Genomic DNA, 72,089 nt, shown 5'->3' on the forward strand with positions numbered 1-72,089 from the left:
TGCCTGTTAACATAGCTAGCCAGATCTCTAACAGCTTATTTTGCAATTTCTGTAGATAGGGACATTTAATCATGCTATGAAAGATGGTTGGGGTCTGGCAACTGATGGAAAAGTCTTGTTTGGAAGTGATGGTAGTTCAACATTGTATCAAATTGATCCTCAAACATTTAAAGGTTTGTCTGTCCATTGAAGTTCTATTCCTTTCCTTTCACCATTTATGTGCAAAGCCCCATTCCTAAACCTTTTTGGGTCGTCCTGCTTTCAAACTTGACAATGCTTTGTGTTTGCTTTGAATTTAGATGAAACTTAACACTGCTCTCTTTTCTGTAGCTTTATCAAAACAAGTTGTCCACTATAAGGGTCATCAAGTACACAATCTCAATGAATTGGAATACATAAATGGTGAAGTTTGGGCAAATGTTTTTATGGTATGTCTTTGTGTGATCAATTATGATTTTAGTTGGAGAAAATATATCTCTCTTCCCAAAAATTCTAATTTTAGTTATGTATGCATGATGACTATCTCCCAAGGTTCTCTGTTAGGCTGAATTTTGTTTGAGGTTGATATTTATTTGTGTAGACTGACTGCATTGTAAGAATCTCTCCCAGTGATGGCAATGTTCTTGGATGGATTCTCCTCCAAAATTTAAGGTGTGGCTACTTTTTCCTTCTCTATATGAAAACTAATTTCTTAGTGCTAATGTGCATGTTAATGATAATAAGAGAAGTAAATCACAAGTTGGTTCTTTGAAGATTAGTAGACACCAAATTGGTCCTTGATAATTTTCATTCATTGCATGACATCAATTTGGTGCCAGTAAATGATAACTTTTGGATTATTTTGATGCCAAAAAGTTATCATTTGAGGACCACATACATTGATTATAATCTTTTGAGGAGCAAATCAGGGGTTTACTCTAGTAATTATCTTTGTTCCTTTTTTGCTTAAAGTTACATTTCATCTATAATGTGCAGGAAAGAACTTATCAAAGCTGGGAACAATGTAAGGAGCCGGTACCTTTTGATATCTAGAGATTAGATGTTTGTCCTGATATTCAGTCTGTGTGTGTGTGTGTGTGTATATATATATATATATATATGTTGCATTTTATAGCGAAGCTATAGTTTAAAAACAGGATAAAAACAAGCTGTTTTAAACTTTGAATCATCTTTTTTAATTCCTGTTTCAAGATCAAATAGTCATTAGTAGTTGTTGCACTTATGTTTAGCTCTTTTATATTTTAGGATATTGATGTTTTGAATGGGATAGCTTGGGATGGTGAGCAGAAGCGGATATTTGGTAAGATCCAGTCTTCTTATTTATTAAATTGTTAATTTGAAAATTATTATTCAGGCATATTATTTCCACTCCACCCCTCTGTGATTTTTCATTTTAAACTATTAATATTAGGCATGACATCTGATGATAATAGGGGTCAAAATGGAAGTGATTTTACTGCAAAATCCTACTATTAGTGTTTGGATTTCAGTTGAAAAAGTTCGAAGGCATGGTTTTGTAGTTACCAACTGAAATAGATGCTAACAACACTTATTTGTTAGTTGCTGAAATTTATTGAGAGCTACACAATTATGTGGGTTCTACTTGCTAATGAGTTTCATACAGGATTTCCTTATTATTAATAAATTTTAGTCAATAGTAGAGAGTGTGTGGGAAATTGTGTGTTCCTACTTCCTAGCACTCTTCTTGTGTTAAAAAATATGTTATTAGCACTCCTCATCATGTGAAATCCAATTATCCAAACAAACACTATATGTTTTACTTGAATATGTTAAAAGTGGTATACTTAGTTCAACAGACCTATATTATATATAAAAGAAATTGTCTAGCATTTTTTCCATGTAAACTCTAATATTTTGCCATATGGATTTTTTAACTGTAATTTGGCGAGAACTGATACTGTTTAATTGTACTATTAATGCTTCTTAAAATAACAAGACCACTGTGCATCTTATTTATTACGTTTTATCTCTTTCTTGCTTACTTAAAGTGTATCCCTCTTTTTATTTCACCACGTTACTCTTATTACATTTATTTATTTTTTCTCTTATCTTTTTTTTATTTCTCTCAAAATATACACTTAAAATGTGAAAAAATAGTTTCCTAAAATTTATTTAGGATTACATTTTGCTTTAAGAATCAATTATTAACAACTCAAATAAGTTGATGTAACATATGTTTTGCTTTCAGTGACTGGAAAACTGTGGCCAAAGCTGTATGAAATCAAGGTTTCTCCAGTAAACAAACCAATTGAAGAAGGGATCATTGAGCAGCTTTGTTTGCGTAACCCTTTCAAATTTCCATGATTGATTTTTTCTGTTCCTGCTCTAATTTCTTAAATCCACTTGGGAATGCGCAGCTGAACTGAGTTTTTGGCATGGTATTATGACATGATCATTTTGAGAAGATATTCAGTTGGTAGAATGCTACCTACCCTATGATGCCCTATGATGCCCTCTATGATGCCCTACCCTTTATAGTATCATTCTTCTGTAGCAGGTCAAGAATTTTAATTAATTAAATACACTAAGGGAGAGATCAATCAATCTTTTTTGTATGATGATGGTTGATTTTGTAAGTAACCGGGCAATTTGAGATGTTATGTGTTGCAAAAGGATGGAAATTCAACCAAAACAGAAAGAATGGATAGCTTTATTAGTTCAATTTGAGGTGGCATAACAATTTAAGACTTGGTTCACCGAATAGAGACGTGTAGATATAATATTCAGTACATTGTATTAGGAATTTGGGGGATTTTTCTCCCTGTCCCCGCAATCCTCAGTGGTCCCGAAATTAAAAAAAATATATTAATTTTAAATTTTAATACAAGTAAATTTAAAAAAGATTGTTATTGTTTTGTTACTTGATGTGTTGTATCAGTATAAGTAATTATGTGTGCATTAAATGATTAAGTTTATTAAAAATATAAAATCAACCTTTAATATTTTTATATTTAAAATATAGAATAACAATTAATATAAGAGTATGTTTGGATGGAGAAATTTTAAATTCTAAAAAAGAATTTTAAATGCTTCAATTTAAATTTCTTTATTTTTAAAATTCTGTGTTTATATAAAGAAATTAAATTTCTTCATTTTCAAAATTTTGTGTTTGGATAAAGAAATTAAATTTCTTCATTTTTAAAATTTCTTATTTTGATAAAATAATCAAATGCATTCTTTTTTAGAATTTTATATTTCAATAAAATAATTTTTTAATAAAAGAATTATTTTTTCTTTAATAGATTCTAAGTATTATTTTTCGAGAATAAATATGTACTATTTTAATTTATTTCAATTAAAAATATATTAATTTAACTATTTAAATCATTATTCCATTTATGGCCTACTACAAAACTCGCAACATAAAAAATATTTAGTATCATTCTACCTTGGAATGTTATTTAGAAGTTTATAGATAAAACTTGTTTTCTGTAAAAGTCATTGACCAGTAATGCAATTACACCAAAAAAAAAAAACTTGGACTGAAGCAAAATCTAGTCACAAAATAAGTCTAACTTCCAAAATAATTCCAAATTTTCTAATTGCATTTGCTTTAGCACATGAATTCCTTCACATCTTTTCTAAAGAAGAAAATATAATGTTAAGTGCTATTAAACAAATCATATTTGTTAAAACATAATTTGTTATATAAAATGAGATATAAATGTAAAACATAATTATACAACATCAACATACTTGTCATGATATCAAATGTACCTATAATTTAGCATCAAGGCATAAAAGATGAGATGTAATCCTCCTTCTCATCCAATGGAAGAGCTTTTATAATCGCAAACTTAATGAGATTTTCTGTCAACCAATCGATTGTTCTATGTGGAAGTGCACCATTAGAATTAGGTATATTATCTAGCTCACTCACCACTTCATGTACCACTTCTTGAGCTTCTTTTATCTCCATCTTTTTTTTGTTCTCCATCTTCTTCTTAGTCACTTCAACAAATTCTTTCAATGACTCAGCTACTTCTTTCATTGAGGAAATCATCCCTTCTTTCTCTCCACTCTTACTTGGGTGAATGTTTTTTCTTGTGACGGAACTTGATCCCTCTAAGTAAAAAATCACACTATGAATTGCTTCCTCTTCATTTGTTTCTTTGCTCATGATATCATCTGCATCTAATGCATTTTCTGCTCCGAGTCCAGTAGCTCTATCCTTTGCACATAGGTCAACAATATCATCCCAATTAGGAATGACTTTAAATCGAAATCGTTTGACCTCTTCATGTGACTTGAAAAAAAAATAGAAACACGTTAATCATGTACTACCTTTACATGAATAATAACTACAATTGAATAAAATTAAAAGATGATTGACTACCTTTACATGTTCATTCCATGCAATTTCATTTTCAACGGTAATCATGTACTTTGTGCTATCCCAGTCAAATTTACTTTGACTAAGAATGTCACTCACAATTCCATACCATGTTCTCCAAAGCTTAAAACGGTTCTTAACATTATCTGCCATGAGGTGAACTCCAAAACGCTTGGACAAAATTTGAGTTGCAGTACTGTATGCTACTGCTTTCCAATTTCCATCACCTTTATTGCCCAAATTTCTTTGATCTCTAAGCACATCAGCTAGCACACGCTCCATTTCCAAGTTTCATGCGAAGTAACTTATTGTGTCCTCACTAGACATCTTTCTTTTTCCACTTGACTTGTTCTTCACATTGCTTGATTCCATTTCTCTAGACAAAAAAAAATCTCACATATATAATTACATATATATAAAGGTGAGACATGTCAAATTAGCACTCTACGAAAGTATAAAATTAATTACACATAAACAGAAAACAAAATCCAAAGTATTATGAAATGCAAAAACCCAAAGTATCACACATACATGAGTATAGAGTCAATTACACATAAGAAACAAAATCCAAATCCACTAAAAACATCTCCCTAATCAAAGTTTCTTCTTATGTGATAGGTGGCAAACATATTCATTGCTAAAGTATCATAGAATCTTGTCCATTCCTCAGTTGCTTGGATAGTTGTGACTTCATCTCCAATATTATTTGTGATTCTTTCTATTTGTTGATTGATTAACTCATTATCAACAACAGATAAAAGTTTCAAGTCTTGGGCTTCCAAAATTGGATCACTTTGTTGTTCATCTCTTATGAAATTATGTAGCATGAAACAAACATTAATAATTCTTATTTGTGTTTTTATATAAAAAAAATAAGGAGTTCTTAATATACTCCATCTTTTCTTCAATACCCCAAATGACCTTTCAATAACATTCCTTGCACTTAAATGACAGATTAAATAACTCCTTGTAGTTTTGAGGGGTGTTTCCGATCCACTCATTAAGATGATATCTAGTCTCTCGATAAGGTGCTAAAAATACAGGGCCATTTGTATACCCTGCATCCACAAGAAAATATTTACCTACAATGATTTAAGAAAATATTATATATAAAAAATATGCATATTTCTTTTATATGTTAAATAAAGTTTCATCATTTCATGATATTACCATTTGGAATATGGAGACAATTTTGACGACGCAAAGCATCTCGTAATACTCGAGAATCTCCTGCTGACCCTTCCCACCTAGACAACACATATATAAACCTTAAATCTGGACCGCAAACTCCTAAAATATTTTTAGAGATATCACCTTTTCTGTTACGATATCTAGACCTATCTTTTGCAGCAACTGTTACTGGAATATGTATCCCATCAAGTGCTCCAATCGAATTCTAAAAACATTTCAAAATAAAAAATAAGTTATAATCACTTAAAGTACCTTATAATTACTAACAAATGAAAAACTTACCTTAAGTCATCTCCATTTGTTTTCCACCGAGCCCTCTAGATTATAGTCATGAAACTTCAAATATTCTTTGCTTACTTTCATTATAGCTCACAGGACATTCTTGAATTGCCTACTTATTGTTTCCATGGATGTACAATAACTAAAGTGCACAACTCTATACTTTAGGTTGTGAGTAAGGATATGCAAAAACATTGCCACAACTTCAGCTATAGGAACATTTCTTGTTTTTACCAATTGCCCTTTCTCTTGTAAAATTCTACAAAGTTTAAAAAATGTCTTTTTACTAATCCTTAATTGTTCAATGCAATCAGTTTTTGTTCCCCCGTAGACGATTGAAGAAACTATGTCTTCCTAATTCCAAATTTCGGACAGGTTCCTTAACAAAATACTTATCATGATACCAAGTCAATGCACTCAAAAGCATAATGGCAACACTAACAATAATGAAAAATATTTGTTCAAGTTCTTCTTTCTCTTCTTCATCTCTTCTACGTTTTCTTAAAGCAGTCGAAGCATCAACTATACTACTTTCCATTTCTTGACTATTCACACTATATAATTAAAAGAAAAGTAATATAATAATAAAGGATGTCATTAACTTTAATAAATTATTCACAAAAGTTCTCAGACAAAAAGAAAAAAAGACCGAAGCATAAACCATAAAACATAAACGTATATGAAGATGCACATTTAATTGTAAAACATCCCTATGTAATAGTATGAAACTATCTATCAAAAAGTCCTCAAATGTTAACTTCGGAAGTTGATCTGGGATTAATGATTATGAATGAGTTACGATTCCCTCACTAGCTGCCCCAACTTTCCTGCACACTTTTCAAATCTTTTTTATTTTTCTCATTTTATTACATCATCATATTATTATCACTTGCTAGCCTGTTTGTCCCATCAAATGAGGCTAAATTTACACAAATTTTTTCAACTCTCAAATTAAAGAGCACAACTCGGGTTGACCCTGTCCCGTCAAGTTGAACCAATTTTGCCAACTCTAACAGCAAAATATATTTTTATTAAATGTCTGTATGAAAAAAAAATTACAACCGCAAATTATCTTCAATAGATAAATAGTTAATTTAAACATACATTAAACTCTTTAATTATCTTCAATACATGTGCCTTGATCTAGGATGGTATTTTCCTTTTTAAAAGGATACTCACATCAAGATAGGCCCCACAGACCGGAACACTTTGGGCTGTGATTTCGAGGCCCATGCTTAGAGTAGTGCATGATCATCAGAATCCTAGATAAATGTCAATTTATATCATTTTTTTTTTTTTTGCATTATTAGGAATTCAGAATCCTAGACAAAGCCCCATGGGAACAAAAAATGAATATATAATAAATCAATCCTTAAATATAGCATCGGGCATGTTGTCTCTTGAATAATGAAGATTATGTTTGAAGTCCATGGATTTCTAAAACTAATTGACAAAACAAAACACATTCTTAAGACCAATTTGACACTTAAATATATATTCAACTTAAATTACTGAGGAATTGATTTTATTATTCATATAAAAAACATCAGCTAGGAGCAGGCACCACAATTACTGATTACTCCGTGGGATTGACAGTTTATGCTACTTTTCAATTTTGGCACCTTTACAAATGAAACTTTATAGTAATTCAAAAAGGTACAAATGATCTCTTGAACTTCATACTTTGTAACTGTCAAACAAATTATTATTGAGTATAAGTAATCCATGAGAGAGAGAGAGAGAGCTGTGTTGACTGCTGACCAAAGCAAAATGACAAAATAGCCATAATGATATTTTTCAAAACTGCAGAGTAATTTTGATAACTGATAATTAGATGTCTGCTTAACAAAATTTTAAAATTGACATATAAAAAATATTTTTAGATTGGGAAATGTTTTGCAACAAATCCTTCCATTTTCCATCCAATTTTGGATGAACCACTTTTTCACACGAGGCCCACATAAATCCTTCCTCCCTTTCATACTTTGTCGACTTCCAAATGATAGAAGAATCTCAAAATATCATGTTTGTGTTCCTTCCATGATCATTCCTCCCTTTTGCTAAAGTAAACAAAGATGATGATATGACACTGTCATGTGTCTTATTTGTCTTATGCAACATTATGTGAAGTGAATGTGTTTTAAAAAGCTGAAACTAAAATAAAATTTGACTAAAGGCAGTGCCTAAAAAATGAACCTTTCTAAGTTAAGCTTTCTCAAACCTATATTGTAGTCATATATATCCAACAATCCAAAAAATTTAAACTAACAAAGTACATTAAATTTATAATTATTCATGTGGAACCTCATGCTACATCCATCCTTTTTGTCATCAAAAGTTAATCTTTCTTACGAAACAATAACCATAACCATAGGCCTTGAACTCTGTATCATAACTCACTAAACTTGTGTAATCACCCTACTCAAACCATAACCATAGGGAAATTCTTTGCTTACTGGCAGTAGCAGTAGTAATAGAGCTTTTATAAAATAATTCGATCCAGTTCAATTTTAGGATTGCTCATTTATCACAATAAGTTGGATATGAATGGATGCAATTTGCATCAAAGGTAAACGATTGATTATGCCACAACACCCTCCAAATTACAGTGTCACCTTCTCCTAATTAATCAATTATTGATTTGCCACAGAATAGTCCATCTCACATCAGAAGCAACTTTAATTTATTATGACCCCTTTGATGTAAGATACCCAATAAAAGGGATTGATTGAAAATTTCCCTGCGAAACATTTCTTTGTGAAGTTGGTATTTGCTTTTCCCAATTTCTCTCATCTCAAAGACTCAAACAAATATCAATAGGCTCATATTTTAGACAATGTCATATATCCAATAATTTGTTTTACTTTTGACTCGTTTCCTTTTTAATTTCTTTCAAGCAATTACACATGCCTGTGGGAGTGGCTTTAGTGCAATCATAGATTTGTAATGATTAGTTCTATCTAATTTCCAAACATGAAAGAGGGCAAGAAAAGAGAAAAGAATGATAGAAACATGTGACTAATTTTTTTCATGAAGAAGGAAAAATCACATCCACATGCTAAGGCTCCTGTTATATTTTTTGGGCTAACAATGCTCGAGCTTAATGCCATCAATACACTGTCCCACGTGTTACTCCAAAGGGTAACCCAACTATTACTAATAACCATTTTTTCTATAGATTGTAGTGAAGAACACCCACCTAACTAATTTAGTGAGTTATGATACAGAGGGGTATTAATAGTTTTGATATGATCCAAATAATTTGTGTAGGGAATGCTCTTCATGCTTTGAGAAGGAGGCTTTCTGATCCCAACAATATGTTGCAGAGTTGAGACCTAATACTAGTTAATCCATGGTTTCTCTATTTAACTCATCCAATTTCACATCCACTAACATATCAAAATCATTGAAACAAAATAAATGAAATAGAAAACGAAACATATATCAATAAAATCAAGTAATCCTTGTAGCTACAAAAATGAAATCAAAATCAAACAAACATAAACTTGAGAAAAGAAAAAAAAATAGAGAGAGTGACGGAGAGAGCGCTACGTGTGGTGCGTAAACTTACTTGTGAGAGAGCGCTACATGTGGTGCTTGAGACTGGCTAAGAGGGAGAGAGAGCGACGGAGAGAGCTAGTGTGCTTAGCCCAGAGAGAGCGCTAGCATCGTGTGCGTGAGTGACTGAGAGGGAGAGAGCGTGTGTGTGAGTGGCCGAGCCAAGAGAGAGAGAGAGCGTGTGCGTGAGTGGCCAAGCCAATTAAAATGCTTTAAAAAAATGATGATATTTTAATTATTTTAAAATATCCTATCCAAACAAATTATTTTATAAGAAGACATTTTAATATCCATGTTGAAATATTTTACCCACTTTAATTTTCCCATCCAAACATACTCTAAGACTAATTATATAACTTCCTTACAACAGGAACCTCATAGGACGAGAGATGTGATTCCCGTTGTGTTCGGAGGAATATTTATTCATCCCCGTGGAGAAACGTCTCCATCTGCAGGATTCCATACAGGGGTTCCCGTTTGTGAGTCCAAATTGTCACCCCTTTTCTAGCGGTTTAATGTATATTAATATAAATATTTCAGCTGTTTAATGTATATTAATATAAATATTCCATATAGGCGAAGATTATTTTCAAAAGACGATTTTTTTTTTCTTTTTATTCTTTTCATTTCTCCGGGAAAATAGATATCCCTGAAAACTATTTTTAATTCAATCCAGATTTATTGTCGTAGACGTTTAAAGCTCTGTTTATTGTTGAATATCATTTTTAATAATCTTATCAATGTAGTTGCTCCAAGAAAATAATGTTAATATATTTTCATCTCAATTTATAAAATTTCCTACATAGATTATATAAGGATTGGTTACCATTGTATTCTTGACCATTTTTTAATATTAATTAAATTAATTAAAAGTTTATGAAAGAAAAATACCAAGTAAAACACTCCTTTTAAAAAACTTGTTTGGAAATGGCTCTAACATATGTAATGGTGTGACATGAGGGGTTAGTACCTTGTACGACTAAGGTTTGATTCGATTACTGGTTAAGCCAATAAAGTATTTGTGAGAAGAGTTGTTAACTGATTTTTTACTTCTTTGAAGTCTCATAGTTAGTTACTGAGGACATAACTTTGCTTTAAAGAAAAGTGGCCCACCATGTTATCTCAATCCCTGCCAACCAAGATCCAACACAATCTATCGCGTGGCAAAGTGTACTTGTGTCCATAGTTTTCTACATTTCATAGAGTAAAAAAATGTACTAATAAGTAATAACATGTAGCTACCCAACAGGGAAAATATTACCAAAGAAAAATAATTTTTCACTATATTATATAAAATTTAAAATAAAAAACCGTTTTATTAATTATTTACAAATTTCAATTTTAACAAAGGAAGTTACTATGATATTTTGAAACAATAAATTACTTTTATAGTAATGATTTTGTATTCACCATAATTATCTACCATTATACCTAAAACACTAAAAATAGTAAAGTTGTTGTCAAGTGTTAGGAAAGCACAGTGTGGTCACATGTGACGGCAACAGTTACACGAGAAAAATGTCTACCTGCTGAGATTCAATTCTTTAAAAATAAAAATAAGAACTGAAAAAACGTTCCCTGATCAGTTACGCCTCTCTCTCTCTTTGCAGTAGAGTTAAAACAGGGAAAAAAAAAACTGGTACCAGACTATTTATTCTTTTAAATAAGTTCTTGAATTTAAAGTTTGTATATGAAAAAAATATTATTAGAGAAATTTTTTTTTTACTAAAAGTAGTTAATCAATTTTCTCTGATCATCGATAAAATGAGTAAATATTATATTCCAATAATTTGTTAAAAAAACAAAAAAACTGTACATAATAAAGTTGATGATTTTTTGTTTGGTATGTTGTAAGTGAAAATAGGCATTAATCTCATGTTGTAAAGTAGGCTCAGTGATGTTGTAAATTATATTAGCAAGATTAATGTTTTTTGGGTTCTCTCAAAATTATCTTTCCCATCATACCCTCCATTACAATAACCTTTCACGCTCTCCACGTGCTCGCTCCATTGCTAATAGCAATACTGTGACGTAACTCTCCAACTTATGAAGCTTGCAATAATAATGTTTTGAGGACATTTCTCTCTCCGAACCCTCCCATGCATGGCCTCTTCCGCATTCCTTTCCGTTTATCTCATTATCTCCGTCATCGTCCTTTTGTCGAACAGGTGCTGCGCGTTTCAATGCGGGGTTTCCTACGACACGATCACCGTCCTCAACGCGTTCCCTCACGACCCACAAGCCTTCACTGAGGTCAACCTTCCCTATTTCTTCTTTGTTTGAGTTAATGTACAATCTGATTCGTCAAAGTGATCGATGATGATAAATTGATAACTTTTGCAGCTTTGAGAGGTGAATCCAACTTGGTAGGGTAACGTTATTAATAAGCTACTGCTAACACAGTCTGAAACTAATTAGTGTGTATAGATGCCTAGTTTTGGTGATCAAAGCAACACATTAGGACCAAATTGAATACCAGTCATTTTTTTTAAAGAGCTGAATAACTTATTTGACCTCATTATTACTGTTTTTTCCCCTGAAGAATTATTAATTTGTGGTAAATAAACTTATTTTAATAATTTGTGGTTTTTTAGGGGCTATTTTAAATAGTAGTATTTTTTAAAAAGCTAATTTTCAACTTTTTATATTTGTTTACTTTTAAAATATTTATTAATTTATTTTTAACGTTTTTTACGTAAGGTAAAGTTTTATTTTTTTAAAGTCTTTTTTTTCCTTTTGTTAAAAATGAAAAAAAAAATATTTTTGTTATTATTTTTTAATAATATATTGTTTATTTCAGCAATAATCTATTTTTCATGCTTTTACTTTTATTTATTTATTTAGTTATCCCTTTTTGTATGCTTTTGTTTTTTTTTGTGAGTGAGATGTGAGAGAGAGTGAATAAATACTTTTGATGCAGTGCTATTTACTTGATGGTTGATGATGAGTTAGTCAAGACTTTAAATGCTATTAGCCTCTCTTTTTTCCACGCAATTTTGTATAATCAAATATGAGTGGAGGTGTTAGCCTGGGTCTTTTTTATTTTTTAATTTTTTATCTGCTGTTAGCATGGGTCTGAGTTAACATGTGAGAGAGATATAGAAAAAACCATGCCCAAATTTTTCTCTTTTTTATTTTATTTTCAAATATTTTTTTCTCAGGCAACTAGCTCATTTGGTGTGTAAATCCAATGAGGAAGGCTAGGTGTTTAGTTCTGACAAGTAAGAAATTTGATGGGAAAGTAGGTAATCTATGTTATATCTTGTGAAAATCATGTATTTATTTTATGAAAAAGGTTACCAAAATGCAGCCTGTACAAGGACTATTGTACCAGTGGGTTTCCAGTTGAATTTGAAAGAAATTGTGGGCTTCTGCCCAAAACCAAGATACGAAATTATATAAAAACAATACTAAATTCAGTGTTGGACTTGGATGTGAGAACTTTCTTTGATGCTCTTAACGTAAGTAGCAAAAAGTCTTCCTGATAAATGTGAATATTGGGCTTTATGCTGAGGAGGGAGTTTGTTAAATTATTAGTTAAAATGTGCACTGCTTCATTAATGAAATGCCAAGATGCTAATTTGGGCATTGTTTGATTTGTCACTTCAGGAAGAGGAAAATGACTTTGTTTCTTGTTTTGATTTCAGGGTCTTCTTTATCATGGAAATGACACCTTATTTGAGTCAACTGGCCTTTATGGGGAGGTAATATTGCCCATCTTTTCCAACATTGCATGTTTCATTCTCTCTGATTTTTAACTGATTATTATTTACCTTTTTGCCTTACATTTTTCCTTTTCACAGTTGTAGTGGGATGAGAAATTTTGTATTCTTGAGTATTAAATCAGTCACTTGGCATCATTTACCTCAATTTGTTCATTTTGTTTTGAAAAATGATTATAAAATTTAGTTGAGGGTTATTCTTGGTGCACTGCTATAGTTTGTTACCCTGTGACCTGGTGGTCATAGATTTCCACAGAAGAAACAAACTTCTTGCTGTTGGGAAAAGACTTTGCACATTTGATCCTCCCTACACCGTACAATGATAGGAGACTTGTGCACAGAACCATCCTTCAATGGTCATAGGATTTAGTTGGGAATGGATAATGTTGTCATGAATTGAACATCTGACCCTCCCTTGTGCATGTTAGAGTGGTTAGTGAGCTAGAGTCTCTTTTGCTTTTGTAAATTGCTCATCTTTCTTCAGATTCTGATAAAATAATTGGGACTCTTGACTCTTTAATTTGGGTGTTTGCTCAATGTAAATCTCATTTTTAGTCACTCATTCTCCTACTAGAGTAGAGACATATTTGAGATTTCTTAGTTATAAACCAAACTGGAAATCAAAAGCTCCCTTAAGGTCAAATTCTTTGTCTGGGATAAGATCAGTACATTACAGGTGTACTGGTCTATGAAAGTGTTTTCAAGATTTTATTTATTGTAATATTTATTCTATGAATCACTATTAGGTTTATTTTCTAATTACATTCTAATCTTTGTTTTCCTAGTCATACAATTAATATTTTTTTTATTTGAAATATCATATTTAACCTTTTAATTATTTGTTGTTTCAGTCATCCGTCCGTAAAGTTGCTCTTCGTACTGGGAAGGTACAGATAGACCCATTTCTTGAACTCTTCCATGTGCTTGTTCTAATTCTTAGTTCATTTGAATTTCCTATTACTCTATATTTTTATAAAGAACAAATCATGGAGAACAAGCAATGCAGTGAGTTCAGCCCAGTGACAAGTTCTGCTGTTATGTGTGTACGTGTCATTAAGCTCATAGGCATAGTATCTCAGAAAAGAATCAATTATATACTGAGTAGACTTTTTTACATCATGAACAATTTTAGGATTGGAAGTCAGGACAGGTTGACAGGTCATTGCTGAGCTGCTTGCTGCAGTTGACTTGTTCGTGTAAATAACATTAATTTCAATGATGGATCTTACTTGGTGTTCTTTCTGGATCAAATTACAAAACTTTTCCTCAATCTTTCCATTCTTTTGTTTTTTTGCAGACAATGTTTCCATCACTGAAATAATGCCTAATTTCGATTTGAATCCTACTTTGAGTGAAAGAAATTTTATACATGGAAGATACTTTGGTTTTTGTTTTTAGTTTTTCTTATTATCAAGATGCTTTTATATGTTTGTAGAAGGAAACACGGGATTCTTTATTAGTTACATTTTCCCATTATTCGTGCTTGTCCCCAGTCCTAGTATCTACTACTATTGCTCCCACAAAATCTATGAAAGTGGGTAACTTATAAAAAGAAGGATAACAACATACTCTGGTAACTTCCTGCCGGTTTGGAATTACATGGTAAATTGGTAATTATGTGGATAAGGTACATTACTAGAGGTCAGGCAAATTAATTAAAGGAACACAAAGATATGCCTTAGTTGGCTTAAGAGTATATGACAATGACTGTGAATCAACGGTTTTAAAAGTGTAGTGTGCCTGTGACATAACAAAAAAAACTAAATAATGGTAATAACAATAGGTACTTGCCTTTATAATAAAGAAGGGAACCTTGACATTTCAATTAGTGTAGAAGCATTTATGTTGTTATCCGTAATAACGTAGCATGCTTAGTTTGTTTGATTGATTATTAGACACTATTGAAATTACTGTAAATTTTGTAATTATTTGTGACACATGCAGGTTGAGAATATTCAGAAGATGGATGATTCTTTATTTGGTGAAGGCTTAGCTCTCCTCAATAATAGGTGTGAAAAGAAAATTATGTTGCATTTTGTTTTCTTTTATGTAGCTTACTAAACTTAAACAATGTTTCTATTTACTTTCAAAGTAATCAATAATCCTTCTAAAACAGAGTATTTGTGAATTTTTGTGGTAGACATGAAAACTGCAGTGACTCTACTGTTTCCTGCAGTATTGCAATTTTATCCCATTGATTCTGGATGTTGCAGGGGATGTTTACTTTAATTTTATTCAGATAAAAATGTATTCTGTTTGGCTTAAACACTCGTGATCAAGACATTAATCATTAAGTTATTTTTACTCTGACATTTGATGTTTGGATTTATTCTAATAAATTTATCTGTTGCACTTTATGTAGGCTGTTCCAGCTAAATTGGTTGCAGAAAGATGGTTTCATATATGAGCCAAAAAATTTAAGCCAAGTTTGTTGCTTTACCTTCCCACTTGTGTAATCTTGCCATTGTCATGGTTTGAGTAATTCATACTGATATGATTCAACAAAACTCTGTAAAGGAAAGTGACAGCATATAAATATATTTTTCCTCAAGTTTATACTATATAATCTTACATTTTTTCTTTTTAATTTTAATTTTTATTAATATCTTAAACTAATTTGCTTCTTGGCAGCTACAATTTGAATATTTTTAAACATTGATGCTAGAAGTTAAAAGTTTGATTGCGTGCTAATATAAGCGATTTCAGCTGATATATCTGATTAAAATATTTCTTAGGTAGACAATGTATGTTATAACATGGAGGGTTGGTGTCATTAAAACAAGTTGAATGTTCATAAAAGCTGGTTGCATGTAATCCTAGCAATGTGTTATACTATTGATGGTCCCCATGGTGTTGTTTACATGATGGTTTTGCAGACATCAATTTTGTTTTTGTTGTTTCATACTTCTTTCTGAGATGCTATCAGTGATATGATAGCGTAGCTAGCCTGATCTCAAACAGCTTATTTTTACAATTTCTGTAGATAGGGACATTTAAATATGATATGAAAGAGGGTTGGGGTCTGGCAACTGATGGAAAAGTCTTGTTTGGAAGTGATGGCAGTTCAACATTGTATCAATTTGAGCCTCAACCATTTAAAGGTTTGTCTGTCCAATGAAGTTCCACACTTTTCCTTTCACTTTTTATGTGCAAACCCCTTTCCCAAATCATTTGTGTCCACTTTTCAAACTTGAAAATACTCTGTTTAGTTTATCTCTGTTTGTCTTGCATTTTCATGGAATTTACATTGCCCTATTGGCTGTACGTAGTTGTATCAAAACAAGTTGTTTACTACAAGGGTCATCAAGTGCACAATCTCAATGAATTGGAATACATAAATGGTGAAGTTTGGGCCAATGTTTTGCCGGTATGTTTTTGTGTGATGAATTATGATTTAAGTTAGAGAAAATATATCTCTTTCCCTTAAATTCTAATTCTAGCCATATTGCGTGATGTCTATGTCCCTAGTTTCTCTGTTAGGCTGAATTTTGTTTGAGGTTGGTATTTCTTTGTGTAGACTGACTGCATTGTAAGAATCTCTCCCCATGATGGAAGGGTTCTTGGATGGATTCTCCTCCAAAATTTGAGGTAGTGCTTTTGTGTATGTTAATATGTTATTGATATAATAGATGAAGTAAATCCCAAATTGTTCCTCAAAGATTAGCAAACATCAATGATCTTCAGTCATTGCATGACATCAATTTTGTGCTAGTAAACAGTAACGTTTAGATTATTTTGATGTCAAAAAATTATCATTCAAGAACCACATTGATTTTGAAGACCAAACTGGGGATTTAGGGTCCGTTTGTTTAAGCTTTTTTAACCAAAGAATTACCTCTTTTTAGTAAATAATCACCTTCTTTTTAGCTTTTATATATGTTTGTTACAGATTTTCAAAATAATCAGAAGTTGAAAAAAAATCAGAAATTTGATTATAATCAGAAGCTGTTTCAAATTGCTTCTCATAAAATCAATTATTTCTTTTAACAAAAAACAGTGATTTTTCTTATTGTAAACAAATATGAATTAACTTCTGTTTTTTTTTAAATCTCTAAATAATAATCACTAGATAATTATATACCAGAATCACTTCTTTTTAAATCTTAAACAAACTAGCCCTTACTCTAATAGTAAGTATCTTTATCCATTTGTTGCTTAAAGTTACATTCAATAATCTATCTATCATATGCAGGAAAGAACTTGTGGAAGCTGGGGAGATTAGTGTAAGGAACCTGAACCTTCTGATATCTAGAGATAATATTTTGGTCCTAATATTCGGTGCATATATGTTGCATTTTTTATAGTGCAGCTATAATTTAGAAACAGGATATATAAAAACAAAAATGCTTTAAACCCTGTATCATATATCATTCCTTTTATATTTTAGGATCGTGATATTTTGAATGGGATAGCATGGGATGGTGAGCAGAATCGTATTTTTGGTAAGTTTCGACCTTGTAATTTATTCAAACATATTATTTCCATTTCACCCATCTGAGACTTTTTCTTTTTTAACTATTATTATTATGCATGATATCTGAAACCAGTATTTTGACGTAAAAAAAAATGCATGATATCTGATCTGATGATGATAATACTTAATTGTGGTCAAAATGGAAGTGATTTGACTGCAGAATCATATGACTATTAATGTGTTTGGATTTCCCTTTATAAAGTTTCAAACCATGGTTTTTTACTTTTAGTAATCAAGAGAAATGTTATCAACACTTTCTTTTAAACCCATCTACTAGCTGAAATTTATTGACACGAAATTTAAGTTGATCTTACTCTAATAAATCCTACTCATAATTTTGTATTTACTAGTATTGAAAAGAGTATTAGAATGTGTAGCTAATGCTCTTCGCCAACTAAAATCAAAACACACTATATGTTTTACTTGAAAATGTTAGAGCAAAATATAGTGTATGCATGAAATTACTAAGTTCAACAAATATATATATATTCTATTTAAAAGAAATTGTCTAGCAATTTTGCGACGAAAACTCCAACTTTTTGTCATGTGAATTTTAACTGTCGTTTGACTGGAGCTATATCACCTTTTTCAGGATCACTGTTTATCATGTTTCTTAAATTACCAGTAGCTTTAGTATTATTTTTTATATATACTTCTTAAATTTATATCTTTTTTTCATTACATTGCTCACTACATTTATTGTGATTTTCTATCTTTTTCCTCAAAAAATATACATACTTCAAAATGTGAAAAAATATATTTTTTAAACTATATTTAGGATTACATTCTGCTTTAACCATTTAAAAATATACATACATTAGTGATATTTATATATATTTATTTATTTATATAAAGATAGTAAATTTATTATTTAAATTTTTAAAAGATAATTAAAGAACTAAATAAGATATTTATCTTACATTATAAAAATATTCATATTTTTTGAATTTCATTAAATATATAAATTAGATATATTAGTTACTTTTAAAAAAATGAGTAACAATTTAAAAAAATTATTTAATAAAATAATTAAAACTATATGTATATGGATAATTGTTTTAAAAAGTATTCTGAAATACACTTGATTCATAAGCTAAATAATTGTTAACTTTCATATTCGAGAGAATAAATTTTTATGTAAAATTATTAATTTTTTTTACAAGTTACCTTAACATTTTAAATCTATTTATTGATAAATTATTTTTTTATTGTAAAAATGTTTTTAATTATGTTTGTTAGCTAGATTTTTTATAATAATATTATCTCCATCAAATTTAAAGAATATATAGTTTAACTTTTTATTTTCGATCATTGAATGATATATACATTCTATCTTGAAATTCCCTAACAAGAATCAATAAGTGAAACTTAAATGTTCTTGCTTTCTCTCGTTTTTCATTTACAACTCAAATAAGTTTATGTAACATTTGTCTTTGCTTGCAGTGACTGGAAAACAATGGCCAAAGCTGTATGAAATCAAGGTTTCACCTATAAAGAAACCAATTGAAGAAGGGATCATCGAGCAACTTTGCTTGTATGAGCCTTTGAATGGGGGATTTGTGTTGGCTGACCCAGCCCAAAGAGAATGAGGTGAAGCTGAACATAAAATGATGGCCTTAAGAGGACCCAAAAGGATGTTCGAGACAACTCACAGGTTGAAAAAACTTTATCTTATATTGGGTTTAGGATAAATATCATTAGATTATGTATTTTGGCAAATGATATTAATAAAGTATACTCCATTTTCCCTTTTTTTTCCATGGATTTTCTTAATTAAATGCCCTTCTCAATTTATTTATTTATTTATACAAATTCCTTTATTACGTCTGTGCATACCCCCCCTTCGAACTTGACCTCGTGTGTGAATCTTATAAATTTCTGATACTGTTCTTGCGGATAAAAAAAAGTGAAAGAAATAGCCACATTCCATGGAAAGGAAATGTTGTTCGCTTGTGCCTTTGAAGGTTGGAATTTGACTTCTCTATTGTCCTTTTTGGTGCTGTTTCTTTGAAATGACGTAATTTTAAAAGTTATATTTTCAAAACGACTTTGTTTTAAATCAAAATTACGTCGTTTTGGAGGAACAGCACAAGAACAACACCAAAAAAGATAGCAGGGAAACCAGGGGTTTTGGATTCGTGAGTTTGCTGAGATATACGCGGCCAAGGTTAGGACTATTGTGTGAATTCTTTACATAAAGCATTAGGTTAGGACTATTGTGTGAATTCTTTACATAAAGCATTGTGGGGTGCAAAGTATTTTAACATTATTATGACGAAGATGATTGTTGGGAAGGAAGGAGGATTTTTAAAAACAAGTAATTAAAAAAATTATCTAACAGAGTCAGGATCCAGAAAAATTATTTAATAGGGATAAAAAATAATTCATAATATTTTCATAGAAAAAAATTATAAATTTTTACAAAATACATATTTTTATGACAAAAAATTCTAAAAGATTTAAGTTTTTATAAATTACAATCACCTTCTCCACATATCAATTGTGAAATCCTTTATCTCTTATAACTTTTTACTTTTATTTTTAAAAAATAATTATCTTGTGGGAACAATAATGAGCAAGGTGAGCTTAAGACTAACAGTTTTATTATATGCATGGTGACGGGGAAGTTTAAATCATTACACACTAACAATTTAGATGATCTTGAATGTAATAATTTCTCGTGTTAAATGTGACCAGCAAGGCAGTTCGAGTATAATGAGCAAGATTAATGTTTTGTCCTCAAAATCTCTTCCACATCTTACCCGTCCATTATAATGGGTTTGACTTCGATTCGAATATTTTGAATAATATTTTGATTTGAATTTTATTGATGAAAAAATGTCATTTAATTCAAAGATCTTATCGAAGATTATTAAATTTTTAAAGATTAATTAACCACAAAATTATTTAATAATCAATATATAAAGAGGAGTCGAGGGTTTAGGTCTGTTATTTACCATAATGAAAAAGATTACAACCTTCTTTTCCACTCATTTAATGCAATCCATTTTGTTAAGGTCGCCAAGATATTTCCAAAAATTCTCAAAAAGACTGCAAAATATTTTTTAAAAATTCTCATAAAAGCTGCAAAATTTATTTCTAATAATACTCCCACCTGCTTTCTTTTATATGTAAAGATTTATCATATAGAATAATTAATGTGATTGTTATTTACCATAATGAAAAAGGATTGTCACGTCCTTTTCACTCATTTAATGCAATCCATTTTTTAAAGGCTTTCCAGATATTTATAGAATTGTCCACAAAAGCTGCAATTTTTTTTCCAAGAATGCCCAAAAAAACTGAAAAAATTATTTCCAATAATACCCCACCTACTTCTAATAAAGCAAACCCTCCAACACTAAAAAGAATAAGAAATAAAAGAATTATTAATATGATTGCTATCTTTTTAATGTGATCGGTATTTATCATGAAGGGTGGTGACACAAATTTTAGACATTTTTTTTTTTAGTTTTTAAACTTTTAGTATTCTCTTTTAATAACTATCAACTACTTCCATGTTAGTTTTTTTTATTAGTCTTTTTTTTAACTTCTGAATTTTTTTCCTTTTCTTTTATTTTTATTTAAAATACGTAAAGAGGCACGAAGTCCTCTCTCACCTAGTCTACCATAGTGGAAATGATTGCACATTCTTTTTCACTCATTTAATGTAATCCATGTTTTTAAAGGCTGCCTAGATATTTTCAAAAATGCCCACAAAATCTGTAAAATTTATTTCTAATAATACCCCACCTACTTATATATATATATATATATATATATATATATATATAAATAAAAGTTAAAAACAGACACTCTTTGCCTTGTGCTTTAAGTGTCTTTTTTATTTGAATTAAATATAGTTGTAACAACTGTTAGGTTTAAAAACTATTATACAGTAATTACTTATGATTGTGGATTACTTTTAAAAATAGATAAAATTAAAAATATTGAAAAAAATAAAGAATTATAATAGCTTCACATATTTTTCCATGTGCTCCATTACAGTTACGTAATTAACTCTCCAACTCATGAACGTTGCATTAATATATTTTTTTCTCTCTCTCTCTCCCTCTGAACCCTCTCTCATGGCTGCTTCCAAGCTTTTTTCTGCTTCTCTCCTGGTCTCCATGGTCACCCTCTTGGTCCTTTCGTCGGACAAGTGCCTCGCGTTGCAATGCGGGGTTTCCTATGAGACAATCACCGTCGTCAATGAGTTTCCTCACGATCCACAAGCCTTCACTCAGGTCAACCTTTCTTCTTCCTTTTTTCGTTGTTTGAATTAAGGTAAAATCTGATTCGTCAAAGTGGTGATAACTTGTGTAGCTTTAGTCCCTTCCAGCTGGGGCTTTTGTATGCACAGTTTGGTTCTTTGAGAGAGATGAATTCAACTTGATAGGGTAAAGTTGTTAGTAAGTTAATACATTCTGAAACTAATTAATGTGTATAGATCGAAAGTTTTTGGTGACCAAAAAGCAGCACATTAGAACCAAATTGAACATGATTGTCATCCTAGTAAATAGAGTTTATTAGAGTGCCTGTTTGGTTCCACATCCAACAGACAAAAATTAAATGCACGTACGTGACGTGAAAATCAGAAGCAAAAGCTAAGAATGTTTTCGTTGTATGTTTCACAAGTATATATTTCCAACAAGTTTTAAGTTTTTAAGAGTACGTTGAAAAGTTTGCTGTAAAAAAAGGAGTTTAAAGGCTTGTATTATCTTATTATTATGATAAACAAGTTTATTTTAGTCACTTCAAAATAACTTGAAGTTTAAGTGATTTTATTAATTTTTGCTTGCTAAAGAAACTTATTTTAAATACTTGTGGTATTTTTTCAAATCCTACATCAAGTAATATTTTTTAAATACTAGTTTTAATTTTTTATATTTTATATTTTATTCTTTTTTATCTTTAAAATATGCCTTAAATATATGATTTTAGTCTCTTAAATTTGAGACACTTTAATTCTAGTCTTCAAATTAAAAATATGTTTTACTAGTTCTTCAATTTGTAAATTGCAGGTTTTCAGTTCACCAAAATTTGAGAGACTAATTAAAAGAACATAATTTTAGTTTATATGAAGTTAAGAAATTAAAAATAATAAATTTTTAATTGAGAGACAAAAATAAAATAAAATAAAACTCAAATTGAGAAAATAGAAAAATGCAAGAAGTAACGTAAAGATACATAAATGAACAACCAATAGAAAAATGACTTTGTTTGTTTTGACTTTTGATTTCACAGCCTTGTTTACCCTGGGAATGATTGAATAAGCTCTAGCTCAGTTAATAATATCTTCATATTATTATATTATTATACAGTGATAAATTGTTAACAATAAATAATTATTATTGTAGATAATTATTGTTATTTCTTGGTTTCAATTATTGTAATTATCATTTATTATTCAGTTGTTATCTCCATCTATATGTGGAGTATGCTAGCTCCTTCATTGAATAAATCATATTCATTTATTCTCTCCATACTACTATATGATATCAGAAGTTTTAACTTAACAACAATCAGAAGTTTTAACTTAACAACAATCACATCGATCTTGTAAACCATGTCTTCCTCACCTAGATCCATCCAAGTTAATGACTCTCAATCAGTTGTAGTTCTAAATAATCATTCCTCTGCCAAACTAAATGGCACGAATTATCCTCCCTAGAAAGTCCAACTCAATGCCCTTCTAGTAGGCTTTGACCTAATTGGCTATGTTGACAGCACAAATCTGTGCCCAACCTCCAACCCTCATGGCTTCCAATATTGGAAGCGCTAGGATCAACTGATCCTTCATGCCATCGTCTCATTCGTTGATCAAAATGTGATCACATTACTTGGGAATATCCAGACTTCCAAGTAGGCATGAGACACTCTCAGCAAAAGGTATGCCAGCAAGACCCATGCCATAATCATGTATATGAAAGAATGCTTCACTTGTTTCACGAAAGGCTCTCGATCCATGACTGATTATCTCCATGGAATAAAATCTTTGACTGATGAATTAGCCATCACCAATGATCCACTGGACGATGCAGACCTTGTCATTCACACCTTAAATGGGCTAAGTGCTGAGTACAAGGAGGTTTCTACAGCTCTTCACACTCATGAAAAACCGATTGACTTTGAAGAGCTTCATGATCTTCTCTTGACTTTGAGAGTTATCTCAAGAGGGATGACAACAACAATGATACCTCATTTGTTGCCATTGCTCATGCAATACACAAGGGTAAGCAACCTTACCACAAAAGTCCTATAATGCAAATCATGGATCATCCTTCAACCGATCCACCTCTCCCAACTCCTCAAAAAAGGTGTTTTGTCAATACTCTAACAAACCTGTCCATACAACCAATGTGTGTTGGAAGCTTCATGGATATCTCTAAAGAAATCCAGAACCCTCCGCACATCATGCTTGCACAATGACTCAACATGTGCCCACTGATTGGATCGTGGATTCTGGTGCTATTCATCATATCAACAATGATCTAGATAATCTCCACATCACAAATTCATACCATGGCCAAGATAAACTCATTGTAGGAGATGGTATTGCTCTTCCCATAGCACATATTGATAACACAATTTTACACACTCACCACGTCTTTTTTGTGACAATGTTGGTGCAACTTATCTATGTGCAAACCATGTGCTTCACTAGCATATGAAGCATATATCTCATGACTATCATTTTGTTCACGAACAAGTCCAAGTAGGTCGACTTCAAGTGTCACATGTGTCAGCAAAAGATCAATCGACAGACATTATAACAAAACCGTTGGTTGCTACACATTTTTAGGTGCTAACAACCAAGATGAAGGTCATAAATGGTGATTTCATCTTGTGAGAGCGTATTGGATAAGCTCTAACTTAGTCTGATAATAATGTCTTCCTATTATTATGCAACATTGGATAAGCAGCTCTAGCTTAGTTTGTTAATAATATCTTCCTATTATTATAGAATGATAAATTGTTATCAATAGATAATTATTATTGTTAGTTTAACTGTAGATAATTATTATTGTTCCCAGTTTTAATTATTGTAATTGTCATTTATCATTCAATTATAATCTATCTGTATATGAAGTACGCTACTTCATTGAATAAATCAGATTCATTCATCCTTTCTATATTATTGTTTTTATTTTTCTTCTTCCTCTTATCAACAAAAGAGTTTTGAGTTTTATTTTATTTGTAGTTATTTTTTAATATTTTTTATATTATACTAGTTATTTTATCAATCTATTTTTCATGATTCTAATTTTTATTTGTTTATTTATTTATCTTTTTTGGTTGTTTTGTTTTACTTTTTGCAAGACCGAGATGTGCCAGTGAGTGGACAGATAATTTTGATGTTATGCTATGTACTTGATGGTTAATGGTTAATGTAAAATAAATATTCAGGAGTGATTGTAGATTTTGGCTTTTGGAATGACTTAAAGATAAAAAAAAAAAAATAAACATTCTAAAAAAAATGCAAGAAGTAACTTATAGATGCATAAATCAACAACAAAAATGACTTTGTTTCTGTTTTGATTTCAGGGCCTTCTTTATACTGGAAATGACACCTTATTTGAGTCAACTGGACTTTATGGGGAGGTAATATTGATCATGTTTTCCTACATTGCATTTTCTTTTGTTTTTTTTTTTTTTTACCTTATTTAATTACCTTTTTGCCTTACATTAATTTTTCCTTTTCACAGTAGTAGTGGGATGAGAAACTGTATTATTGAATATTGAATCAGTCACGACATCATTTATCTCAATTTGTTCATTTTGTTTATAAAATGATTATAAAATGTAGTTGAGGGTTATTCTTGGTAGTGATGCATGGGTTTCTTGCTGTTGGGACAAGAGTAAAGATCCTCTTTGTTTACGGGAAATTTTCAGTGTACAAGAGAAAAAGACACATATTTCTTGTAATGTATGTGTCTTTTAATTTCACTCCTATAAAGTATGTGTCCATCTCTTTTATACTGAAAATTTCCAGTAATTAATGGAGAGAGTCCCAATCCTTAGGACAAGGCTTTGCACATCTGATCCTCCCTATACCCTACAAATACGTACAATGATAGGAGACTTGTGCAGTGCCACCCTTTAATGGTCATAAGATTTGGTTGGGAATGAATAATGCTGTTATACATACACATATTTCAATATTTTCATTTATTTATAATAACTTCACGTGTTAAAAAATAGGATAATAATAATTTTTTTTATTTTGTGTTATAAAACAATGAAAAATATTCGATAATTTTGCTTATAATATTTAAAACCATTTTTAAGGTTTAAATAATTTTAATATTATTTAAAAACAAAAATTATTTTTATAAATTTTTGTTTAATGATCAAATATTTTAATTAAAAATAAAAATAATCTAATAATCAATTAAAATAAATAATTTGACAAAAAAACATAATTTTAAATTTCATAATAACAATTTTCTATTTGATTGTCGTGTGCGTGCGAAAGTGATAAAATTGGGGAAGAGTTTTCCAATTAAAGACAAAAAGGTAAGAAAAAATTTCAAATAAGTTAGAGAGGTTAAAATTGAGAAAACAAAAAAAACTAATAACTTATGAGTTATCTTATTTTTATACATTACTCGAAGTTGATTATACAAATAATTTGTAAGTAATTAAAATAAATTTCTATACCAAACAAATAAATCAGATCATTTATAAGTGTTTAGATTTTCAATTAGCTTATAAGCTTCAACTAAATGTCTTTAGTGAGGTACTCAAGGAGCTTATATAGCTTATAAGCTAGTTATTTAGTATTTAATATTTCTTATTTATAAATCAATTAAAATGGAAATCCAAAAGTTCCTATAAGGTCAAATCCTTTGTCTGGGATAAGACCAGTACACTTACTGGTTTATGAAAGTGTTTTCGAGCTTCTAAATATTGTAAAATTTATTCTATAAAACACGATTAGGTTTATTTTCTTATTACATTCTAATCTTGGTATTCCTAGACATACAATGAATAATTTTTTTATGTGAAATATTGGATTTAACCTTTCAATTATTTGTTGTTTCAGTCATCTGTCCGTAAAGTTGCTCTTTGTACTGGGAAGGTACACATAACTCATTTCTTGAACTCTTCCATATACTGATATACATGTTCTAATTCTCAGTTCATTTTGGATTTAAAAGTGTATTGTGCCTTTGACATAACAAAAGAATAATGATAATAAAAATACATACATGCCTTTCTCATAAAGAAAGGAACTTTATTTGATGTTTCAATTAGTATAAAAATATTTTAGTTTCATTAAGTTTTTTATACTTGGAATATAGATGATTTTTAGATTATTATCTAACATTTATTTTTTTTCAGTCAAATACTTGAAAAATTTTCAATTTCATTTTATTACCTTTTGTTAGTTGTCTTTGATTAAGAAATGACGTGGCAGACGGAGTGTCATGTCATCATATCTTATCACAGACACCTCATTTTCACATCATCACCTTCAATGACATGACACTGACGTGTTAATGATTGGGTGTGTTGACGTGACACTCTGTCTGCCATGTCATCACTTAACGGAAAACAATTAACGGAAGGTAGTGGAATGCAACTAAATTTTTTTTCAGGTATTTGACAAAAAATAAATTTTTAGGTAATAATCTGAAAACGATTTTTGCTGGTATGAAAAACTTATTTAAGCCAATTTGAAAAACAATTGTTTAGTTAACAAATGATAAGGAGAAGTTTCATCAAAGTAAATAATTTAATTTCAGATAAAATGATAAATGATAGATTTTATTATTTTATTCAAAATAAAAATAAAAATGATAGTTGTAAATTTAAGTTATGTTTAAAAGAAAATCTTATAAGTCAATAAGAAAAAATCGTTTCTCAAATACTTTTATTTGATTAAATATTTGTAAACTTGTAAAAAAAAAATAAAAATTAATTAAAATAACTTGATGAATATATATGTAATTTACTTTTATATAGACTTAAGAAACTTTATCCTATTTATTTTTTAAGATAATTCCTTATTCTAAATAAAAAATACATTAAATTAATAAGATATTTTTTATTTGTAGGAATAAAAAATAGTATTTAAAATTTACAATAATTCACCTATTAATTTATCATGTTTAATCAACTGAACTAAATTAATAATATAGTATTAAAGGTGAAATTAAAGAGATAAGATACGTACATTTAATATATGAACAAAGTCAAAAGAGAACCCAACAAGATCAAATGGTGTAATATATTTTGGGTCGAGAGAATAGTGATGAAAAAGTGATAGAAAACATAACATGTTACATATGTATATTGGTTATAGACCGCAAAACACCAATTATGTATGATTTAAATAAGTTTTTCATGTCATATATTAAATAAGTTTTTCATACATGAAAAATAAATCGTTTTCATATTACTATCTAAAAGTTCATTTTTTTTTGTCAAACACCTACCTAAATTTTTTTTTCAATAGTTTCATTTTACTATTTGCTATTAGTTGTCTTTCGTTAAGTGATGACATGACAAATGAAGTGACACATCATCACACCCGATCATTGACATGTCAATGCCACATAATTGAGAGTGATGACGTGTCTATGACAAGACGTGATGACGCAACACTTTGTCTGTCACATCATCACTTAACGGAAGACGACTAATGACAGATAGTAAACTGAAACTGAAATTTTTTCCAGATACTTAATTGAAAAAAATGAATGTTAGGTAGTAATATGAAAATGACCTATATTACAAGTATGAAAAAAATTAATAAAATCAAATATTTTTTATTGTCCATATCAATCTGACATGCTTATTATGTTTGATTGATTCTTGGACAGTGTTGAAGTTAATGTAAATTTTGTAATTATTTGTGCCACATGCAGGTTGACATTATTCACAAGATGGATGATTCTTATTTTGGGGAAGGTTTAACTCTCCTCAATAGCAGGTGTGAAAGGCAAATTACGTTGCATTTGGTCTTACTTTTTTTGTTGCTTGCTAAACTTAAAACAATGGTTCTATTGCCAATGTATGAGGAGATGGAATAGAAAGGGAAAAATGTCCACATTTTTTAAGAAAGACAGGACTTTGTCATTAATCGTTTGACATATATTTCGTTATTGTACCTTCTAAGTAGCTTCAATAAAAACACAAAATAAAAGCAACGGTACAATTTCTATAAAACCGCTTGGAAATTGAGATCTTTTTGGAGCTACCTATTGAATTGTGTTGAAACTAAGGGTTTAAAACACAATTTTTTTATTGCTTGCTAGTTGCTACTAAATGTCAAAAGCTGATCACATTCCCATTAGCACTGGGCCTTGCAGGAGTAATATACAACGTGGTTGTGCTGTGCTTTCATGTTGTTTGATTTTGTTATGATAATCCTCCCTCCGTCCCAAAATAACTAATGTTTAAGTTTTTTTTCATATAGACCAATAAAGCTAGCATCCCAAGAGAATTAACATTTACTAACAGACAATTTACTAAAACATCCCTGTTCTCTCTCTGAATTGTAATAAATGTAATATTAAATCTTCCAAAACAACATTATTTATTACATGACAAAATTATAATAAATGTTTCAACATCTTATATATTGAAAAATGAGAACATCGGTCGATTTGAAATTTTTTTTCAAAGGTTAAAATTACAGTCGTTCTGGATGAAGGGAGTACTTAAATAATTGACTTTGTCGTTCTGCAGTGTTACAATTTTATCCCATTGCTTCTGGATGTTGCAGGGGATGCTTACTTTATTTCTACTAAGAAATAATGTATTCTTATTGGCTTAAACACTCGTGATTAAGACATTAATCATTAAGTTATTTTCACGCTGACATTTGATGTTTGGATTTATTCTAATACATTTTTCCGTTGCACTTTATGTAGGCTCTTCCAAGTAACTTGGTTGCGGACAAATGGTTTCATATATGACCCAAAACATTTAAGCCAAGTTTGTTGCTTTACCTTCCCACTCGTTTAATCTTTTGTCTTTGTCATGGTTTGAGTGATTTGTACTGATTTGATTCAACGAGATTTGCAATATGTCTTTTGACTCTTTTCTACTTTGTGTAATTATATAAATATATTCTCCTAAAGTTTATAGTAAAATCTATTAATCTTATATTTTTTTTCATTTTAATTTTTAATTTTATTGATAACTTAAACTAGAGGTCGAGCCCTGGCGTGGCTCAGCAATAAAGTTGCGCCATGGTGTCCCGTTTGTCATAGGTTAGAATCTAAAAATAGTCTCTTGACATATGCAAGGATAAAACAATGATCCTCCCCCATACCTTCGTATAGCGAGGAGTTAGTTTTTAATATCTTAAAACTAATCTGCATCTTGGCAGCTACAACTTTAAGATTTTTTAAACATTGATGCTAGAAGTTAAAAGTTCAATTGCATGGTAGTGTAAGTGATTTCAGTTGATATATCTGATTAAAAATTAGAGGTAGACAATGTATGTTATAACTTGGAGGATTCCTGTCATTTAAACAAGTTGAATGTTCATAAAAGCTGGTTGTATGTAATGTCAGCACTAGCAGTGTGTTATATTACTATATATGGTCCCCATGGTAGTGTTTACATGGAATGGTTTTGCAAACATCAATCTTGTTTTTATTGTTTCATACTTTTTCCTGAGATGTCATCAGTGATGTGAGGTGAAATCCCCAAAGTGCCTGTTAACATAGCCACCTAGATCTCAAACAGCTTACTTTTAGAATTTCTGTAGATTGGGACATTTAATCATGATATGAATGATGGTTGGGGTCTGGCAACTGATGGAAAAGTCTTGTTTGGAAGTGATGGCAGTTCAACATTGTATCAAATGATTCAAACTGATCCTCAGACATTTAAAGGTTTGCCAATTGCCTGTCAATGAAGTTCCATTCCTTTCCTTTCACCATTTTTTCCCAAACTTTTTTGGGTCCAGTTTTCTAACTTGACAATACTTTGTTTAGTTAATGTGTATGCCTTGCATTTTAGTGGAATTTACATTGCCCTATTTTCTGTAGCTGTATCAAAACAAGTTGTCTACTATAAGGGTCATGAAGTACACAATCTCAATGAATTGGAATACATAAATGGTGAAGTTTGGGCAAATGTTTTACCGGTATGCCTCTGTGTGATTACTGATTAACTATGATTTCTGTTAGAGAAAATATATCTCTTTCCCTTAAATTCTAATTTTAGCCATGTATGGATGTATGATGTCTTTGGTCCAAGGTTCTCTGTTTGGCTAGATTTTCATTGAGGTTGATATTTCTTTGTGTAGACTGACTGCATTGTAAGAATCTCTCCGAGTGATGGCAGTGTTCTTGGATGGATTCTCCTCCAAGATTTAAAGTAATGCTTTTGTTTATGTTAATGATATAATAAATGAAGTAAATCCCAAGTTGGTTCTCAAAGATTAGCAAACATCAACTTGGTCCTTGATGATTTTCAGTCATCATGACATCAGTTTTGTGCTACTAAACGGTGACTTTTAGATTATTTTGATGCCAACAAATTTATCATTCAAGGACCACATTGATTAATAATCTTTTGAAGACCAAATTGAGGATTTACTCTATATTTATTATTTAGTACATTTGTCCATTTTTGTTAATGTTACATTTAATCTATCATACGCAGGAAAGAACTTGTTGAAGCAGGGGCGATTAGTGTAAGGACCCTGAACCTTTTGATATCTAGAGATAAGATTAGTGTATATATGTTGCATTTTTATGTGCTGCTATAATTTAAAAACAGGGACATATACAAACAAAATGCTTTAAACTTTGAACCATCACTCATTCCTGTTTCGAGATAAGTCATTAAAAGTTTTTGTCACACTTATGTGTTGATCTTTTATATTTTAGGAAGATAATATTTTGAATGGGATAGCATGGGATGGTGAGCAAAAGCGTATCTTCGGTAAGTCCCGGTCTTCTAATTTTTTAAATTGTCAATTTTCAATTTGTTATTCAATCATATATTATTTCCTTTTCACTCATCTGAGACCTTTTCTTTTGTAAGTTGTAATTAGGCATGATATTTGGTTATAATAATTAATAAAGGTCAGAATGGAAGTGATTTGACTGTAGAATCCAACAAATATTAGTGTGTTTGAATTTTCAGTTAAAAATGTTTCAAACCATCATTTTGTAGTAACCAATTGAAAGAGAAATGTCATCATCACTTTCATTTAAACCTATCTTTTGCTACCAGCTGAAATTTATGCGGGTTCTTTTTTATTTTTAAGTCTTAAATATATAACTGTAATCTCTCTATCTTTTGTCAAATCCACATTTTGGTCATCCTATCTTAAAATAGTGATATGTATAAGATTACAAAGTTCAACAAATCTATATTATATTTAAAAGAAATTCTCAACATTTTTACCATGCAAACTACAACCTTTGTCATGTGAATTTTAACTGTGATATTTAACCGGAGCTATCACATACTTTTTTTTAATTGTAACAGTATTACATCTAGGAATTCCCTAATAAGCATCAATAAAGTGAAAGATAATGTTTTTGCTTTTTCTCTTTTTTCCATTTACAACTCAAATAAGTTTATGGAACATATGTCTTGCTTGCAGTGACCGGAAAACTGTGGCCAAAGCTGTATGAAATCAAGGTTTCACCAATAAAGGAACCAATTGAAGAAGGGACCATTGAGCAACTTTGCTTGCCTGAGCCTTATGTACCTCCATCGAACCTTGTGCTGGCTGACCCAGCCCAAAGGGAATGAGGTGAAGCTAAATAGGAAATTATGGGCACGAGTATAGACTCAAAAAGAAAGTCCAAGACACCTTACTATAGTTGAAGGACTTTATCTTATATTGGGTTTAGAATAAATGTCATTAGATCTTTTTTCTTGTTTTCCTAAAATTGTGATGTTGATGCATGGATGGCTCTCGTTCATTTGCTTGAAGCCCTTCGGGATATTTAATCGTTTTGTCATTAAGATTCAACAATGAAAGTTTTGAATTTTTGTGTGTTTATTTTATTTTACTCCCCTTTCCTCTTGCCCTAAAACTGGACTAAACCACATCAACATGAAACTTTTTTTTTCGACTGAATAATACTTATCTCATCTCATTAATCATCAAATTCTCCACACAAAGTATTGCATGATAAAAAAACATAGAGACTAAGATGAAATAGGGCCAACCTTACTGATTGATAAGCAATTCCATTAGCTTGTCTTTTTACAAATCCTAACTCAAAGGATGAAGTTTGACTCATTAATTCCTTACATTCATTAACTAAGTTTCCTCCCTCTGAGATGTCAATCGGTGGGATCTGATACTATCAACCACAAGCTTACAATCAGTTTCAAAAATAATGTTACTTAGTTTCATATCTACAGCTTACTTCAAACCTACCAAGAGACTCCAAGCTTCCCCTTCATAGACTTGCATACATTGCTCCCTCCATGTTGTTCTGGCCACCATAAGATGTCCTTGGTCATCCCTGATTATCATCCCCACACCTGTTTTGTTTTGATAATCAAAGAAACTTCCATCAATATTACACTTCCAGAATCCCACAGCTGGTTTTTGCCATTGCATATGCTTATTCTATAGAGTTTCAAGCCAAAAGATAAGGTGCATCCACATTGAGAATTGAATTTTTATCACTAAAGTTTAGGTGGCTTAAATCCAAAGTGAAAGATTGCATTTTACTAAATGAACTTTAGTTGAATTGATGCATTGGAAGTTGTTTTTTGTTTCGATTTTCAAGAGAGCTTATTTATTATAGTTGGTGACGATCTTCACTGTAAATAGAGAACAAAATTAGTGGAGAAACACAACACATGAAGAGAGAGTGTGTGAGAAGAGAGATTGTGAAACAAAGTCACTTTGTTGAGAGAAAAGTGTCTTTGTGTGAGAGGATTATCATTTCTTGTAACCATTGAGTGAGATACTTAGGTTTGTAGAGTAATACACTATTTGAGGTGGGTTACAATCTTGTAATCATTTTTGTGATAGTGAAATACTTTGAGTCGGTTCTGTGGATGTAGACAAGAGGTGTCGAACCACGTTAAATTCTTGCGTTTGTTATTAGTTTTCCTATAATATAATCTTTGTTGTGTTCTCACGATCTTTTGTGGGATAGATAACTTTATTTGTGGGAGCGTTGATTATCCAACACATTCATTTTGTTCCCTGCTAGAGGCATAGATCCCTTTGAGTTGACATTTTTTCAGCTTTTGTAAAATTCATCACTTCTCATCACTAATTGATCCGAGAACTAGATTTTATTCTAGAGTTTTTTGTTTCATCCCCTCTAGATCCCCCACAACACCATTGCCATTCGATTGAATTGCTCCTACTGCGAGCATGCAAGTAGCGAAAAAATCATCCCTGAACATGATTCTGCCAGCACAATATTTCTCTGTATAACTTGGCTCAAGCACTACTAGAAATCACAGATTTTACATCGGTCGAAAATGACATGCAAGGACAAATAATTGAACACTGAACACCCCTCGAATTGAGGTTTGCACGAGTAGGGATATGTGACACCCTCTACCCCTCACATATATATTAATAAAGGAATAAAAATTCAAATATTAATTAAAAGTATTTTTAAAACATTTTTAAATACAAGCTTTTCAAATGGGTAAAAGGCTCACATTCACTTTCTTCTACATCATATTCAAACTTGTCCAAATAAATAATAAAGTCATCTCGACTCAAAGAAAGTCATATAAGTCTCATACAATTAATATAGAACCTATATCCTAATGTCACATCCTATCAGAGCGTGGTGTTCCCGTGTCCTCTAGCATGAGGTTCTTCATAGTCATCCACCTATTCATCTGCTCCCCCGAACACAAGTTCAAGATCATCACAGGATCCAAACACAACAACACACAGGGAGTGAGTTATCACATTCCTAGCTAATAGAGAAACAAGATAATTAAATATACATATTATATAAATGAGATACCACTTGCTTAAACATAGCTCACGTAACTTCACCACTTCGTCATTCAAAATTCACTTTTCAATTATCAATCACATTACACAAGAATCCCACACTTCGATCAAGATATAATAGCACATCAATTAGCAAGCATATGCAATAGTTATGCTAAGACTCAATTCTATATGCAATGTGGTACCATGTCAGTGAAAAACCACCCTGGGGCGCTTAGGAGTACATAACAAGACACACCACACAATGGGTTTGTCAGGTCACTCTCACTAAGTAAGATCATAGGGAGACCAGTCAGGGTCACGATGTTTTGCGAGAATGCTCCAACCATATGAGATCAGCATAGGCTTAAAGGAGCACTCAAACCCGGTGACCCCCAAGGCCTACACTCCGAAGAGTCCGTCAGGGCCTCTCCCTCCTGATTCAGGTCCAACCCCTAAAATAATTTTTTTTACATGCAGAAGACACTGCTCATGAATTATACAATACCCACAACCTATACTCGTGTTTTAAACACGTTCAACACAATTGCGCTACGATTTAACACTGATTCCTAAATAGGAAACCTACATTTTCTCTTTAACACTGCGCATCAACGCTTTTCTCAAGATAACGCTGGTCGGGTATTGTACAATTCATAGCTTACAATACAATTAATTTCACATCAAGTGTTAACTACACACTTATCCACAACTAGAACTCATTCACAATTTCACATCTCATAGTGTCACAATCCACCATCACATGTTTACACGTATCTCACAAATTAACATATGTTCAACTTTACACTTATACTCAATCTCAATAACAATATTATAATCTCAAAGCAACATGTTATTCAACAATTCATCACATACTCACAATTTGAATTATCATTTCATATCCTCAATATAACAATTTATATAAAAGACTATCACAACATGAGGACTAAAATCCCTCAAATAATATTACACAATTATATCCAAATCATAGGTCCAAATATACAAATATCAAGAGCACAATTTATCAAGCAATTTTCATCAGGACATCAATATTTTATTTATAATCATAAAGGAAAAATTGCAATTTAACAAACATCCCAAAATAAAATCCCAATTTAATCCTCTAAGGATCCCTACACATGTTCTCACTAATCCCCAACTGTGAATAACTCATCCCTTACCTCTAAGCGGGCTCACGTGTCTTCAGCCAGCGATAGCAACATCTCTAGCGGTTCCCGGAAATTCTTTCAATTATTCATCCGACTGCTCCGATAGAATTCCCAAACGTCAGAGAGACGGAGAAGAGATTGAAACCTCCACTTGTACTGTCTTCATACGATTCCTTTTTCTCCCTCCACGAATATTATCTCGCAAATCCCAACGGTGGAAGCGTGCGGAATTGAATTTCGAACAACATATCCAAATTTCACAATAATCCAACGGTTAACGAAACCGGGATCGTAGTTTTACCAAGACAGCTCTGGGTTTCTGCGGGAAAGAAAAAGGCTACAATGCGAAGGGTTTTTCTCTTAGTTCAGACATGATATCAAAATTCCCAACGGTGAGAATGCTCGAAATTGTGTTGCGAACATGATACTCAAATTTCACGACGATCCAACGGTGAACGGGTTCGAGATCGTCGTTTTTCTGAGACTGGTTTGGTGGGCTGCGGGAAAAAGAAAGAGTTTTGAGAGGAGAAGGGGAAAAACGAAAATGAGGCCAAAAGGAGACAGCTGACTTAACATAACTATTTATACCTAGGGTACTCAGCCTATTATTTGCTCTATATTTATTTATTTATTTATTTATTACTAAAAATCTTTTTAAATTTATTTACGAAAAATTGGGATGTTACAGGATACACCCTCTGCAGATCCTCCAAAGTAAATTCTTAACTCTTGGAGGTATTTTTGCATTCCATATCTGCTTCCAATCTCCAGGTACCTTAACATTCCCATTGACTATAGCTTCCTTCATGATAGTTTTATACGCACTCCTAACAGCATATACACCATTTGGAGTGTATTCCCAAATTCTCATATCTTCATGTGAGGTATTCAGTAATGGGATCCTCGCTATAGCATTGACATCTTCTTGATAAAAAATTTGGCTCACCATCTCCATATTCCAGCAAGCATGCTCGTGATTAATGATGTCACCCGTCCTTAAATTCTCTAAATCCTCAATAACATGAGTTTTGATATAGTCATTTCCTTTTTCCCGCAGTCATGGTTATCCCCAAACCTTCACCTTTGCTCCATCTCCTAACTTCCATCTCACACCCTCTCTTAACACCATTTTAGAAGAAAAAATGTTCCCCCCCAAGTAAACGATGGGTTATTAAGGAATAAGTTCAATTACCGAGTCACACGACGTTACATATATAATTGAAACTGAAGCCCTTGGGGTTAGGTTACACAATGTATATCAAATAAATAATAAAAGATAGTAGTAAATCATTTGAAACGACGAGGGAGTGTAAAAAACTCTTTAAATTGAGCATAACTATTCAATAATCAATATATACTCCAAGTGTTATCATGGTAGCCTCCAAGTGAATCCCTCTTTCCTAGTGTAGATTTTCCTTCCATGCCTTTCTATTAAAGACTGTGAACTTTCTTCTATGGGGCGTGTACACATTCAAGACACATCTTCTCACTAATGCAGATATCGCGATCATAGCAGTACATACATACATGTTTAGCAGTTAAGCACACATAAACATGTAAAAATGATAAGCATAGGAGTACGTGCACAATATGAACATACTTCATACCAATAGGCAACATAATAATCCTAACATTCACAACAAATACATATTACTAATTGATTCTAATTTTTTTATATTTATTTTTTTTCTTAAAATATTTTTTAAATTTTCTTTTTACTCTTTTCTATATATGATAATATTTTATTATATATATTTTTTCTCTTCTCACACTCATAAAATAGTGTTTTATTATTTTTTTAAACTTTTTTCTTTACATAAGATGGAATTTTCTTATTTTTACTCTTTTACTACATAAAATATTGATAATGATAAGCACTAATTTTATTTTCATTATTATTATTTAGATATTTTTATATTATGCAACTTAATTACTTTAATCATTCTACTAGTACTATTTATAATATTTATTTTTATTATTTTGACGTTATACTTTAAGATATTGATGGATGATAATTTTATTTTGTTTATTATTATTTAAATATTTTTATATTTCAATATTTATTTCAATCATGCCACTAACATAATGAAAATATGATATCTCAAAAGTATGCTATTTTTATTCTAAAAAAAATGATATAATGAGGGTGATAAAAAAATTTTACATAATCATTTAATCATGTATTATAAATTTGTAATTAAAATTGGACGATTTTACAAGAGTGTGCATAACCTTCCTTCTCTTATTTTATTTTCAATTGAACTTTGAACAAATTAACCTTTGTCCATCTACCTCTTCTATCTTAATCCAGTCTTGTATCAAGATATAGCATGTTGTACATTTTGGATGAATATATTGATGTAAGTGATATAAACGGTAGGGGAAAAGATGGTTTCCACTATTCTCGTGGGTTAGTTAGCACTTGGTACCAGAAATATTTGAAAAACTTGAAACCAAAGTAACTTTTTCTAATATTTTCCATGAGCCAAAACCCAATGTTGACAAAGTAAACGTAGCGTCAATTTTGAAAATGAAAAAGTTGTACACTATATAAATAAGAAAAAAATTCATAAAACTAAATCTTAAGATTTTGGATAAAAGATTGGTGTCAGATTCATTTATATAGTTACTCATAACATTATTGGTATAAATCTTCTTGATGTTTACCTCCCTTAATTTCACAACACACATAATTCTTCTCTTCCCATGCCTTTCAATACATCATCACAGAAATGAAGGTCTCAATATCAACCCCATTCTTTGGCATCCCATTATGGGTTTTGCTAATAGTAGCTTCAATAATTGTTGTGACATGTGTCATTTTGTGCTTTTGCTTCATATGCCACCATTGTAAAAAACCATACAAACCCCGTTTTTCTTTGCCCAAATCAATAGCACGCAAGCATAACAGTGGTTATTTTAGCACTTCCTCCCTTGACAAGCAGTTACTATCAGAATCAGGGAACGTCTCAGAACATGTGATGAACTTTGAGAAGTTGTCAAAAGGTCATAATCATGATGAGTTGGTCAGTACAAAAGATGGATATTTGAAAGGTTTGGAATCTTGTGGTAAGTTATGTTTTGTAGTCAATGGTATGAGTAAGGGATGTTTCTTTAGCCTGAAGGAGATAAAGGATGTTACTGCCAAAATCTTGAATTGCCTTTTCCTAGAATTATGCTATCAGATTACATATTTCCTAATATAACAAAGTCAAAGATATATACAAATCATCTAAACAACCTTCCTAAAATAACTCCCAAATCATATCTCAATCTTTGCTGATATGATTGGATACCACAGATAAATATAGCAACAATATATACATTAGCGTATCCTCATATTACCCCTCCTCAAGGTGGCACATGCAAGTTTTGGATGCCTAACTTGCTTAACAAGAACAAAAATTGCTTTGTCCCAAGAGCTTTGGTGAATATATCAGCAAGCTGAGTACGACTAGGAACATAAAACGGCTGGATAGTATTCTTAAGAACCTCATCCCGTACAAAATGACAATCAACCTCAATGTGCTTTGTTCGTTCGTGAAAAACCGGGTTCTTAGCGATGTGAAGAGCTGCTTGGTTATCGCAATAGAGTTGAATTGGTTGAGGGTGAAGCACACCAAGACTAGATAAAATAGCTTTCAGCCACGTCAATTCACATATGGTGTTAGCCATGGAGTGGTATTCCGCTTCGGTAGAGGATCGGGAAATCGTATGTTGCTTTTTGGTCTTCCATGAAATAGGCGAGTGACCAAGAGAGATGTACCATCCTGTAAGTGATCTACGAGTAAGTGGACAACCAGCCCAATCCGAGTCACACCACCCATACAATTTCAGATCATTGTCGCTGCGCAAGAGAATACCTTGGTCGGGGTTCCCTTTCAAGTATCGAACCACACGCAAGGCAGCATGCCAATGTTCTTCACGAGGTTGTTGCATAAATTGAGATAGAGTATGGACACAGTAAGAGAGTTCAGGCCTAGTGAAACACAAGTAGATGAGTCGCCCAAAAAGTCGGCGATAATGACCAGGATCAGAGAACAACGGACCCTCAGCCAATGCTAACCGATGATTTTCTTCAAGAGGAATAGACATTGGTTTGGCTCCAAGTAACCCAGTCTCAAGAATAATATCCGTGGCGTATTTTCTTTGACACAAGTAAATTCCTTTGGGTGAGCGAGCAACTTCCACTCCAAGAAAATATTTCAATCTTCCCAAATCCTTCATATGAAAGCATATATGAAGATAAAGCTTAAACCGAAGAATAGCTTCAGAATCATTACCTGAAACAATAAGATCATCCATGTAAACTAGCACCACAAGATGGACAGTTGTAGTCCGTAAAGTGAAGAGGGAATAGTCAGAGCAAGATTGACGAAATCCATAATTCTTCAATGCAGTAGAAAGCTTAGCAAACCAGCACCTTGGAGCTTGCCTCAAACCATAGAGTGATTTACGAAGTTTGCATACCATTCCTTTGTGTTCTGTCATGAAACCGAGAGGTAGTTTCATGTACACATCTTCTTGAAGGTCACCATGTAAGAAAGCATTGTGAACATCCATTTGATGAAGTTCCCATGCTTTAGCAGCCGCCACAGCCAACACTGTATGAACAGTAACCATTTTTGCCACTGGAGCAAAAGTTTGAGTGTAGTCTAGCCCTTCAACTTGGTGATTTCCCAAAATGACTAGCCTTGCTTTGAATCTCTCAATGGTTCCATCTGAGTGATACTTGATTTTGTAAATCCACTTGCAACCAAGAGCTTTCTTCTTTGGAGGCAAGGTAGTAATGGTCCATGTACCGTTATTTTGTAGTGCCTCAATTTCACTTGCCATGGCTTCTCGCCAGCGTTCATCTTGTACGGCCTCTGAAAAATGCATCGATTCTCGACCTGCACTTACTGCTGCAAGAAACTGACGATGCTGATGTGAAAATCTATCACAATTTACATAGTGAGCTATAGGATAACGCGCACCTGAATCATGTGATGAAGCGGAGGAACAGGTAGATGGGCTCAACTTGATCATGGTGTTGGTCACATAATCACTTAACTTCACAGACGGTCGCTTGATCCGATGACCTTTTCCAAGTGGAGAGGTGGGAGGAAAGTTGCTTCTTGTTTCCGGTCCTTCACTACTACATTGTACAACATCTATGCAATTTTGTTTTTCTAGTGGTGGTGCAAAGCTTTGGGGTTCATTGCTTGCTTCACTAGCACCCCCCCTGACGTCAGCATTTGTGTCATTATCATGGCCATTTTCAACCATACATTCCTCATCCATACATGGATTAATGAGGGGCACCAGTGATGTTGGAGAAGGATTATTGATTGATTCTTCAAATGGGAATTCTGTTTCAACAAATTTTACATCTCGTGAGACAAAGAAGACCTCTCTCTCTAAATCATATAATTTCCATCCCCTTTGACCATATGGATAGCCAACAAAAATGCACTTACGGCTTCTACTATCAAATTTGTCTCCCTTTCTATCTTGATTGTGTGCATAGCAAAGCGAACCAAACACACGCAAGTGGTCATAGGAAGGAGGGGTTCGATGGACGAGTTCATATGGAGTTTTTCCATCAAGGATGGGCGATGGTGTCAAATTAATCAAGTAACCTGCGGTTAAAATGCACTCACCCCAAAAGCGAATTGGAAGTCTCCCTTGAAATCTTAGAGCCCGTGCTACATTTAAAATATGTCTATGTTTCCGCTCGACTTTTTCATTCTATTGCGGAGTGCCAGTACATGATTTTTGATGGAGAATGCCATGTTCAAGAAAGTATTGTTTCAAACAAGTGAATTCGGTTCCATTATCACTTCTAATCACTTTAACGTGTTTATCAAATTGTCGTTCAATTAGAGCAAATAAATTTATCATTGTTTGAGACACTTCCCTCTTTTCACTCAACAAATATATCCAAACAGAACGGGAATAATCATCTACTAATGTTAAAAAATAGGATGCACCACATGATGAAGGAGTTCTATAAGGACCCCATAGATCACAATGTATTAAATAAATGCCTGATGCACGATAAGTACTCAAGGGAAATTTTTCTCTTGTCTGCTTTGCTCTTTCACATATTTCACAGACTTTATTCGAATGCTTACCACTACTAGTTACATTAGGGATCAATTTAACAACCTTAAAGGATGGATGCCCCATGCGTTTGTGCAAGATATCAAGGTCATATTTTGTATTGGTATGATAAGCCTTGGAATTTCGAACACCATGATACAGATAAAGCCCATCTTTCCGCTCACCCGCTCCAATCAGCGTCTTCAAAGTGCGGTCCTGCATGACACATAATTTTTTTGTAAATTGGACTACACAATCTATTTCATCAATCATTTGTGACACAGAGATAAGATTGCATTGTAATTTTGGTACATAAAGGACATTTTCAAGTTTGAGACCCCCATCAAGAATTACCGTCCCTTATTTGGTGGCAATTACTTTTTCTCCATCAGGCAATCCCACCGGACATCCTCGTATTGTTCTTTGTTGACATAAATTCTTTAAATACCCTGTCATATGGTTAGAAGCACCAGTGTCTATTATCCACAAATTATCAGGATGCTTACCAGTCATTTTCTCAATCTCATCTGTCTTACGGTTGTTCAGCATCTCAACAAGAGTTTGCCACTGTTCGTTGCTTAAACCAGGCAGCTCAGATTTCTCAACGTGTGTTGTGTTAGCTCGGGCCATGCCTCCTCTGCCACGTCCAGCTGAAGTCCAATTTCGTTGCTGATTTTTGCCACTAGATCCGCCTTCACTTCGTGGGCGATCACCCCACCAGTCAGGATATCCGACGACTTGGAAGCAGTTCTTATCATCATGTCCTGCTTTCCTACAAATAGAACACACCATCGATTTGTCTTTGATTTCTCTTCTCCACTTACTTTTATGTCCTGCTTGTACTGCAAGACCCATGACTGCTCCTCTCTCTTCCTTTGTTCTGCTAATTGTTCTCACCCTTTCTTCTTGCACTAGAATTGCGTATACTCGATTTAATGAAGGTAGAGGATCGGCAACTAATATGTTAGACCGCACAGTACCATAACTCGCATCATCCAAGCCCATCAAGAACTGATGAACCTGCTCTTCCTCTCTTCGTTTTTCGAGTTTGGACGCAATATCACATTTGCATCCTCCACATGAACATCGAGGGATCTGCTCATAATTCGCGAGCTCATCCCAAAGTGTCTTTAATTTTCCATAGTAGGAAACCATGATCATCCCTTGTTGCTTACAATCAGCTAATTTCGCTTTCAGCTGTTGGATTCTCGGACCATTTACAACTGAAAAACGATCTCGAATGTCCTCCCACAAATCTTTTGCGTTTTCCGCATATGTCACGGTTGAACGCTGGGTAGGTTCAATGACATTAAATATCCACGACACAAGCATGGATTGAACAGTCCACCAATCTTCCATTTCTGGTGAGCCATCGTCAGGCTGTTCATAGGTTCCATCGATGAAGCCCCACTTTCTCCGGGCACGCAACGAGATTTTCATTGCTCGGGCCCATTCTTCATAATTCTCACCCCGCAGATGCACTTGTGTGATCAAGTTCCCAGGGTTGTCGTTTGAGTTTAGATCATAAGGAGAAGGTGTTTTCTTGGTACCATCGGTATGAGGCTTTTTATTTTCTGCCATGGCTCTGATACCATGCCAAAATCTTGAATTGCCTTTTCCTAGAATTATGCTATCAGATTACATATTTCCTAATATAACAAAGTCAAAGATATATACAAATCATCTAATCAACCTTCCTAAAATAACTCTCAAATCATATCTCAATCTTTGCTGATATGATTGGATACCACACAGATAAATATAGCAACAATATATACATTAGCGTATCCTCATATTAGTTACTAATGGATTTGCTAAAGAAAATGTGATTGGAAGTGGGAATAATGGGATTGTTTATCTTGGTCTGTTGCCAAATAATAGACAGGTTACAGTGAAGAGGCTAGCCTGTGACAGGTACACGTATAGAAAATTGTTACTTAAATTCCTATTCAATTCAACTTCCTAATGTTTACCAATATATATTGATATGAAAAAATACTTAAAGAAGTCTATTATATTCTTCTCAAATTCATCATAGCATATATTAAAATACTTAAAAATAATACTAATAATGTGCTTCCTTTCTCAGGATGTCAGTATCTGATATGTAGAAAATGAAAGTCTCCATCACTAGCTTCACGAATTTCCTGTGCTGATCAGCCCTCTAACATAGGATATAAGAATGAACATTATCCATGGTGTAGCAAAAGGGTGAGAATTAGATGTCAAAATATGCATTCCAATTTTATCTACAAAAAAATGTTGCTACATTATCTAAAGACAAAGTACTTATGCAGACTGGCGTACCTTCATGAAGAAGTTAAACCAAAGATTCTCTCCATGGCAGCATAAAATCTAGCAATATTTTGATGGACCACCAATGGAATCCAAAAATATCTGATATTGGCCTTGTTAAGTGCTATGACCCTGTGGTTAGAAGCTAGAATTCGAGGATCTAGCACCTCCAAGAAGAAAGGTAAAAGAAGGGAAATTTCGTATTATTGATCTGCTCTCTTAGAATTACATCAATTTCAATTTATAAGCTTTCTATTCTATTCTAGAATTGTGTAATTCTAACAGAATTTGGCATATGTGCCTTGGAGGAATTTTGCAAAACGATATGGATAATGCTAGTAGAGAGCGTCTCTAACGGTCGAAGATCCTGAAAGATTCTTTGCTGACAATGTTGTTGCTGACAATGTTGCTGACTCACTCATTTTGCCACGTAATCCTTCAGGTATCGTGGTCTCTGGTTTTTCCTCTTTGACCCTGTTCCATACTCTTTGACCCCTGCTTCTGATGATTCTTTGTTCATAACATCCCTGCAGGCTTCCAAAACAACCTTGTCCTCAAGGTTGTAATCATGCTTGAGAGTATCCCAAGATTCCCACGATGAGTCTTCTGGAAGCAAACTTGCCCACTGCACGAGAACCATCAATTGTCGTCCCATAGATGAAGTTTCCCATTTAGTATCTAATATCACTAATGGAGTGATGCATGGTTGATTATCCTCAGATAAAATGGGTAATGTGATGGGGTTGTCTTCAACTGAGGGATGATAGGGTTTCAACAGGGAACAATGGAAGACCGAATGTATTTATGATCCTGTTGGTAATTGGAGTTGATAAGCAACCTTTCCTATCTTCTTAATAACTGAAAATGGCCCATAGAACCTCTTCGCTAGCTTCGAGTGAGCACCCCCTGAAATGGATGTCTGTCGGCGAGGTCTTAATTTGACTAAGACCTGATCTCCCTCCTTGTAACTCACATCGCGACGTTGTCGGTCCGCAATCTCCTTCATATGTTGTTGTGCTTCAGAGAGTTTCTTCACAAGGCTGGTAATCATTATATCATGTTGAGTGAGCCATTCATCCACAGCCTCTACCTTCGATGCTCCTTCGAGGTATTGGGGAAAACATGGTGGCTTCTTGCCGAAGGTGATTTCGTAAGGCGACATGCTCGTGGCCGAGAGGGTCAAGGTATTATAAGACCACTCAGCCCACATCAGAAAACAGCCCCAAGAAGAAGGTTTCTGATGTACGAAGGCCCTTAAATACTGCTCCACAACTCTATTCATGGCCTCGGTCTGACCATCAGACTGGGGGTGATAAGCGGAGCTCATGCAGAGCTTGGTGCCGCTTAATTTGAACAATTCCTGCCAGAAATGACTTAAAAATAGTGGGTCCCGATCAGATACAAGGCTTTTGGGCATCCCATGAAACTTGCCGAAGATCTCCATAAACAGTTTGGCAACTCCGGCCGCCGTGTGATGCTGTGGCAGAGAACCCAGATGAAGTCCTTTGGAGAAACGGTCTACAATGACTAGGATGACTGAGTTCCCGTGGTGCAAGGGAAGAGCAACAATAAAGTCCAGGGAGAGGTCCTCCCAAGGCCTCGCCGAAATTGGCAGAGGAAACAGAAGGCCCGGCGGACGACGGTTATCGGGCTTAATCTGCTGACAGGTGAAGCAAGTGGTAACGAAGTGATGAACATCCTACTTCATGGAGGTCCACACAAAATTCTCGCGGACCCGGGCAAGTGTTTTCATAACACCCATGTGACCTCCGGTAGGGGTGGAATGAAACTCTGCTAGAATTGTCGGAATCAATGGAAATTTTGGAGGAAGCCATATACGCCCTTGGTACACAATCAATTATTCTCTTAATACCCAATCAGGATGAGGATCATCCTGTAGCTGTTGACGTCGAGACAGAAAGTCTTGATTAACAGCAAGTACTGCTCGGAGCTCCTACAAGAAAAGGCAATTGGGTATTGTTAGCACATAAAGTTGACCAGGATTGGGTGGTGGCAGTCGTGAGAGAGCATCGGCCGCTAAATTGGCTTTTCCGGCTCGATATTGAATCGTATAATCAAAGCCCATTAAGCCTGCCAAATAAATTTGTTGATCTGGAGTTTGCACAGCTTGAGCCATGAGCTCTTTTAAGCTCTGATGATCTGTGAGAATCATAAAATGATGCCCTAGGAGGTACTGCCTCCATTTCTTAACCGCGACAATGATTGTAGCAATCTCTCAGACGTAAGTAGAAGCGCGGAGCAGTTTCGAGCAAAATGGTTTGCTGAAAAAAGGCAAGAGGATGATGATGCTGTGAGAGGATGGCCCCCATACCAATCCCGGAAGCATCAGTTTTAATGACAAAGGGAGAATTGAAATGAGGAAGGCCCAAGACCAGAGCTTGGCACAGAGCAAGCTTTAATTGTGAAAATGCTCTGTCAGCCTCTTCACTCCAATGAAATTGGTCCTTGGCTAGTAAGGCGGTAAGAGGAGCAGCTAGGGACGCGTATCCCTTAATGAAGCGGCGGTAAAATCCTGATAATCCCAAGAATCTTCTTAGTGCACGCGTGGATCGAGGAACAGGCCATTGTTGCACTGCAGTCACCTTTGCCGGAACTGGTTCAACCCCTTTCTCCGATACCAAGTGGCCCAAGTATTCCACTTGCTGAGTTGCGAAGGAGCACTTTGATAACTTCAGGACGAAGCTATGGTCAGCTAAGACTTGTAATATCTTTCGCAAGTGTTCAAGGTGGTCGGAGAAGGTCTGACTATAAATCAGGATATCGTCAAAGAAGACGATCACAAATTTCCGTAAATAAGGTCCCAAGGTTTGATTCGTAGTAGCTTGAAAGGAAGCAGGAGCGTTACATAAGCCAAACGACATCACGAGGAATTCATAATGCCCGTGATGCGTTCTGAAGGCTGTCTTGCTAATATCCTCCGGCGCCATTAATATCTGGTGGTAACCTTGGGAGAATATCTAATTTTGAAAACCAACGGGCTCCCCCCAATTCATCCAGCAGCTCATCGATGGTCGGAATGGGGAAGCGGTCCTTGACCGTAAGAGCATTCAACGCACGATAATCTACACAAAATCGCCATGATCCATCACGTTTCTTTACGAGGAGGACCGGTGGCGAGAATGGACTTGTACTGGGGCGGATAATCCTATTGCCGAGCATTGCAGAGACCTGAGACTCGATTTCTTGCTTTCTGGAAATGCGGGTACCTGTAAGACCGTGTGTTAAAAGGAGGAGAATTGGGAAGAAGGTGAATGGAGTGGTTAGTGGGTCGTGATGGTGGAAGTGTAGTTGGGGGTTGAAACAAAGGGGCGAATTGATCAAGGATGGTGAGGATTTCAGGATAGGTTGTCGGTGATGGTGAAGTGGGAGAGCACACACGAATGTGAAAGAATTCACTCGCACTCTGGGTTTGAAGCGTGCGTCTTAATTGCGGTGGAGAGACGGCGAGGAGGTGCATGTTAGTAGTTCCCTTCAATTCGATAAGATGACCTTGATGAAAGAACTTCATGGTTAAATCATTGTAATCAGTAAGAATAGGTCCCAATGATTTTAACCATTGCACGCCCATAACAATGTCAGCTCCGCACAGAGGCAAAACATGCAGGTCGACGGTGAAGGAATGGCCCTGAAGTTGAATGGTGACGGCTAGGCAAATTTGAGAGCAAACCACCTCATTGCCATTACCGACAAGAACTCGTAAGGTGGGGGTAGGTTGGGGGTTTAATCCAAGTGACTTGACGAGGCGTGCTTGCACAAAATTATGTGTGCTGCTGTCGTCAATCAAGATCACGACGATCTGTTGGGAAATCCGGCCGGTCATGCGCAAAGTCTTAGGGGCTGTGTGGTCTGAGAGTGCATGAAGGCTAATCTGGGCCAGGGGTGGGTCGGGTTGTAAGTGAGTTGGGGATGGGTTATTTGTGATATCGGGTCGGGGCGGGTTAGGGGAAATAGAAGGGCTTATATTAGGGTTAAGTGGATCGTCATCAGGGTCTTCATCTGCAACCAGAAGGAAGAAGCGTGAAGCGCAGCGGTGGTCGCGATTGTACTTCTCATCACAATAGAAGCATAATCCGCGTTCACGGCGGCTGGCAAGCTCCTCCGGGCTGAGACGACGGACTGGTAAGGGAAGGGGTTTGGGTGGGGAAGGAAGCAAGGGCAATGGTGAGGGAGGAGAAACCATCGAAAGGGGAGGTGGGGTTGAAGGTGAGGGTGTGAAGGAGGACCTACTGCGGAAGCTTCGTCGGGAATCCTGGAGCTTTTCTTCCTGCAGTCTAGCCAGCCCTGCCGCATGGACTAACGTTCGTCAAGGGCTGAAGGGCTTGGACCTCACGCCTGATATCAGGTTCGAGCCCCGATATGAAGCAACTCAGGAGCGAAGAGGGTGACAATCCGGTGATGCGATTGGCCAAAGACTCGAACTGAGCCAGGTATTCTCTGACCGTGCCTTTCTGAACCAGCTTGAAGAGTTGCCCAATTGGGTCCTCGTAAGGAGAAAGGGCAAAGCGGGCTTCAATCGCCTGAAGAAACCCTGTCCAGGTGGGAAGTTGATGGTTGCAGGCCATCCACGGAAACCACGCGAGGGCAGGTCCATCCATGTAAAACGATGCGACCGTGAGCCGCTCTGAGTCAGGGACCCCGTGGTATTAAAAAAATTGCGAGATTTTGAATACCCAGCCAGAGGGGTCTGACACATCAAACCTGGGTACATCAAGTTTGAGCCTGTGGGGTGAAGGGGTTGGGTTGTGGTGAGGAGGGTTAGTGGACGAGGACGAAGGGGAATGAGGGTTGGATTCGAGGGCGGTGACGCGGTTGATAAGGTCATCAAGCTTTTTGGAAACGTGAAGATGGCTAGAGGCGAGTTTCACGATTGCCTCCTTAAGTCGATCAAAAGACTTGGAGCGAGTGGATTCAGCCATGGCAATTGGGCTCAATGAAAGCACCAAGTTGCTATGACCCTGTGGTCAGAAGCTAGAATTCGAGGATCTAGCACCTCCAAGAAGAAAGGTAAAAGAAGGGAAAATTCGTATTATTGATCTGCTCTCTTAGAATTACATCAATTTCCATTTATAAGCTTTCTATTCTATTCTAGAATTGTGTAATTCTAACAGAATTTGGCATATGTGCCTTGGAGGAATTTTGCAAAACGATATGGATAATGCTAGTAGAGAGCGTCTCTAACGGTCGAAGATCCTGAAAGATTCCTTGTTGACAATGCTGCTGCTGACAATGTTGTTGATTCACTCATTTTGCCACATAATCCTTTAGGTATCGTGGTCTCTGGCTTTTTCTCTTTGACCCTGTTCCATACTCTGTGACCCCTGCTTCTGATGATTCTTTGTTCATAACATTAAGGTTCTCAGTCCTGAATGGAATCACATTACTCTGGAAGTGGAAGCATCGGGGTTAGTTTTCTTTCCCTGACAAAATTATCAAATTATTTAACTTCATTACATATTTCCACATTGTAAGCAATTTCTTCTTATCACATATTATTTTATGATTTTAATTTATATGCATTATCAATATAATTTTTTTACACTGCTAACCAATTAGTATTCATTCTAGCTAGGTATGACTTTTAAGATAGTTCTTTTCTTATATAAGTCAACAAATTTAGCATAAATGACAATTTGTATTTGGATGACAATGTCAAAAGCTTTTACAGTGTCAATACTTTTAAATTAAGTTCTTATTTGATACAACTAATCTAATCGTAAATTTTCAAATTATTTTTTATTTTCACATGCTCCCGTTACGAAGCTCCAGATTGTCATTCCAGTAGTACCTTAACTGAGGGTAATGAAATTTATGATTTTGGATTATTTATCATGGAGATTGTATCAGGAAGGATTCCTTCATATCAAAGTCAACCACAGGTAACACTAGCAATGTTGGATTCATCAGTCTTTGGTTTTCATTCCTGCTTGTCTTTCAGATAATGAATTTAGCATGACTCCAAATTGCAGGCTCATTATATAGTTGACTGGTTCAAATCAATGATTTCTGATGGAAAATTTGAGAATGTGGTGAATCCAAAATTGCTTGAAATGCATATCAGGATATTCCAAAATTGTTTGATAGTTGATACCTATCACTGATTATTGATTACAGGATATTCCAATCCTAAAATCATTTTGATAATAAGAAAAACAGACCATTTAATTCTATAATTTCTATTTGATTTCATTTTTTAAAAACTCCTAAATGGATGACAATAGAGTTTGCTATATTCTTAAAATTTTCGTCTACATTCATTCTCTCAGAAGAATGAGACACTTTTAAAGGAACAAGTCTTCAGCTGCACACTTTCAATGGGCAATTTGTCATCTGGATAAGGACACTCAATTTTCTCTTTCAGAGGCAGCAACTCACAAGGCTTAGGATAGACATTGCTTGTAACCCCCTCAATGTCAGTGCAATTCCATTGCGGTTTCTTTTTTCCACTATGGATAGTCACATTAGAAATACAGATTCCCGTAAAAGGATCATTAGCAATCCCTTCAAGTCTTGCTGAATATGTGACATTATCTGCAATGACATCTCTGTAGTTTATTCCTGTAATGTTGGGAAGTGCTTTGGGATCAAAATCGGTGTTAGGGTGTGAGCCATAAGAACCTGTCATCCAAAACACATACTTCATGGTGTTTAAGTTCATTCCTTTGACAAATATGTCCCTCACATAAGCTCCTCTACCAACTGCAGTTTTGATTCTAACTGCTGATTGAGTGTTGAGAGCTGTGAGTTCTTCAGCTCTAACATCTCGGATTCCACCAGACATTTCACTTCCTAAGGCAATCATGGCACTATCTGGGGACACACATTCAAGCCTTCTGATTATTATGTGTTGGCTTGGCATTCCAAATTTGATTCCAGACTCATCCCAACCACTTTTTATTGCTACACAATCATCACCGGAGACAATGTAGCAATCTTCAATCCTAGTGTTGGAACAAGAATCTGTAAAAAGGAGGAAACAATTAGACAGCGGCTAAAATTTTGGACCAATTTAGTTACTATTTATTACTTACTCCTTGTTTCTGTATACAAGACTCAATTACCTAATTCATCAAATTTAAAAAAAGTGATTAAGTTAGTTGTTAACAATAAATTTGTTTTAAATTTATAAGTTTTTTTAAAATTATCCTCTTTTTTAATAGTTTATTAATAACATTATAAATTGAGTCTTATAAATAAGAACAAGATGGAGTAATAACTGGTTGTAATAAAGCATGTCCATTACTTCTGATTGAATACACATAATTAAGATGAGAAGTTCAAATTATGGAGAAAACAAACACATATTTTAGAATTTAATTTTGATAGATTAAATGGGGTGTGAGTTATTCTAAACCTTATGTCATTTGTTTCAATTGTTACGGGTAAAAAAATTATAAAATTATATGAAAATTATTTTAGAATGACTTTAAAAGTAATTATTACAAAAATCTTTTAACAATTCTACATTACAATTTATATAAATTGTGTGACAATGTAAATTCAAACTCGAATTAATGGTTATTATAATTAATTCAAAAATCAATTAATTATGTGCAGTTTAAAGGATAAAGTGGAATAATAACGGTTAATTCAAAAAACAATTGTTGGTGTTATAATTAATTTTAGTTTTTGTTACATATATATTTTATTTTATTTTATCGCAAACCTCGTTCATTATTTTTTGAATTAATGGTTATTATCGTATTTTATCCTCTAGTGTGTATCCCTAACTTTTAAAGGAGCCAAGTCCAAATAACATTTACATTATTGGTGTATTCGAACTAGCTTTTATTTCTTATTATAGACAACTGCAGAATATCATTCATTTTTTCTTTTGTGAAGCAGTATCATTCATTTTCTCTCAAACCTATCACTTTTCCTTTTTTTTTCTTTTTATCTAGTGTTTTCCTCTTAAAGCCAGTGGAAATAATAATAATAATAATAATAAATTAAATAAATAAAAAAACAAACAAACAAAATTACCTGGATTTATTCCATCAGTGTTGGGAGAGTCAACTGGGGCAAGAATGGTCAACCCTTGAATTATAATGTCACTGTGGAGATATATAGGGGGTATTAGAATAACAGAAAATATTGTGCATTAAGATTAACCATCTAGGCAACCGAAAATGCTTGTCAAACCTGCTGTAAATTGGATGGACAAACCAAGATGGAGAATCGATCAAAGTGAGATTTGATATCTGGATGTGATCAGAGAACATAATCTCAATCATGTAAGGCCTGGTGAGTTTCAATTCACCCTTGTGGAACTTGTCCCACCAATAAGACCCTTGTCCATCAATTGTTCCATTGTAACCTATAATGAATAAATAAAAGTGATATTAAAAATGATTTCCAATGAGACATGCATGACCTTTACAACCTCTAATAGCTGCTTAGTGATGAGGCTAGTAGTTACCAGTGATTACTACATCAGTGAGGTTAGTTCCAAAAATGAGACTACTAAACCTTCCATCAGGAGCATCCCTTCCTCTGCCATATGATGGTAGCACAGGAAGGGTGGGCCACTCTGATTCATCCTGTTAATGTGGGTCCATGGTCAATAAACATCAACATAAATAAAAAAGAAGCAAAAAAAAAAAAAAAAAAACTGCAGCTGAACTAACGGCCAAGAAATCGTAGTTAGGCGAAAAGGTGAAAGGAAAGGCTAGTAGTGACTTGATGTTAGGTGACCAAATTCTAATAATGTACTGTAACAAGAAACAACTGCTAATGTATCTTTGACTAATGTATTTTTACATTATAATAGGGTACACATGTGCCATGCCGAAAAGAGGTCATATTAAATATTTTTTAGCTATACAAAAATACAATTTTTCTAAATTGTCACACGTCTCAAATAAACATAACATGATCGACCACATGCTATAACATGAAATCATTAAATAGTCTAATAATTTTTTTTAAAAAAAAGAAAAAAAGAAGAGGGGGGAGTGACTAAAAATACCTGAGATCCAAGAATGGTAGCTTCCTTTTGGAGAAAAAGTGTGAAGTGGCTTGTGAGATTGAAGCTTCCTGTTAGCCATTTCCCTGGTGGCACAACAAGTAGAGCTCCACCATCAGATGCATAATGGCTGAGATTGCTAATTGCATATTGAAAAGCTTTGGTGTTAGATGTTTTTCCATCACCAACACCACCAAAATCAGTCAAAACTGCACTGTGTTTTCTGCAGCTGATAGCAGGGTACTCAAAACAGTCCAATCCATTGGCTACTCTGCATTCAACAACCCTAACTCCTTGTAATCCCAATAACAAAACTGTGAAGATAACCCCAACAACCTGTAGAAGAAAATCAAGTTTATATCAAACACCAAAAGCACAACAAAGGACAAGTTTTCTTGTCCTGAAACTAAAATTATTATAACTATAAGGTTTGAAGTTGTGGTCCACAACTTCAATTAAGGCCCCACTATTGTATATATATGTAATTTTGGAGATTTCCATAACTGCCATTGTAACCACACCAACTATCAATCACTACCAACAATTTTATGCGACTTACAAGAGAACATTAATCGCGATTTTAAAACCTTGGAAGGTAATCAATTAATTATTCAAAAGAATAAAGCAAAGACAGAAGAGGGGTCCATGAACAAACATAGAAACCAAAATGATCGAAACACTGAAAATTCAATATACTAAGAAAAATCATAACAAAACATCGTTTGCATATAAAAAAAACTCAATGAACACACACAAAGAAAAAAAAAATAATTACACAGGAGTTACTGAGTTTTGGACACGTCTTCATAGTTTGAGTGTGACTGTGAGGTTTGTTTGTGGCATAGAAGACAAAGGGGTCATGTATTTAAAGAGATTTATTAATTATTACTAATGCATATATGATAGAGTAAAGAGATTGTAGGTGATTATATATAATCTGGGGAGAGATTATCGGAGAATTTCACGGTCGTGCTGATTTTCAATGCTACATTATGGAATATTTAAAGTATGCAGTTACGTGTTAGGAAACCACAGTATTGTCAAATGGCATGGCAGTTACAGGAAAAAAAATGTCTACGTGCATGAGAATGTGCCATGACGTCCTGCCATTCTTAAAAAGATTGCTTTTCATTTCTTGGACGATTGATAAAAAGATTGTTTTTCCTTTCTTGGACGATTTGAAAAGTTTTTCATCCTACAATTATCATAATAGTTATAGAAATTTAGTTATAGAAATTTTGCTTGATTGTTAACCCTTTTTTCAAAAAGGTGTTGTCTACTGTTAGAGTACTGCACCACTCTAATAACAACATAACTCATGACATATCATAATTATAATTGGTTTAAATATTTTTTTTATTTAAAGTTTTTTTTTTATTTTTTGTCCTTGAAAATTTTAGATATTATTTTTTTATTGTTCAAAATATTTTTTATTGTTCAAATCGTTATCTAAAATATTTTAAACACAAAAAATACTAAATTGTAGAAAAATATATATATTTAAACCATTAATTATAATTTGTAGGTTACATTATTCAGAAAAGATTAATGTTAATAACTTAACTCTTAATTGCGTCCATAAAAGAATATGAGTAATGAAGGGAACTATATATACAAAAGAATTTGTGTTGATTAATAAACATTAACGGAATTTTTTAGTTTCAAAAATACAGAAGAAAAGAAAATATAATCCTACGTTTATTATAAAGTAATAAAATAATTAATTCCATATATAATTTTTACTTGGGTAAGCAATAATCCTATCTTCAATTAATATTTAATGATTCTTTCATTTACGATTTTTAATTTTTGTTATTTTAAAAAATTTTATCCACTATCAAAATCTCATCTTAATGATCCTTTCATTTACGGCTTTTAATATTTGTTATTATAAAAAAATTTGTTCATGTGTCAAATTTTATTTAGTACTAATCTCATGAATTTTATTCACAATAATTTTCCTTGCATGTCTAATACGGTTTGAATAAATATATGTCATAGATTTGATGCGGATAAATATATTTATATTTTTGTTCATGCTCTAATCTATATATTATATGTAAAAGAAACTTAAACTCTTATGAGTTGTTGGATTGAAATTCTAATTTGATGATAATCATTGGTTTGATTCAATAAATATCTAACATATTTTAACATTGGATTTTAAATCCGTGTGTTGTACGAATTTATTTAACTTATATGTTTTTTTTATATTAGTATTTAGTTTATTTAAAATATATGTAATTAATTGACTCTTATTTTTATTGTGAAAATATATTTGTAACAAATGTTTTGCATGAATTTTTTTAAATAATATGTTTTTTCTATTTGTATTTAGTTTTTGCATAAATAAAATTATCAATTTTTGAAATAATTAATAATATATAAAATATAATTACGTTAAAATTAAAAAATACGGTTAATTAAATTTTTAATGGAAGATATTTTATTTTTAAAAATATTTAACCTATTGAAATTTTTTACGATTTATTCTTTCTATAATTAAGTAATAATAGTCATGCAATACCTATATGAAATTTATATGTGCCCGCATTTCTATTTCGTTAAAATTTATATATTATAACCATTTTTCTCATTATATATTGACATATATATTACTTTTAATTTAATAATTTATTTTATGTCTATCTATGTATGTGTTGGCATTCTTTGATTTTCAAAAAAGATGTTAGGTTTGATTTATAGTAACATTTTTTAAATTTTAAAAAATTACTATTAAAATTAGAAGTTGTAAATACTAATGCTTAAACTTTAAATTTTCATTTTGTATTTTAAGTATAGAAAAATTAATCATCTTATCTCAACATGTTGTATATTTAGTCTACTGTTTTTAAATTTAATTCTCTATTTTATTGTCAAAGTTAGGTTTAGTATTTTAACAAATAGAAATAATATTGTTTCAGTTTAATTTTTTGTAATATATTCATTGAATACAGTATTCATTTATTTGACATGTTATTTAAATATAATCTTTTGTAAAAATTGAAAATAAATGTATTTGATTTTTAACATTTTTTTGTCATTTTTAAAGCATTTCATTCCATACAAAAAGAATGTAAAGTTAGATACTTGTTTTGTTTTATCAAAAATCATATAAGGGAAAAAAAATCACAAATAGACATGTTGATTTCGATTTTTATATAAAGATTTTTCTTGTTACTATAAAGATTAAAGACAAACTTAAATATAGGCAAAAGTGAAAATTTAAATGACAAACAAATAAAGATGGGCAAAAATAAGGGTGTTAGAATGGCAATAACTCCAAAAAAAAAAAAAATACAGCGCAACTCCTTTAAAACAACTTAGGAAATTTATTTTTCATTCTGTATATTAACATTTAACACTATGTTTTCATTAAACTTTTACAGTCACAAAGATTTTCTTGCATTGAGAATAATTTAAAATAAATATACATTTTCTTAATTGTTTATTGAAGGTATCCCAAAAGCAGTTTTTGTATATCCACTACTACAAAATCTATATTTAACATCGTTAAGTTAACATCGATTTTTTATAAAATCGATGTTAACAAAAATGGAGTGGCAAAATGGTAAATAACGAGACTTTTTAACATCGATTTTTTAAAAAAACCGATGTTAACACAATATGTTAACATCGGTTTTTCTAAAAACTGATGTTAACAAGAGCATGGTGGTAATAAATTCGGTTAATTGACATCGATTTTGAAAAAACTAATGTGAACTAGTTGATGTTAACATCGGTTTTTTTAAAACCCGATGCTAACATTAATTTGTTAACATCGGTTTCATCAAAACCGATGTTAAGTTTATAACCTTAACATCGGTTTTTCCAAGAAAACCGATGTTGTGTTATTGATAAATTAAAAAACCAAATTCTTTCCCCCGTGCACACTCAGTTTGGCAAACCCTTTCTCCATCCTCCTTCGAAAACTTTAGTTCCTCATTGTCCTTCAAAAGCTTTTCCCCCCTGCGCACTCAGTTTGGCAAACCCTTTCTCCATCCTCCTTTGAAAGCTTCAGTTCATCATTGTCCTTCAAAGGTTTGTATTCAATACATTCCGTCAAAGCCCCCTTATTAGTTTTCTGTTTGTCTTCCACTTAGTGTGACCCTCATAGAATTTGTGGTTATGTTCACAGGTGTGACCCTCGAAGTCACCCTTTCTATGTCACTGAAGCTTTGGCTGGGTCATCTCACTCTTGAAGGTCTACAAAGCAACGACGAAGCACTTCATCTATCAACTTTGTGTTAAAGGTAAGAACCCCTGTCCGTCAAGTATTTAAATATCCAGTCTTGGCTAGATTTCCATTCAGTGTTTCAGTATTTGGTAACTTAAAATATCTATCCACTCAGCAAGAGTAATGTATGTGTTATCTAAATCTTAAGGATCCCTGTGATTCAGCAAAAAAATGCATACATTACTGAGCATTTTAGGGAGAAAAATGCAGGATTTTAGTGATTCAGCAAACAAACTCTTGCCAATAAGTTCAACATAAATTTAACCAGCCATGTGCGGCTCTGTACAATCATCTTTCGCAAGCTTATGTGTTATAGCTTTTAATTAGTTGTACAAAAGGTAAAATCCTTTTAAGTAGGATTGCAATGCATTGATTGCTGGGCATTTTTCAGGTATCCCATTTCTTCAATTTTTCAATCTTTCATACTAGTTTAGGTTTGTGAATTGCAATGCATTGATTGCTGGTGCTGCTGCATTGTTTGAATGTTTTTATGTAATTTCTATGATAGCAACTCCCCTAAGGGTAGCGTAGTGTTATCACAAACATACATCGAAAGCAGGGTGCATTCCTTAGCCCCAAAACTATATTTGTCAACTTTGGCAGTTATTGGTGCATTCCTTAGCCATTCGGGTGCAATGTATCCCATTGCCCCTCTTAAATTAGTGCTTGTTCTAATATGCTTGCCAACCATTGTGTCAAGTCCCTAAACTCACAATTTTACAAAAGTAATGACATAAAAAGGCCTCTTATTGAATACACACACATAGACACAGAAGATTTTCAAATATGAATGATGAATTACGAGCTCACATGGAGAAATTTATCTATGAACTTAGCAACATTAGCAAGTTCAGCTGCAGCTTCGATTTCTTCATCTGTTGGGACATTTTTACCATAGGCAATATTCTGTTTAATGCTGCAAGCAAAGAGAACTGGTTCCTAGCTAACAAGTCCTATTTTCTGTCTGATCCATTTCAGTTGAAATTCTCTGAGATTGATACCATCAATGAGAACTTCACCAGCTTATGGATCATAAAATCTCTCTATTAAACTAATAATTGTTTATTTCTCACTTCCACTTTGCCCTACCAAAGCTGCAGTAGTGCCACTTGGTATTGAAATTGAAAATCCATTGAGTATTTGCTTATCAGGTCTAGAAGTATAACTAAAGCAGACCTTCTTAAGCTCTATATCTCCAGAAATATCATCTAGCAGTCGACCATCAGTGTCATAAGCATCAATATCAGGCTGCCTCTTAATCGCTTCAAACATTTTAAAGGTAGCAGCTTGTCCTGCAGCGAATGCAGTTAAGATTAGAGATGTCTGCCCAAGAGACCAACAAAAAGAAATTAGCCCAGAAAATTTGATCAAATTTTCCTGCCAAGCTTGGTAGAGGTTGTAAGATATGGATTGTTTCATCCATCCACAATGTATATGGGAAAGTAGAAGCTAACTTACATGGAACCAGTCAAAATTGCAAAAAATATACTAATGACTTGTCCTCCTGTATAACCTTTGTCTAGTACCATCTTCCCTCCAAACCACACTGCCAAACCATAGGTACAATAAATAAATAGACAAACTAAACCAAAGCCAAACCCTCTTGCACTCCAACTCTACAAGCTTTAATTAAGTATTGATTGTATTGAGTTATAGCTTGCTTCTAACCAATAACCACTTTTGGTCCTAAAATTCTAACGTTTAGGTAGAGTGCAGGTTGTTGCAATTCTGCGTAATCAAGTTATCTTCATCAACCATTAATCGGAGCACCTCATCTTCCCCTTTTCCTTTTATTCTTATCCTAGCTAGGAATGGGATTAGAATTTCGGACTTCTCTGGTTTTACAATGTCCTTTTGCTACTCGGATTTGAAATGCAAAATCCTTGATCATTCTTTTGCTACTCAGTAGGTCACAAATTAAGTTGATTACAACTCATACAAACCTTGTTGACTCTCAAACTTTTGTTTCAGCCTTCAAATCTCCCCCTATTGTCTATTGGGAACATAAAAGCAGGTGGAACAACAATTTAGTTTTGATTAGTAATTAATAACATGAAATTTACTATTTCTCATATTTTTCTAGAATAAAAATCTGGTACATATAGCTTAGCTACACATGACTTTGTACAAAATTTTGTTTGGTGGAAATGTTTGCTACCATTAATTTCAGTGTGTGACATTCAGACAAGTAGTAGTATGTTTGGTTTCATCTTTGGTGGCATTGGGCCTGTTAGATTCCCTTTCCAGTTACTCAGTCAAATAATTCAGTGAAGTTAGTAGCTTATTATTCATTCAAATTCCAAGTTCACCCGAGTTGTGTGCAGTTGCTTGGGGAGGATGTACTTTGCTGGATGAAGCTGGTTGGTTTGACTCAAACCCAAAGGATGGGTCTACAAGCTCACTAAGCTTTCTTTTTTGAATCTTTTTATCACAATATTTGCCAAGTTAACCTCATCTCTTTCCCTGGCTGCTAAAACTACTGGCATGGATGATATCAGCTCAATAAGCACAACCCAAAAGCTATACACATCACTCTTGTCCGTGATAGTGTTATAAGTTCCAACTGCAGAGATAGTTCCAAGGGGAAATAGATAATTCCAACTGCAGAGATGATAATCATATTTTGAAGCAAAAAACCACTTAGTGAGAGGCATAAGACAACAACTGGTTAGTCTGACAAATTTGCCAAAACAGCTCTCAACTCTAAATAACAATCACCCCATTTTCAAATTGTTGGATCAAGTGGCCTCAGAATAATTAAGAAGGGGGGTTGAATTAATTATTAATGAACCTTTACTAATTAAAACTCTATCCTTCTTAATGTTACTAAATTCAATTAGGCTTTTACTATAATGTTAAGAAAGTAAAGAACAAAAACAAAAACTTAATCAAAAGTAAAAGCGCTAATTAAAGTGCACAGCGGAAATTAAAGAGTGTAGGGAAGAAGAAGACAAACACAAGAGTTTTATACTAGTTCGGCAACAACCCCTGCTTACATCTAGTCCCAAAGCGACCTGCAGTCCTTGAGATTTCTTTTCAACCTTGTAAAATCCTTTACAAGCAAAGATCCACAAGGGATGTACCCTCCCTTGTTCTCTTTGAACAACCAAGTGGATGTACCCTCCACTTGAACTAATCCACAAGAGATGTACCCTCTCTTGTTCTCAGTTACAACAACCCAAGTAGATGTACCCTCTACTTGTACCACAAAGGATGTACCCTCCAATGTGTTAAGACAAAGTTCTCAGGCGGTTAGTCCTTTGAAACTTTGTGAAGGGGAAACAAAAGATATCTTAGGCGGTTAGTCCTTTGAAATCTTTTGTTTATAGGAAAGGGAAGAATCAAAAGAATTCTCAGACTATGTCATTTTGAATTCTTTGACAAGGGAGAAGGGAGACACAAAAGAATTCAGGCGGTTAGTCCTTTGTTCTTTTCGAAAAGGGAGAAGAGAGACACAAAAAGAATTCAGGCGGTTAGTCTTTGGCAAATTCTTTTTGGCAAAGGGAGAAGAGAATAAAAGATATAGCACAATTCTATTTTCAAGGTTTGGAAAACCAGAAAACTTTAGAAAGCTTTTGCAAATGAAGAAGAAGATGAAGAAGTTCAAGAAGATGTTCAAAGTGATTCAAAGGTTGTAAAAGAATATGTGGAAAATTTGTTTGTAAAGGTTATAAGTATTGTTCAAATGTAAATCAAGGTCTTGCTTTTATAGACTCTTCAAGTCTGGTCAAGAAAACCATTGGAAGAGTTATAACCTTTAGAAAAACCTGAAAACCATTGGAAGAGTTACATCTTTTGATTTTTGTTCAAAAACTTGTCACTGGTAATCGATTACCAAATCCTTGTAATCAATTACACAAAGCTTTTTATGAAAGGATGTGACTCTTCACAATTGAATTTGAATTCCAATGTTCAGATGCACTGATAATCGATTACCAATATATTGTAATCGATTACACCATTTTAAAATCAATTAGAATGTTGCAAATTCAGTTGAAAACTTTTGAAATCAAACTTTGCCACTGGTAATCGATTACAGGAAACTGGTAATCGATTACCAGAGAATAAAAACTCTAGTAACTTAGAAAATTTTGAGATAAACTCTTTTGAAAAACAAAACTATGCTATGTTGTTTTTTGAAAAATCTTTTCAATACTTCCCTTGTGAAGTCTTCTTAATTTCTTCTCTTGAATCTTGAATTCATCTTCTCTTGAATCTTGAAATCAATCTTCTCTTGATTCTTGAATCTTCTTGATTTCTTCTTATGAAACTTGAAATTAAACTTGATCTTGAACTTATTGACTCCTTCTTGAAACCATTCTTTGGACTTTTTGTCATTATCAAAACTACTTGAATCAACTTGATTCATCATCATGAAGCTTGTTTCTACACAAATTACCCTAAATACTCGTCTACTAAGCAATAGTAATCGTTCATTATCTCTGGTTTAATTAATTAGAGTTGTTAGATTGTATTGTGGTGTTGTAGAGTAATATTATCTCTTATTTAATTAATTAGTTTTGCTACTTTTAGTTAGTAATGCTCTTCTAAGAAGATATCCCTCCTTTTGAAACTCGTCATTTGCTGTTGCACTCTCCCATTAGCTAACTAATGGCAAAGTCTAAATGCCCATTTGTCAAATAGTTTGCATCTGAAAAAAAAAAAGATGATAATAGTAAAATATTATTAACACATATAGTAGGCACAACATTCATGACCCATAGATTTGAAGAACGAATAGCTACAGCAAAACTACCCAATCCAACATTCATATCCATAATGTTGTGATACCTTCCCGAGTCCACCAATCTCCATTGTCACTCTTTCTCTAGTTTCCACTTTTCCTACCAGCTAGTTAACAAGTATGTCCCAAAAGAGGCAATAATATCCCAATTTGGTACTGCAACATTCTTGTGCTGATTACATGTTTCAAAATGAAAGAAAAGAAACTATGAGCTCATGTCAATGGTAAGAAATGAGATAGAAGTGGAAAAAGGTGGATTCAACAGTCTTTTAAATTAAATAGATGACAATAAGATGGCACATGAGAAGAAGTCTGAAAAAAAGTGGAAAAAGGTGGATTCACAGTGCATTTCCTTGTCTCATGGGATATTATTAAAAGTCAGTATCTTAAGGTTTGAGTACTTTGGGTATTTGCAATGAATCTGTCTAAGGTAGAGAGTAGCAATGGTCTTTAAGGGCAAGGAGATATAATAATCAAGGGGAAATATCCAAAACAATCAAGAGGAACTAGTAAAAATATTAACAATATACCCAATGAACCAAGTAAGAATCTTTTTTTTTTGTGAAGTAAAAGACCTTTTCAAAGATTATTTGAGAGTTCAGTCTATGACAAAGAACTCCTACCTGGTAAAACATAGAGCTATGTTCAAATTGTATGGTTCAGGAATATCAAGTTCTATTTCAGCTGAGTTGGGTAACTTCACTTCTCTTCAAACACTTGATTTGTCTTCAAATTCTCTTTCTGGATCCATCCCTTCAGAGCTGGGTCAGCTTCAAAATCTAAGAATATTGCAACTATACTCAAATGATCTCCCTGAGAACATTCCTTCAAAGATAGGTAACTTGAGGAAGTTGCAAGTTCTTAGAATAGGAGACAACATGCTGACAGGTGAAATTCCACCTAGTGTTGCCAACATGAGTGAATTAAAAGTGTTGGCTCTAGGATACTGCCACTTAAATGGAAGCATACCCTTTGGAATTGGTAAATTGAAGCATCTAATATCTCTTGATGTACAAATGAATAGCATTAATGGCCACATACCTGAAGAGATTGAAGGTTGTGAAGAGCTCCAAAACTTTGCAGCATCAAACAACATGCTTGAAAAAGACTTACCTTCCTCTAAGTGATCTCTTAAATCTTTGAAAATTCTGAATTTGGCCAATAACAGTTTATCTGGATCAATCCCAACAGCTTTGAGTCATCTTTCTAACTTGACATACCTGAATTTGGTTGGAAACAAACTACATGGAGAAATTCCTTCTGAGCTTAATAGTCTGATAATGCTCTGACAGGTAGCATTCCAAGTAACTTCTACCTCAGAGATTCAAAGCTTCAGCAACTTTTCTTGGCTGCAAACATGCTCTTTGGCAAGCTTCCCTTGGAGCTACTCAACTGCTCCTCAATCGAACAGTTGGACCTTTCTGATAATAGCTTTGAAGGAAAACTTCCTTCCATCTTGGACAAACTACTAAACCTCATAGATGTTGTGCTCAACAACAATAGCTTTGTTGGACAACCACGTAACATTGGAACTGTGAGCTTAGCACCAATTACAATGTTGACAGCTAGATTGTGAAGTTCACTAGCTAGATAGATAGCTAGATTGTAAACCTAGGTAGCTAGTGACAAGACACAGCTTGCATGCCTGTCCCAAGCATGCAACAATATTGTGACTTGTCTCCATTAGTGTAAAAAAATCATATATAATATCCACTGCTATTTCTGTAAAATCAATTTCAAAATAACCAAATTTTAGAAAGCAAATATAATCTTGGCAGGTCATGAAAACTTGATCTTGCAACAAATTTTAGAAAAACTAAATAGCTATAATCATTTGATGAAGCACTAGAAATTTTAACTTGCTTGAAAATGATGAGACATTAACTTGCTTCAAAATGATGAAGCCTCACTACTGTGTATGGTAGTTAGACTTATGATTTTCAGACATTGACGACATCAATTGATATCTGTCATACTTTAAGCCTACTCATTGTCACATATTGATATCTGTTTGATGATTGATGTAGGTGGTCATTGAGTTATTTCTTAGATTGTTCATTTCATTTTGGACTGTGCTGCTCATCATCACAGGTACAAATGTTTGCTACCAATTAATGTTTTTATTACTTGTTCACTGCCATTAAAGACAACTAATATATGATATACAAATTGTGTTCATGATGAACGAACCTTAGATTCCCGTTTGAAACTAAATGCAATGATTCTTGCGGACAGTTTGCATTAATCATTGTGATGTGCCATTATTTTCTCATATTTCTTAACCCTTTTTGCACCATTTTAATTACTGATTAGTCTTAATTGTCAAATTAATTAGGCAATTTTATTATTTGGGTCCATTCAGCTAATTTGATGTTTTTAATCTAATTTCAGGAATTAATGAAGCATTGGGCTTGGACTTGAAGAGGGTAGACTATTTTATTCTACAAAATTTTATCTTATCTAGATATTATTTAGATTTGATCTCATTTAGATATTATTTCATCTAGATCTTATCTTATCTAGATTTGATTTTATTTTATTTATGGACTTGGATTTAAAACAGATTTGTAAGCTTTGGGGCTGGAAAACTATATAACAGCACCAAGGTTCTAGTTTAGGCCCTCTCTCCTCTCTCTCCTTTTTCGTTTTTAGTTTTAGGCTTTTCTTCTTTTAGACACTTTTTCGTTTTGCAATTCCAGTTTTTACTTTTCGTTTCAGCAATAAAATTTTGTTCTTCAATCTATAATTTCGTTCTCTATTGATTAATGGAAGGCTAAGTCTCCATCGTTGTTTTCTCTTGAGGATCAAGCATAGTTCTCTTTGAGGTTCTATTATTACTATTAAATTCTATTCAGTTTTTCCTCTTCACTAATTACTCTGAAATTTTTGCTATTAATTCATGCATGCTTAGTGCTTGATTAATTGTCTCTGCGCTTAATATACGTTCATGCTTAATGATCGTTTATGATTAATTTGTGTATGTGTTGCTTAATCACATAATGAATGTCTTATGTTAAATTTCGCTTAGTAATTTAATTTAGGGTTGTATTAAGTGGTTGAACTGATAAAGGATAAACTCTCGTAACCTAGGATAAGAGACTTGTTTGTGAATCAAGGGGAAGCAACATGTTTTAATTCTGATATTTTATAATTCACATCTATTCGCTGTTTAATTTACAAAAGCAAACAACCCCCCCCCCCCCCAATTCGTTACTATTTTCCTACTATCTATTATGAACATTTGGTTTATCATTGCTCGTTGGGAAACGACCTAGGATCACTTCCTAGTTACTGCATTTTAATGTTTATTTCTTTCGGGTACGGCCTCGATCACATTGTATTCAATCTTGAATTGTCTGTTTGGACAGTTTGGGGAGACTGATATTTGTATAGTGGTTTCAGGCGTTAAGGTTAACATTATTTTCTTTAATTTGATGAAATTTTGGTACAATGCATTTCTAGTTGTTCTCTGAGTGCATACTTGATTATCAGGAAATTAATTTCATCGATTTCATGTTGTGTACTTGGATACCAATGCGAAATGCTGTCGAAATTTTGTCAAATTTAACAAAATAGAATTAACTTTGACGTATGAAGCTACCATAAAAGACAGTCTTCCTGAATGGGATAGGGTCACACCTATAATAAAAAAGTGAGATTTTCATGCATCGAATAACTTTGTGACTATCACGGAGTTATTACTTAGATGGATCAAAGTCGGATGAATGAAAGTCGCATGAGCCCAGAATATGAGGATGGCGTCGAGCAGTTCTTGCAATTTGCTTCAGAAAGAAGTCGACCAAATGAAGATGGAAAATATTATTGTCCTTGCATCAATTGTTTAAATGGAAGACGACAAATACTGGATGACGTAAAGGAGCATCTATTGTGTGATAGGATAAAGAAGAATTACACGATGTGGATATGGCATGGTGAATTGACAGACATGCAGAGTGGGTCCCAATCTGAACCGTTTGATGCAAAAATGGGAGATTGCTTTGAGGATATGATTCGTCACCTTAGACAAGAGTCTTTTCAGCAAGCACATGCCCCTGTGTATGAAGGATTGCAAAGTGATTCAAAGAAGCCTTTGTATACAGGGTGCAAGAATTCCTTGACGCTGTTGTCAGTGGTGTTAAGTCTGGTTAATGTCAAGGCTAGATATAGGTGGAGTGACAAAAGCTTTAGTTCACTACTTCAAGTAGTGCACGATATGCTTCCAGAGGAAAACACGTTGCCTAAAAGTTACTATCAGGCCAAGAAGATATTGTGTCCGATGGGTATAGAGTATCAGAAGATTCATGCTTGCCCGAATCATTGCATACTATACAGGCATAAATTTGAAGAAATGTCTAAATGCCTTAGGTGTGGGGCATCATGGTACAAAGTGAAGGATGATGAGGATTGTAATTCTGATGAAAACACAAAGAAGGGCCCTCCAGCGAAGGTGTTGTGGTATCTTCCCATTATTCCAATGTTTAAGCGTCTTTTTGCTAATGGAGACTATGCAAAAGACCTTACCTGGCATTCAAATGGGAGAAACTTTGATGGAATGGTCCGTTATCCGGCTGATTGCTCCCAGTGGAAGAAAATTGATGGTTTGTATCCGGATTTTGCCAAAGAGGCAAGAAATCTTAGGCTTGGACTAGCCAGTGATGGAATGAATCCATATGGCAATTTAAGCATTCAACACAGTTCATGGCCAGTTCTACTAGTAATTTACAATTTGCCTCCTTGGTTGTGCATGAAGCGAAAATACATGATGTTGTCTATGATGATAGTGGGCCCAAGACAGCCATGAAATGATAATCATCTTTATCTAAGTCTGTTGATTGAAGACGTAACAAAGTTGTGGGACGAGGGAGTTTTAGTGTTTGATGGGTTTCGCAAGGAGACTTTTCAAATGCGTGCAATGCTTTTTTGTACCATTAATGACTTTCCAGCATATGGAAATCTGAGCGGTTACAGTGTTAAGGGTCATCATGCATGCCCCATCTGTGAAGAAGACACAAGCTATATACAACTAAAACATGGTAGAAAAACAGTGTACACTAGGCATCGCCGTTTTCTAAAACCTCCACCCCTACAGGTGATTGAAAAAAACATTTAATGGAAGTCAAGAGCACGAAACTGCACCAATACCGTTGACTGGTGAGCAGGTCTTCCAGCGAGTTCAACACCTGAATACAGTATTTGGAAAGACCCAAAAAAAGGATAAAAGTAAGACTTGCATATGAAAGAAGAGGTTCATTTTCTTTGATCTTTCGTACTGGTTTGATATAGATATTAGACATTGTATTGGTGTTATGCATGTGGAGAAAAATGAATGTGATAGTGTCATTGGGACGCTCCTTCACATTCAAGGCAAGATGAAAGATGGTCTGAATACCCATCAAGATCTAGCTGACATGGGTATACGATCACAGTTGCATCCAAGGGCTGATGGCAAAAAAAAATATTTGCCTCCAGCTTGTCATACTTTGTCCAGAAGGGAGAAGATCAGTTTTTGTCAATGTCTACGCCGGGTCAAAGTCCCACAAGGATACTCTTCAAATATTAAGAGCCTTGTGCAGTTGAATGAGCTTAAGCTGGTAGGGTTAAAGTCTCACGATTGTCACGTGTTGATGCAACAATTGTTAGCCGTGGCCATACGAGACATTTTGCCTAACAAATTCAGGTTAGCCATAACTCGCCTGTGCTTTTTCTTCAATGCCATATGTAGCAAAGTCCTTGATCATGTCAAGTTTGATGACCTGGAAAATGAGGCCGCAATTATACTGTGTCAGTTGGAGATGTATTTTCCTCCTGCTTTCTTTGACATCATGGTTCACTTAATTGTTCATCTGGTCAGAGAAATCAAATGTTGTGGTCTTGTTTATTTGTAGTAGATGTACCCGGTTGAGTGATACATAAAGATCTTAAAAGGGTATACCAAGAATCTACATTGTCCGGAAGCATATATTGTTGAAAGGTACATTGCAAAAGAAGCCATTGAATTTTGTTCAGAGTACATTGAAAAGGCTAAACCTGTTGGCCTTCCTAGGTCTTGCCATGACGACAGAGTGGGCGATAAGGGTTCAAGAGGACTGCATGTTATCACTCCAAGTGTAGAAGATTTGTTACAAGCTCACTTGTATGTGTTGAAAAACAGTAATGAAGTTTTGCCATACATACTTCATCATGAAGGTTTAGTCAAACAAAGTAATCCAAAAATGTCAAAGAACTGGGTCTTAAAAAAGCATAACAAGACTTTCTTTGATTGGTTTAAAGATACAATCTTTGCTGATGAAAATGCTTCTGAAACATTAAGAAAGCTAGCATATGGGCCTAAAAGAAATGTTATAACTTGGCAAGGATACGACATAAACAAGTATTCCTTTTACATAAAAGCACAAGTCGACAAAAGTACAATGCAAAACAATGGGGTCACCCTAAGGACTGAATCTCAACACTTCGCAAGTGTACATGATGACAATCCCTATGTAGCTTCCATCCCTTACTTTGGGTTCATTGATGAAATTTGAGAGCTTAACTATGTCAAATTTACTGTATGTGTTTTCAAATGTAAATGGGTTGACAACAACATCGGTGTGCAGACCGATGATGTAGGATTTACGTTGGTAGACCTAAAGAAACTAGCATACCACAATGACCCTTTCATCATGGCAGAACAAGCTAAACATGTATTTTATATGCAAGACCCTTGTGATGAAAGGTGGTCTGTGGTTCTACACAGGAAAACAATTGGTGTTAATGTAGAAGATGACGATTCATACATGGACACTGATAACTGCTAAATAACTGTGAATTGATAGTAGAAAATTAGTCAAATTTTGGCTTAAAAATTATTATTTAGCAGTTATTTGTGATTAAAAGCTAGAAAAGTAATTAAGTTGAATTTTTAGTTGCAGATATGAAAACTGAAGGTACAACAAGCAAAAGGCAGCATAAATTGAAGAAAAAAAGAAAAAATCTGAAGCAGGCCCAGCCCAACACGCACGCTAAGCGCGCGTCATGCACTAAGTGTGCAAGGCAGCACAGGCGCTAAGCGAGGCATTAAGCTCGAAGATGCATGATTCGTTACGCGCGCTAAGCGCGAGGCACGCGCTAAGCGCACGATCCAACAAAAGCACACGCTAAGCTTGCTGCAGGCGCTTAGCGCACGATCTGAACGTGCTAAGCGTGCGATGTCACGCTAAGCACGCCTTTGAAGGCCCAAAGCCCATTTCTACACCTATAAATAGAGATCCAAGCCAAGGGAGAACGTACACCTCACCTCAGAGCACTTCTCTTAGCATTCCAAGCCTGAGCTCTCCCTTTTCTCTCTATATTCTTTGCTTTTATTATCCTTTCTTTCTTTCACCCCGTTTGTAAAGCTCCTCAATGGCCATGAGCGGCTAATCCCCTAGCTAGGGCCTGGCAGGCCTAAAAAGCCGACGATGTATGGTGTACTTCAAGAGTTATCAATACAAAGAGGATTCATTCCAGGTTTTATGTTCTAATTCTTTTCTTTTTATCTTGCATTTATGTCTTAAATTGCTTTTGGGTTTTATTCACTCGGGAGAGGGTATTGCCTACTAAGGGTTTAAGAATTAATGCATCACCAGTTTTAGGGGTTATACGCTTGGGAAAGGATAACACCTAATAGAACAAATTAAGAAAAGGATCGTCGGGCTAGCATTGCTAGGCATAGAATAATGGCCCAATGCCCATGCATCTAGCAACATCTAGAATTTAACCTTAATGTATTTTAATTATGGAATCTTCACAAAGGCATTTGAGAGATAGGTAGTTAAAATAGGCTTGTCATCGTGAGGCATCAGGGGCACGTAAAATTAATAGATGTGGGTAGAACTAACTCAACTGCATTGGTAATGAACATTATAATTACATGCATCATAGGCCAATTAGGTTTTTCCAGTCTTGGCATTTCCATTAATTATCTTTTTAAACTATTTGATCTAGTAGTAGCAATTTACTCTTACACTTATCCTTGTTTTTACTATTTAATTCCTACTTGCAAATTAAAGAGCAGTCAATAAAGTGCAATAAAATTCCTGTGGAAACGATACTCGAACTTCCGAGAATTACTACTTAGAGCGATTTGGTACACTTGCCAAACACATCAAAAGACACTTATGTTGGTCCTTTGTCCACACAAATGACTCCTAACGTCGTCGAAGAAGAAGAAGCTGATGACGTTCATGCTAATCATAATGATCATGATGAAGGAGAATTAGTTAACATCATCCAATGTAATTTTCTAATTATTTATTTCATTTCGGTACATTCATTTACATAACTGATTCAATTTTTTGATAATGTTAACTAACTCAAGTTTTTTTCTTTACAGGCTCATGGCTACTCCACCTGCCTCGCCTCCTCCTTCATCTCCTCCTCCACCTCCTCCTGTAGTAGCATCAACGTCTTCGTCTACCTTGAAGCGGACACGCAAAGCCACACAGCTACAATCCTTGGCCACTAGACCACCTGGGGCAAAGAGACTAGTGGTCCACGTCGATCCTACGACCTGGAAGGTCGACGGTCTCCACAAGAAGAAATTAAGAACATATTTGGGGATTGTCCCTCGTGATAAGGTCGACGTGACATACGAGACCTAGAAGGAAGTCCCTGCTCCTCAGAAGGATTTGATATGGGAGGATATTCAAGTATTTTAGTTTTCATCTTTGATTTTCTTTATTAGCCAAATTTTATAATTTACTAACAATAAAACCTAATTTATTGTTTGTCAGGTGGAATTTGATATCCCTGAAGCTTCTGGCGGTAGGACAAAGAAGAAAGCACTTTAGACTGTCGGCGAGCAGTGGAGACAATTTAAATCTGATTTGATGAGGAAGTGGGCACTTGCAGTCGACAAGGACAGTGTGGACGACACTGTTTGTGAAAAATATGACATTAACAAGGAGAAATGGGTCCAGTTTTGTCAGACCCGCAGAGACCCCTTGTGGGAGGTATGTACTTTGTCATTTTAATTGTTTTCCACTAAAAATTTAGTTCTTATAATACATTGCAGTAATCATTTTCATTAATGTTCGATTTTTGCAGGATGTGCGGAAAAAGGCACAAGCCATCCAGAAGCAAAACACCGCCCCCCACATGTTGTCTCGTGCGGGTTATGAATATTTAGAACAGAAGCTGATGGCTGAGAACACAAAGAAAAAACTGGAGGAAGTTGCTTAGTCCAGAAGCACTAAGGGCGTTATTGACCCTCCATCTCCCATTAGATGACACGTGAAATGGAAGATGACTCGCACCAAGAAAACTGGGCAGATGACGTCTGAGGAAACAAAGGAAATCCCTGAGAAAATTGTAAGTCATTTTCAATTAAGAATTGTAATTATCCTTGTTTATTCTGTGAATGACTAAACAAATATATGTGTTTTGTACAAGATTCTTTGAAGGAGCAGGCGTCACAGGGTTCATTTGTTCCCCATGGACGTCAGGATCTCCTAACTACTGCCATTGGGCGACTAAAACACCCTGGCCGTGTGCGTGCTGCTGGAGCTGGTGTCACCATAAAGCAATACTTCGGATCGGCTCCACGAAGCTCCCGCAGTTCTTCCTCCATGGCTCCCAAAGAACTCGAGCAGCTGACTCAACAAATCAGGGACCAACTGGAGGAGTCGATCACAGAAAAAGTGACTCGGTAGCTGATGTTATCCTTTAGCCAGATGGAGTCCTAGTTGCAATCACAGATCCAACCACAGGGACTTGCACTACCTCCGGAACCTGAGGTTGGTCCCTCAGTTGCTCGTGTCAGCATAAAAGGAAGTTGTGTTGATCCCTCATCGACCAATCCAGACACGGGTGACTCAGACAAATGCGGGTTGTATATTGAAGAAAATCTTTCTCGCCTAATTGCCCTAGGAAGAGTTTATGAGGGATCCACAACGGTTCACAACATCCCTTTGTTGCATGGCCAAGTGAAGGTTGGTGTTGAGGAGGTTAAAGATGTAGAGGCTCTCGTTCCTGTACCCACTGATGAGGTTATTTTAGTGGGACAAGCAATTAACACCTTCCTTGCTTGGCCGATACATCTCGTGAAGCGTTTATCAGAACATATATT

General features: G+C 33.9%; 5 protein-coding genes across 6 annotated transcripts in view; 3 read left to right on the plus strand and 2 right to left on the minus strand.

Annotated features, from left to right (window-relative positions):
- Positions 1 to 2,683, plus strand: part of LOC100797725 (glutaminyl-peptide cyclotransferase) — a 7,183-nt gene extending 4,500 nt beyond the window's left edge. The window contains exons 6-11 of one of the 2 annotated variants that reach the window (XM_003533108.5): positions 56 to 173; positions 331 to 428; positions 581 to 651; positions 976 to 1,003; positions 1,246 to 1,300; positions 2,210 to 2,683. In XM_003533108.5, the coding sequence (XP_003533156.1) occupies positions 56 to 173; positions 331 to 428; positions 581 to 651; positions 976 to 1,003; positions 1,246 to 1,300; positions 2,210 to 2,325 (486 nt within the window). In that variant the 3' untranslated portion in view covers positions 2,326 to 2,683. The remainder of the gene's footprint in view (positions 1 to 55; positions 174 to 330; positions 429 to 580; positions 652 to 975; positions 1,004 to 1,245; positions 1,301 to 2,209) is intronic. The other variant, XM_006587207.4, reaches the window with a different exon arrangement.
- Positions 2,684 to 3,751: 1,068 nt separating this feature from the next.
- LOC102664502 (uncharacterized) lies at positions 3,752 to 4,636 on the minus strand. Its single transcript, XM_006587208.4, has 2 exons — positions 4,358 to 4,636; positions 3,752 to 4,267 (listed from the first exon to the last, which is right to left on the minus strand). The coding sequence occupies exons 1-2, from the start codon at positions 4,634 to 4,636 to the stop codon at positions 3,752 to 3,754; spliced, it is 795 nt and encodes a 264-aa protein (XP_006587271.1).
- Positions 4,637 to 11,328: 6,692 nt separating this feature from the next.
- LOC100811755 (glutaminyl-peptide cyclotransferase) lies at positions 11,329 to 19,330 on the plus strand. Its single transcript, XM_003533930.5, has 11 exons — positions 11,329 to 11,635; positions 13,030 to 13,086; positions 13,956 to 13,991; positions 15,049 to 15,113; positions 15,467 to 15,530; positions 16,088 to 16,205; positions 16,374 to 16,471; positions 16,622 to 16,692; positions 17,297 to 17,327; positions 17,492 to 17,546; positions 19,022 to 19,330. The coding sequence occupies exons 1-11, from the start codon at positions 11,486 to 11,488 to the stop codon at positions 19,165 to 19,167; spliced, it is 891 nt and encodes a 296-aa protein (XP_003533978.1). The 5' UTR covers positions 11,329 to 11,485; the 3' UTR covers positions 19,168 to 19,330.
- A 2,254-nt stretch (positions 19,331 to 21,584) lies between these two features.
- On the plus strand, positions 21,585 to 32,567 carry LOC100812294 (glutaminyl-peptide cyclotransferase). Its single transcript, XM_003533931.5, has 11 exons — positions 21,585 to 21,825; positions 25,127 to 25,183; positions 26,628 to 26,663; positions 28,456 to 28,520; positions 29,464 to 29,527; positions 30,309 to 30,435; positions 30,592 to 30,689; positions 30,852 to 30,922; positions 31,211 to 31,241; positions 31,438 to 31,492; positions 32,163 to 32,567. Exons 1-11 carry the CDS (start codon positions 21,610 to 21,612, stop codon positions 32,312 to 32,314), a joined length of 972 nt encoding a protein of 323 aa, XP_003533979.2. The 5' UTR covers positions 21,585 to 21,609; the 3' UTR covers positions 32,315 to 32,567.
- Positions 32,568 to 50,241: 17,674 nt separating this feature from the next.
- Positions 50,242 to 59,981, minus strand: LOC100812836 (probable polygalacturonase). Its single transcript, XM_041005484.1, has 10 exons — positions 59,977 to 59,981; positions 59,709 to 59,859; positions 58,332 to 58,581; positions 58,069 to 58,133; positions 57,807 to 57,961; positions 53,025 to 53,376; positions 52,476 to 52,596; positions 52,199 to 52,373; positions 52,040 to 52,110; positions 50,242 to 51,016 (listed from the first exon to the last, which is right to left on the minus strand). The coding sequence occupies exons 1-10, from the start codon at positions 59,979 to 59,981 to the stop codon at positions 50,319 to 50,321; spliced, it is 2,043 nt and encodes a 680-aa protein (XP_040861418.1). The 3' UTR covers positions 50,242 to 50,318.
- Between the last annotated feature and the right edge of the window lie 12,108 nt (positions 59,982 to 72,089).

The sequence above is a fragment of the Glycine max genome, chromosome 9 (genome assembly GCF_000004515.6).
Source record: "Glycine max cultivar Williams 82 chromosome 9, Glycine_max_v4.0, whole genome shotgun sequence".
In the NCBI taxonomy this organism is placed as follows: Eukaryota; Viridiplantae; Streptophyta; class Magnoliopsida; order Fabales; family Fabaceae; genus Glycine; species Glycine max.

Excerpts from the sequence above, each read along its gene's own strand:
- LOC102664502 (XM_006587208.4), bottom strand. The coding sequence starts at position 4,636 with ATGGAGCGTGTGCTAGCTGATGTGCTTAGAGATCAAAGAAATTTGGGC. Across the intron at positions 4,268-4,357 it reads CATGGAATGAACATGTAAAG|TCACATGAAGAGGTCAAACG; the intron begins GTAGTCAATCAT and ends TTTTTTTTCAAG.
- LOC100811755 (XM_003533930.5), top strand. The coding sequence starts at position 11,486 with ATGGCCTCTTCCGCATTCCTTTCCGTTTATCTCATTATCTCCGTCATC. Across the intron at positions 15,114-15,466 it reads TTAGCTCTCCTCAATAATAG|GCTGTTCCAGCTAAATTGGT; the intron begins GTGTGAAAAGAA and ends CACTTTATGTAG. Across the intron at positions 17,547-19,021 it reads TGAGCAGAATCGTATTTTTG|TGACTGGAAAACAATGGCCA; the intron begins GTAAGTTTCGAC and ends CTTTGCTTGCAG.
- LOC100812294 (XM_003533931.5), top strand. The coding sequence starts at position 21,610 with ATGAACGTTGCATTAATATATTTTTTTCTCTCTCTCTCTCCCTCTGAA. Across the intron at positions 21,826-25,126 it reads ATCCACAAGCCTTCACTCAG|GGCCTTCTTTATACTGGAAA; the intron begins GTCAACCTTTCT and ends TTTTGATTTCAG. Across the intron at positions 30,690-30,851 it reads TTTGGGCAAATGTTTTACCG|ACTGACTGCATTGTAAGAAT; the intron begins GTATGCCTCTGT and ends TTCTTTGTGTAG.
- LOC100812836 (XM_041005484.1), bottom strand. Across the intron at positions 52,597-53,024 it reads CTACCATTCTTGGATCTCAG|GATGAATCAGAGTGGCCCAC; the intron begins GTATTTTTAGTC and ends CCACATTAACAG. Across the intron at positions 52,111-52,198 it reads GTCCATCCAATTTACAGCAG|TGACATTATAATTCAAGGGT; the intron begins GTTTGACAAGCA and ends ATATCTCCACAG.